Source organism: Pinus tabuliformis, chromosome Q (assembly GCF_031772625.1).
Source record: "Pinus tabuliformis cultivar Carrire ecotype Pingquan chromosome Q, CPIR1, whole genome shotgun sequence".
Classification (NCBI taxonomy): domain Eukaryota; kingdom Viridiplantae; phylum Streptophyta; class Pinopsida; order Pinales; family Pinaceae; genus Pinus; species Pinus tabuliformis.
Window position 1 is genome coordinate 1,183,226,011 of NC_142296.1, and position 72,089 is coordinate 1,183,298,099.

A 72,089-nucleotide genomic window follows, 5' to 3' on the forward strand; every position below is an offset into this window, starting at 1 on the left:
GCTGGGAGGTGATGCTGGATTGGGCCTTTTATGGTTGTATCACTTCCTGAACTTTACTTCTTCCATTAATAAAGCATTTGAGGTTCTTCTATATGCATGTGTCTCAATGGTGTATTTTTATACTTGTATATTTGATTTATTCTAATCCTTGAATCAATTATGAATGTATGCTTCTTGTAGTTTCCCTCTCTTGTGATTTTGCAGGATCTTGGTGTAGCTGGGCCAGTGAAAGAGCAAGGAGCTAGGAGCAAGCAGCAAAGAGAGAAGATTGGATCAATCATTAGCAAAAGACATCGGTTAGTGGATCTCTTCCTCCCCTCTCTTACATCTCATAAAGAAGTAATCTCAAATAGCTTTGCTTTGATTGTTGCTGAGGTACTATCACCCTTAGAGTGGGATAGGGTCATTCCGTATTGGATACTTTTCCCAACAACAACTTGCCACTTCAGGCTCATTAAAAATCGATGGAGACTAGAGTCATCTTTTGCTTTTTCTCAACTCTTTAAAATTGAAAAAGCAAGTTGTGTCCAAGCGTCGTTAAAATTTATTTTAAACGGAATATTCATACCCTTTTTCCTGCGTTGATCTTTAGGTTGAGAAAATGGAGCCTACCAACCAAGCAATTCCCCTTGGTGGAAATCCTAGTCCCTTCTCCTCTTGGGGAGATGTTGGTGCGCCCCATATGGCCACATTTTCGCTTCCAGGACTGACAATTGGCTTGCCAGTCTGGCTCTTCTCAACCAATGTCGTTCAGAACACCACTATTCCTGAACAGTCGAATCAGCAGTTAGACCAGTCCAGAGTTACCCACCAACCTTCTACTTCCTCTAATTCTTCCTCTCTCCCTTCCTCTTCGCTTGACGGGACTGGCAAAGCTAAAAACCAAGTTCCTAAGGAGAAGAAGGAAAAGAATAAGAAAGAGAAGAAGAAGAAGGAGCCAAAGGCGACTGGGGGCAAACAAGTGTCGTCTAACGAAAATCCACACACTGCACTGACCAGGCCTAAATCGCCATGTGTCATTTGCAAGGGAGACCACTTTCACAGAGATTGTCCCTGCATCCCTCGGATACTAAGGGACTGGTCTCCCCGTTTGCACAATCCGGTGGCGTCAACCTCTGATAGCCATGTTGAAAGCACACTGTCAACTAGCGAAAGTGAAGTCCCAGGACAAAAAGGGAGAGCTAGATCTCCTTGTAAACTGTGCGAAGGCAATCATGCCATCCACCGTTGTCCCTTCTTAGACGAGGCTAAAAGAGTCTTGGATGATCGTCCGGTTTCACTGTTACGACTCCCTCCTGGATATAAAAAACTCTTGCTGAGTCCTTCGTTAGTTGAGAATCTAGCTGGCCCGCTCAAATGGTCAGCTGAAGCGCCGGTCATTGAAGATGAACCAGCTGAATCCATACCCGACGAAAGTCAAAAGGTCGAGGCGGCAGTTGACCTGGTCTTGCCTTCAGAGGTTTTATCTTCGAATGATACAGTCACTAAAGAGGATAAAGATGACACCATCCAAATTCTCTTCATCAACACAGACTCCGACGAGCACGGGGGCAATCCATCCATTCCTTTATCGCAGGAAGGAAGTTCGTCAGAGCGATACCCGGCCGTCTACTCAGTCCCACCACCAAGCAACCTAGTTGTCTCCTTCGACTGGAACCAACTAGGCAAACCCCGTTTGCTAGCAAGCATACCATTCAGAATTATCGTCCAAATATACAGAATGGTCATGGCTGGCACCATCATTAATGAGGGGGCATCTGTGAGTATCCTTTCCTCTATTGCTTGGAAAGCGCTTGGTTCGCCATCGCTTTTGCCTGAAATGAGAAATCTGACAGGCTTTGACAAAGGAACCAGTCGACCTTTAGGGATCCTCCCCAATGTGCCCATAACATTGAAAGGGAAGACCGTTCAAATGAACGTGATGGTCGTTCAAGGACCCTTGGATTATAACCTACTCCTTGGACGAGACTATATATATTGCATGGGAGCCATCGTCTCCTCACTCTTTAGAGTAATGCGTTTTCCGCACGAAGGAAGAGTGGTCAAGCTCGTGGACCAGCTTTCATTTCCCGTATCACGCATCGCAAATAGTCATATACCATCCCTAAATGGTCTCTTCATGCAAGAAGTGTCTCAATCCACAGTCCGTCCTCCCGATGAGCGCGAGTAATTCGGAGGGATATGACTGGAACCCAGGGGGCATGCGTCCTGGTCTGCTTCGGCAGGAAAACTTTGGGTATAGGGTAGGTTTCCGCGGGAGAATATTACTAGTCCGTACCCCGTCCGTGATTGGAAGAGGGGTTGTTCTAGAATAAGATTATTTTGTCAAAGTTATGTGAATCGGCGGGCATCGTCATTCACCTTTGTTTATCTCGGTAGACATCGCCGAAGAAGTGTTTTGTTTGCTGCGCAAATGAGACAATCTTTGGTAACCTGAAAGAGGTAGGCCTTTCCTGGTAGAACAAATGTTTTATCTGCAAATTGAGGGGTAACCTTGAAATCATAATTTATACCTGGGGGCATGCAAACCTTTTGGAGTGCAAGCAAGGGGCGGCTATTTATTTTTTAAATTTTTAGGACCTCTAACCCTTTAAACTCATAGGATTAGTCGTTTCCGAACTTGCATAAAGAAAGGATTCCGGAGCAAAGCTTTGTAAGGCGCAAGCTCCATAAAAATGGCATCTTACATGAGACATTCTTATCATATGACTGGATTAATCGAGCAGTTTTAGCACATAGTTCATGCTCGTTAAAAAATAAACATAAGATTGAGCAATTTTAGCACATAGTTCATGCTCGTTTAAAAAATAAACATAAGATCGAGCAAGTGTTTCAACCCGCGTTTAAGCTCGTTAAAAAATGAACTATCCTCCGGTAAATAACCACCGTGAATGTAACATTATCAGCCATTAAAGCCTTGGTCGTGTTTGCACCGTCACCTCCACTTTTTCATTTGGCCGATCATTCACCTCCATTTGATTGTTTACCCATTTTGAGGAACAGCTGCGAAGAGTGATTTCACTAGCCATCCTTGTGACACTGCCTTGCTTGGAAAATTCCAACCCTCACCTGGAATCAGCTGCTACCCATTTTATCACTCGTTCCTCAAAAGACGAGTCTTCTTTAAGCTCTTTTCATCTAACTCGTAAAATATGAAAAGATTGCCGAGTTTTGGCCTTCCAGCTCGTTAAAGCGACCGGAAGAGCTATCCCTCCTCTAGATTTTAATATTTTTGGACCTGAGGGATTATTGCACAAAAAGATCGAGCGCTTGTTTTGTTCGGCTCGTTAAAACTATCGAAAATTCATCCCTTCTGTATTGTTTTATACTTTTTCGGACTTAAGGGATTAGATGACGAAAAAGGACTTCCGGAGTTAACTTTACGTACCTTTTCAGACTCTCTAAAAATGAAAAGGACCGAGTTATCTTTGTCGTTAGACTCGTTAAAAACATTAATAGCGACAAACTTGTCTTTAGACGAGAACGAGTTTCACTATCGCTAGGCTCGTTAAAACATAGCGATGGGTTTGCCCGAAGGACAAATTATAGAACAAGCATATGTTATCCTCCTCAAGCTTGACAAAAATAAAGAGGTACTGGTCAGCAATGACTGGGGAAAAATTGGGAAGAAACTCAAAGAACCTTTATTGGTAGCAAGTCGCTCTTGAACATGACACTTCCACTCCATGCCTGAGTCGGGTTGGGTTGTTTCATTCACCGGTCACATCACCATGGTCTCGCCATACCATCCACCTTTGGGGTAAATGCTACCAATCCATCACATAAGTGTCGCCGATATGTTCAAGAGAAGTCATCCAGAGAAGTCAACCGTGTCCCATCCACTACCATACATTATACTTCATTCTTTCATGACCGCCACCCTGAACCATATATCATCAGATCGTTTTCACCTCCATCAAAATCATTTGCTCCATTCCATGTCACTGATGTGGGATACATCAAGGCCCTCCTTTGACGGATCACTTCTTGTCGACATCAGCTCATTATCCAAGAAGTTGATCTAGGAACACCCCCTTCAGTACTTTGAAGCTTGCATGCCTCAATGGCAAGTTTCTCACTTCCGGCGACAGGTATACATCAATGACCTTCGACCAAAAGATTTTGCGTGGTGTTCGACGCCAAGTCCTTTATTCACACCACGTGAATTGTACTGCAGTACCTTGAAGGCCATTATCATTATCGGTGATTCCTCTCGCACTTGTTAACAGTTTACATCATTGACTGGTAATCAAGCGATGTCTTTCATGTTCGACTTCAAAACATTTCTCACATGGATCGACTTGTACTTAGAGTGAAGATCGGACGAGATTGAAGACCCCGGATCTAGTTTCATCCATCCGGGCTGCGATATATATTCAGGAAAAATAAAGACATTGACATGTACAACATTGCAGAACATATAATCATCCTACCAAAAGGATGATGATTTCATCAGAATCATCAGTCTACCATCAGACGATTGTCTGTCCCATGTACATAAAAATGAATTTATAAAGCTGAGCATGAGAATGCCCGCCTCAGCTAGATCATGAAAACAGTATGAAAAATAATGTATTGTATTGTATCTTATTACAGGTCTCCTCCCAGCATTGAAAGAACTTCGGATCCTCCTAATAAAGCATTTCACCCGATAAACGGCCTCATACTTTAGGGGGCAACTGTTATAGATATTTTTTTGCCTTACAACTTTGAGCATGAAATGTCCATAATCCAAGGGATCCAAAGTCCCTAAAGATGTTGTTACAGCTCCTAAAGGAACAAGGTCAACCAATGACAGCTTCTCCCAGAAGTTCTCCACCAAAAACCACTCAGAACTAGTCAAATCAGGATCAATTCAGAAGCTCCACTAGCTGCCTGCATTGCAAAGCACCCAAATACACTGGCTAGGTGCGTTGCAACGCACTTGGATGCACTACCCAGGTGTGTTGAGCGGGAAATGACAAGTGGCAGAGTCATTCAACGAGGTGGAAAGACCATGGAAGCTTCCAGAATCTTCTCCAATGACACTTGCCTCACTGAATTCGACCAAGTGATGAGTAAGAGGCTATCAGTCTCCAAGTGGAAGCAAGAACTGACAGAGAGAAGCCACAAGTCAAAACATAAGCTGACTCATCCTCTCTGCTTACATCTATATATGGATCCCTCATCCCAGAGATCCAGGAGGCTGGAATTTTGTACTTTGCAGAGAATTGTTGTTGGTTTGAGATTGAGATTGGTACATTGGGTGATTTATGCTTTGTTGGAGGAGAGGAAGGGATTCCTTTGCTGGGAGGTAGATGTTGGATCGGAACTCACTTGGTTGTATCTCCTCTTGGACTTTCTTATCATATCAATAAAATTATTTGAGTTTCTCCTACATGCTGTGTATCAATGATGTTTTGTTATATTTGCATGTTTAGCTTAATCTGATCTTGAGCTTTTTATGAATGTATATCTATATCTTCGTGTAGTTTCTCTCTCTTGTGATCTTGCAGGAATTCGGTGAAACTGGGGAGCTGGGAGCTATTGAAGAGAGGAGCGATTGGATCAACAAACTAGCGAAAGACACAGGTTAGTTACATCCTTTCTCCTCATTTACATTTCATAAAGAAGAATACTCAAGTAGTTTTCCTTGTTTGTTGCTAAGGCACTATCACACCTTAGAGTGGGATAGGGGTGTTCTGAATAGATACTTTTCCCAACAACAGGTGGAAAGAGTCCAGTTTGAGCTGAAGATGAAAATCACAAAACTGGAGCTCAAGTCGGAGCCTTCAACCCCACCAGAGGTTAGGAAACATCGCGAAGCCACTATTAAGGATGTAGTCACTACGGTCGATGCCGCGGTAGTGAACTACACAAAAATGTTTGAGCAGGCCATGGAAGTAGTCATGGCCCTGCAGGAAGATCCCAACCTGTAGAGATTAAAGACAGAGACCCACGAGCTTCAGTAGCAGTACAATGAAGTACATGGGACAATGCACACAGTGGCTAGAACGTTGCGCCTCACCAAGTTGCAGGAGGGGAAGCAACTCCTTGAACAAGTGGAAGCCTCATAGAAAAAAGAGGCAGTTCTTAAGGTGCAATTGGATCCTTGGTTGAAAGAAGCCTACCAAGTCTCTGCCAACATACAGGACAAGTTGGCCAGCTTGCAGCTTACTGTTATAGCTCCAAATCTCACTCTTGATGTTCGTGATGTTGCACTCATGGCCTAAGGCAACCCCTCTTTCCAGACCTAGTCCAAATACTTTAAAAAACAGTGTTTTATTCCCTATACGCGACATTGCCCTGAGATAAATGTGTGTGTGCATGGTTCTGTGTATTCCCAACCCATGTATATGTCTTAAAACACTTAAAAAAATTAAATCTCCTTAATTTTGGGTGGAGATCATGGGTTTTACCTATTGATTACCTATTAGTGCCCGTGGCCCAACTGTTCCCAACGAATTCCCGACTAAAAAACTACTTTGGGAGAAGTATAAAAATGCTTCAATGAGAAAGCCTAAGTGAGGAGAGAATAGAGAGAAAAATCACTCTGCTGAGATTATCCATAACTAGGTCTGAAGATCCTTGTGCTTCCAACGCTTCCCCCCATTATAGGAAACTCTTGTTTCCTTGAGCTTTGATGTTATTCCACTAGTTGAGATACCTTGGTGAGTCATGGAAGGAGTTTATTGAAGGCTTGAGATTGGACGGACCCGGAGGATGGTTCCTCATGGAGCCAGCGAGAAGAAGACTCAGGTGAAATCATTCCTTACTATATTTTAGTTATCTGCACTAAAGAAACACTTGTCTCATTCCTGAAATTAGTCTTCTTCATGCTTATGATGTTCATGTTATGATATGCATATGAATAGTTGTTTCAATTGTATAACTAACTACCTTTCAATATGCTATGAAGTTGATTTCTTTATGATGCTTGGTCCATATACTATTATGCTTCTTTGAATTGGTTGTTTTGCAGGTTAAAGGATTGAAAGGAACTCCAAGAGGGTTTGGACCTTGGCTGGATCTACCCAAACGAAGGACCCCTAGGTGCACCTCTCTTTGAGTAGTTTGCTTATATTAGTATCATGACTATGTGGAATGTTTGTTTTTCATTGCAGATAACCCCCGCTCTACTAGGGTCTTGACCCAAGATGCTAGGGGACTTTGTCCCTCAACAGAATTGGCGACTCTACTGGGGACAATACTATTGTTGTTCCTAGTTTGGGTTAATTTAAGCCAATCAGGGCTTAGCCTTTGATTTTCTTGCCATGACTGAGTTGTCTGTTCCTATAAAAACTTAGACTTTAAGTCTGAACATTTTCTTCAAACCCCCTTTTTTTCTTTTTTCTTGTGAACTGTTATATACGCAACTTTTCCAGGTTACATAAGTGTATGTATGCAAGTTTCCCCATATGAACCCGCATATACGCAGGTTTCTTTGGGCTGAATTGCATATACATGCAGCTGTGCATTGACATAGTCACATATACCCTAATTTCCAAGATTTTTGCACATCTTTCTTGTTCACTAAATTTGTTTGCTGGTCTGATTGTTTCCTGAGTAGTAAAGTTTGGTTGTCAGTCTCTATTTTTACAGTAGGTTTCTGGTTTCGAATTCTCTCCGTTTGTGGAATATTTTGGTCTTGTTTTTCTTTGTTGCAAGTGTAATCATTTGTGTTCAAGCACACGATTTTTCTCTCAGAGAATCTTGGTTGTTTTAGTCTTCCAGGGCAGAAAGATTGGTTACAATCTTTATTACAAACTTGATCTTTGTGATCTTCTTGCTTTGTGTCAAAACTGCATCTTGTGACCATTTGCTTTTCTTGCTTTTTGAAAGTTGTTGAGTGACGATTTTGAGAGTTGTCTTTCTTGATATTTTGATCATTGTCACCAAGCTTTTCTTGCTTCTTTTTGGTTGAGTGAAAGCATCTTGAAACACCTATTTTGTTAAGTTATACCCATTTTGAGTTGATAACTTGCAAAGTGTTTTTGTTGCCCGGTCTTCGGTCTTAAAGTTTTCAATAGCATTTAGAGAACTTTTGAAAATTCATCTTTTTTTGTTTTTTCTTTTGAAGAAAACTTCTTGAAAACTTGGTTTTTGCTTTCTTTGGCCTTGTTTTGATTTGGTTTCTTTTGGCGAGTGAAAGTGCATTTTCTTTGTCTTGTTATTTGCTTTTAGTGTTTGGACGAAAATGAGCATTAGCAACTTATATTCTATCTAAACATCTTAAGTGGCTAATTAGAATCGATAAACAAGTTCCTTTCATTCTTTTCTTTAGATAAATATTAAGTTTCTTGCATCTTCATTATACCTTGCATTAGGATAATTTTTTATTGTTAAAGCATTTTTTGTGTGTGTGAAGTGTGTTGCAAGAAAAGAAAAAGAAAAGGAAAAAGTTTTTTGCTTTCTAAGTGTTTCTTAGAACCCAAGTAGAAGTTTCTTTTCATCGAAAGAAAAATGATTGCATTCATGTAGTTACTTTTTCTTTGATTTTGGTTGAGTCATACACACATCATCAGTTTCACTCCCATACCCTTGACTTAAAAGAACAGCCTTTAAAATCAAGCACTGTTTAAAATAAACTAGAACTTTTTTATATTGTCATTTAGACACACCAACAAGTTTTAGGATATTTTAGGGCCTTGGATTAGGTGAGTGGAGAGAAAAATCTCCAAGGCCACTTTAAACTGTCAAACATAGAAGTCTGAATAAAGAGTGCAAATCCAATAACGTTAGGAAGACTAGGAAAGCTCCGGATCTAGGAGTTAAGCACGAGGGTTTTTGAAGATAAGGAAGAGAGATACCCCCTCTCCTACTTGTCGAATCTTACCTCAAGACTATTCTGCCTGGCTTCTAACATGAGTTGGTAACCTTAGTTGTTTATCCTATGGATCTACATAGGTGGCTGCGGAGGGGAATCCTATGGCACCTGAGGTCGATGTTGTATCACTCTCAGCAGTACTTCTGGAGGGCACCCTCATAGGCTGTTGTTTGGAGGTCAACGTAACTTCTTCTGATACCTTCGCTGGTAGGCCTCGGCTGCCATTATCCCAAAATATCTTCGGAAGGTCCCTTACTTCACTTTATTGTACTTTGGTGTCTAGTCCTCATCACCCGAAGCAGAAATACTTGGAAGTTGCTTGATTGGTTGTATCTTTAGGGACTTTATAGTTGAGTGCTCTTTGCTCCTTGTATATAGTTGGCTTTAGGTATTTTTTTCTAGTCACTTTTGGACTTTGTATTCTGAGTGACTAACTTGCCACTCCACCGATCTTGAAAGGATTTTGGTCGTTCTTTCGAAAGTTGTGGAGTTGCCTCCTCAAGAACAAAGGTTTTGATTGTGTATTTATCTTTCTTGGAAAGTCATTTGTACATTCCAGGAAGGGAAGGGTCTACGAATCAGTTAGATATGGCCAATATTCCTATGGAAACCAACCAAGGTACCCTCCCAAAAGGGGATCCTTGTGCTTTTCCTTTCTTTGGAAATGTTGGTACTCCCTTGATGGCCACTTTGAATATTCCTGGATTGAATGTTGGACTACCCGTTTGGTTATGGTCCACTTAAAATATTCCAAATGCTCTTGAAGCTTCTCAGTTGAATGCTTTATTTCAGGGGCATCACATGGATGTTAATCATTCGTCTTCTTTCAAAGAGAAATCTAGGATTCCTTTTTCTCCTCCTTTTTGTAATAAGAAATCTAAGAAGAGGAGAAAAGGGAAGTCGAAGAAGAAGAATAATACTATCCATTCATCATCAACCTTTTGCTAGTCATGTTGAAGATGAGCCTTCAGCCACTGCGATTCATGTTGGGGGCACGAGTCTAGTCACTGCAAGTCATACTAGCACTTCATCATCAACCTCTGCTAGTCATGTTGAAGATGAGCCTTCAGCCACTGCAAGTCATACTAGTACCTCATCATCAACCTTTGCTAGTCATGTTAGAGATGAGCCTTCAGCCGCTGCCAGTCATGCTAGAGGCACGAGTCTAGTCACTGCGAGTCATACTAGCATAGAGTCACCAACCTATGCAAGTCATGTTCAGGACTCTCCGCAAACCACTGCTAGTCATGTTGGCCGATTGGAGATTGATAAGAAACCTGGATGTAGAAGTTTTAAACCTAAGTTCCCTTGTAAGATATGCAATGGAAACCATCTTACTCATTTATGCCCTGGTATTCCAGAGGTACAAAGGATATCGTCCAAATCTGAAAGTCCTTCTACTCCTGGATCTGATATGGTTTCTCATCAATCCCATCAACCATTGGTTGATAATGTGGTAGAGACAGTGCAATCGCTGGCTGATTACACTCCTCTTTTGGGGGGTGAAGTGCCTAACAAAAGAGTCTGTTTGATCTCTAGTACAGAGTCTTCAAGTATAGGGGGCATTCCGGCTGCTTCAAATGTTCCCCCTCCAAGTTCTAGGAGTGTCTCCTTTGATTGGGATAGTCTTGTCGAGCCTTGTCTTCCTTCCACTGCACCTTTCCAAATAAAGGTCAGAGTTAATTCTACAAACATCTATTGATGTATCGTGGATGAAGGATCCTCTACAAGTGTTATATCCTCTTTTACTTGGAAAGCTTTGGGTTCCCCAAAGTTGTTGACAACTCAGAGTTAGTTATTAGCCTATGATAGAAGACGTGGTGAATCTATCGGTGTTCTTCCTCAATTGCCTATTACTTTAGGTGGGAAGACTGTCTTAATTGATATGATGGTGGTTGATAGCCCTTTAGACTTTAATATGCTACTTGGGCATGATTATGTCTATGCTGTGAATGTTGTGGTGTCTTTGCTCTTTCGAGTGATGTGTTTTCCTCATAATGGGAATATTGTCACTATTGATCAGCTTGCATCTAATAATTACCACCCTAAGTCGAATTTACTGCAGAATACCCCTTGGTTTGTGCCAAGTGTTCAAATAAACTTTACCCCGCCACAGGTGAATTATGTGGCATTGAATCCTCAATGTTCAATTGCTTTTGAGAAGGATCCTTTTACTTATTATTCTCCTTCTTAAGACTTGGTCCCGGCAGTTGACCGAGATATTCTTCCTATAGGGACATGGGACCCCTTAATTCCCTCTTTTGATCCTTGTAGTTCTCATGATTTCTCAGAACTTGATTTGCCTTCACAAGAGGAACTCTTTGAAGCCATGAGTTTTGACTACCAAAGGAGTCCTTGGCTTGAGCCTTGCAAGGGGATTTTTCAGAAGAACTATTATGCGTAAGCCACAAGGTTGCATGGTTCCCTATACCATATTGTATATATAAGGTATGCATTTTCAAGTTTTGAATTCTAGAACACGAGATTTTATATGAAGTTTATATGTGGGATGTATTAACTTCTGGTCTAGTGTTCCTATTTATGTTTACAAACTTGGAAGATTTCCCCTTTGGAAGTTTATGGTTGATCCGTTCTGACAGGTATTGGTTCTTGAAACTGGCATGTTACACAAAAATATCGTCACTATGATTATTTACAGTCAGTACGGGTCTATCATCATTTGTACTGTCCTCCTAAGCAAGTATAAGACCTCAGCTCTTCAAATCAAGCTTTGGAAATGGGAGAAAGACATTAAAAATCAATGTAACTCTGGTTCCACACTTTCTCTCATTGTCACCTGCGGTCCCGCACCTTCTGTGTACAAAAGCTGCGTATCTACCCGCTCTGTCCCTAACGGTGTAGGTGCGGACCCCTATGAAAGTCAAAAGGCACAAGTTTTATCTTAAAAAACTCACTTTGGGTTAATTCTAGAGTTTTCTAGAAGGAATTTTGACGTGGATTGTTCGCTCTGAGGTGGTTCATGCATCCCAAAAGAGAAGGAGCTAATCCTTTGAATAAAGGAGCTATCCCTTTGAAGGAGGGCTTTATCCCTTTGAAGGAGGACCTAGTAACTTCCCTCCATTGCACTATAAATACAGGCATTGGGGTGAGGACTAGAGAGGTTAGAAGCTGAACATTTTGAGGGTAAATGCTGGTGAAATTAAGACTCTTTGGTTGAGCTTGAGAGGAGAGATCACATACCTCTTGGTTCCATTGGAGAGTGAGTGAAACTTGTCAAAGTAGAGGAGACATCTTGTTGGACCCTGGGAGGAGCTTGTACAGCGTCAAGGCAAAGGTTGTAAAGTTCTTCTTCTTTTGAATTAATACAATCAAACTCATTTTTCTCAACAAGTATCTTATGTTATTTGTTTCATGGACTCCTTGACTTTCATGTTAAATATGTTTTATGAAATTGGCTTTTCAGGTGCTATTTAATTTGTTTGCCTTGTTTGTGTTTGCAGATTCGCGAAAAGGAGCTCATTTGGATCAAAGGAGCGAGGGCATCCACAAGCTTGCGTTGGACCAAAGGTAGGCCCTAAAAACACTTGTTTGCTATTGTTTATCAAAGCGTATTTAGAGAAAGATAGTGTCTGGTTGGTTTTCTTGTCATTAGGTCTTCTTTAGATTCTAGGAATGTCTATCTTGTCCGCAAGATCGACTCATTCTGTCTGACAAAATGGCGACCATACTAGGGACTTGATTGTTTTCCTTGTTTATACTTTGACCTGAGAAACTGTATTTTTTGTTTCTGTTTTTGACTTGATGATTGTGGGATTGGGTGAATTTAGTTAATTTTGAGTCAGTTTTTATTTTTCATAGTTTTGGGAGAGGTACGCACCCTCTGAGTTAGGCACAGTGCGTACCTGTACGCACTTTTCCTTTGTACACAGAGCGTGAACGCACCTGTGTAAACAGGTTGCCTGCGTACCCTGTCAAAAATTTGAAAAATTTTAAATTTTTCTTTTTTTTATCAGTTTAGAATTTGTTTATAGGTTTTAGTCATTGCCCAGACCTGCTTGTTCCCTGTCAAAAACTTTCCTTGGTTTAATTTCATTAGTGTTAGGGTTTTAGGTGGAATTCCTAGGAATTTTGCTTATTGGGTTTGTTTTTCGTTTTTGGTTGTGTAGTGGCTCTGAGCTTAGAAGCCGTAGGGACCTCAGATTACCTTGATGTCTACCAGTCTTCTTATGAGTCTGACCATTTATGAAATCTCCCCTTGTTGAGGAATCCGCTTTGTGTTTTCTCATTTCAAAATTTTGAAAAACTTTTATTTGAAAGTTGGAATTTTCATTTTTTAAAAAGAAAACGAGAGATTGGTTGTTTTTTGACTAATTTTGATTCTGCATAAATTAGTCCTTAGCTCACATTTAGCTAAGTAAAACATCCTCAAAAAGACTTTTAGTAGGCTTTGACTTCAAGTAGCTTTTTATAGTTTGTAGCTCTCAAAGTTAGTCATTTTCATTAGTTTTGAGTGTTTTATTTACAAAATATAAAAAATCTCTTTTGGAAAAAGTTTGTTTTTGTAGTGGTTGAGTGCTTTGAAAAGAAAAGGGAAATTTTTGTGAAATAGCTAGTTGTCTCGTTTTGAGTGCTTTGGAAAGGAAAAGCTCTTCTTTTAATTTGTTTAATTGAGAAAGATTTGTGTTTACAAAGTATTTGCATTCTCAAACTCTTTCTTAGTTTAGAAGTTCATCGAAGAGAAAAGATTGTTTAAATCATCTTAGGTGCATCTTTTTAGTGATTTCGAGTCGAGTCTTTACACCACGAGTTTCATCTCCGCCACCTCTTGACTTAAGCAAAAACCACTAAAATTAACGCTTAAAGTAAAATTCATCTAGTAACATTTTATTTCTAGGGCTCTGATACACCAACTTAGCTTAGGCTAGTGTCTTGGAGTAGGAGAGTAATTAACTCTCCAAGACAGTAAAAACAAACAAGTAGCTGTATCTTGTGGTAGGAAGAAATCCAATTGTTGCATTTATGCTCTGCGAAAGCTCCTCTTAAAGGAGAAGCATGATATCGTGTCCGAACCAGTGTGGGAATCAATCCTTCCTCATTGGGAACGACGCCAGATATTCACGTATTAAAAACGGTAAACCTCGGATTAACCATTGTCGAGGAGCCTAGGGTCACTTGTTGGTAAACCTTGGATTATGTCAAGGAGCCTTCAAGGGGATTGAGCTTGCTACTCTGCCCTTGCATGCGTATCGGATCGTAGACTATTCCCCCAGGTGTATTTGTCTTAGTTGGTAGCCTTAGTGACCATATTCTTTAGGATTCTTCCTAAGGTGACAGTGGTGGGAAGATCCCACTGTACCTGGAGCAGACATCGGCTAGACTCACTTGGATTTTCTGGGGGGTTCACTTCACTCGAGATGGTTAAGTGGAGGAACTTGGTCCAGTCTATTCATTAAGCAGGTTACCGGGGTAACTGTTCCAACTGCCATTTCTGTACTGAATTTTGCGACGTTGGATTTCATCACCAACTAGTGTTTTCGGTCCGAAAAGTTACTGTTTGTGTGTGTTTGATCTCTAGATTCTTTAGGCGTGTGATTCAAATTTGTTTGGTTCTTTAGAGGCTTTAGGTGGTTTTCATTGAGATTTTACTTTGTTTGCGTGTGAAGTAGTTAAAAGTTTTTAACTGTGGCTGAATTACCAAGACAGTCCCGTAGACTTCGGGGCAAGTCTCTTGAGTTTGTAACCGTGGCTGATTTACTGAGGAAGTCCCGTAGACTTCGGGGCCAACCTCCTGAAGAAGTCCCAAGCCAGCTTGAAGGCTTGAAAGTCCTCATAACTCCTAGTGGTATTAAAGTTGGGTCACCTGAAGAAGGAGAGTCTTCATTGGTTGTACATCCTGATTACCAAACTCTAGTAACAGGTTATAATCTTGAATCTATTTTGGTTTCCGAACTTGCTGGTAGCTTTTAATCTACTAGTGATATAGGTGAAGAACCTGAGATATCTGAACCTGTTACTCCAACATCGGGGTTTGTCTCTCCAACTTCTAGTGGTCCTAATTCACCTAGGGTAGAAAGAGTAATCACCGAAAATCTTCCTTCTGGTTTGATAGCTATTGAAGAACTTGCTCCGGAAGAAGAAGTAGGCATCCCTATCCCTAAAAATCAACCTGTTATTGATCTAAGGGAGCGTGAATCAATTTTTTACAGTCCACCTAGAAGTACTACTTGGTATCTTTCTTTGACTAATTATTTGGAAAACCCAGCGTTAAGTTTTTCACCACCTCGTGCTCCTTATCATCCTAGAGGTTTTTATACTCCTGTAAATATGTCAGGTCAGTCGTCCATGTTTACTCAATCGCCTGAATCTTTTTTGTACGGTGGTCCTTCTGGTCCCTCTGGGTATCAGTCACTTTCTGGTACTTTTTCGGGAGCATCTCCTCAACCCATTGAACAAGGGTTATTCACTAGAAGCAATGGTGCAAAGCCGTTGAGCGTAGAAGACATTCTTATGATGTCAGGTTCTATTCCCAATTCTCAACCTCAAGGTGGCCAGTTACCACCTGGGGGGCAACCTCAAGGTACACAATTTGCATCTGGGGGGCAACCTCAAGGACAGTACGTACCTACGGTACAATACGTTCCTCAAGGTCAACCCCAGACTCAATATGTACCCCAAGGTCAACCCTGGTATCAATTTATACCTCAAGGTCAACCCCAGTATCAGTATGTGCCTCAGGGGTATCTACCCCAAGGTCAGTACTCGAACCAAGGTTTCCAACCACCCCAAGGTCAATCTTATGTTCAAGGAACGGGAAATGTACCTTTCAATTATCAATCCTACCCTCAACTCGGTTATGGTCCTCAATATTCTCAACCTGTTATGGGTCAGTACCCTGGAATGAACATAGTGTGGGATCCATCGCAAACTCAACAGGTGTTGCAGCCAAGTGTATAGTTGTCATCTCAAACTGGACAACCCTTAGTTTCTGGTTCACCCCAACAACCAGTCCAGTCTAACATTCAAACTTCTGTACCTTCGGTAGTTTCTCAATCTAGGCCTACTACGCCTCGTAGTCCATCTCAAACGACTGCTGCAACTACCACAACATCTGTTCAATCTACCCCACCTACTTCTGGAGTATCGACAGCTCCGGTTTCTACTATTCCTGTATCTACTCCTCAGACATCTTTACCACTGTTTGGATCCACGATTCAAACTACGATTCAGATGCCTGTAGGACAACCTGGTTTAAGTACGGTTGTCACAAGTCAACCTCAATTCACCTATCAACCGGACCAGGGACAGTACCAATTCGGTCCTGTTGTTCAGCAACCAGTCTATCAGTATCAACCGTACCCTGGGTACACTTATCAACAACCTCAAAAACCCCTGTACGGTCCAGTTAATCCTGGTTTTCCGGGAGGATACAATATCCCGAACGTGATTCCTATTCCTAGTTATCCTGGATATCCTCCTTCTGGGGCTGGTCTCATGACCCAGAGTTTTAGGGATCCTAATCGGTAGTTACCGTTTATCGCAACTTTTGACTTACCTGATTTGTCGCGCCTAATGAACGATCCGATTAATTATCTTCTGTTTTGGCCGCCAATGCCGAATAAGTTGCCCAATGACATTCCCAAGTTCGAAGGTAAATCTGGAGAGGACCCGTCGAACCATGTGATGACTTACCACCTCTGGTGTGCGTCTAACTCCATCACAGATGATTCGATCCGTCTTAGACTTTTCTAGCGCACTCTAATTGGTCTCACGGCCAAGTGGTACATTGAGTTACCGCGAGGCACTTTTTATAATTTTAGTTAGTTAGCTACCTCGTTTTTAACTCATTTTCAGTTGCCAGTCAGATATGACAATGGCACGGAATTGTTAACTTCGCTAAAACAATCAACATCCACGTACATTTCAGATCATATTCATGAGTGGAGACATCGACGACGTTTAGTGAAGGTATTTATTCTGGATCAAATCTTGGTTGAGTGGTTTGTAAAATCTTTGTTGCCAAGGATCACTGACGATGTTGCTAAAGCCGGAGTTGTTACTGAGGAGCAAGTGATTGCTCAAGCACAGTACCTTGACTTGGTCTATACTCAGTCAGGTACGTTACACGAAAAGATCCCCGATCTTCCCAAGTCAAATCAAATCACTGCAACTCCTTCAGGATCTCATGCCACTGACGGTATGATTGTTACGGTTAACACTAAAAGTAAGAAGAAGTCTTCCAAGAATTCTTCTCCTATCATAACCTTGCCTGATTCCCCGAAAGGAGATTCTTCTGCAGAGGTTTCCGCCGATATTCACGTTGTAGAATCATCTACGACTAAATCAAAATCCGGTGGGAAGAAGAAAGGAAAGAAGAAGAATAAAACGGACAAAAGTTCAAAGGAGAAACCTTAAAAGGCAGAATCCAATGATGAAAAGCGCAAACCTTGTTATCCTTGTCTCATTTGTGACGAAGAGCATTTTACAAGAGACTGCCCTCATCGTGCAGAGGTTGCAAAGATTGTGAGAGGTTCCCAAACTCCTGCTGTCTTAAAGGATCCATTTCCAAGTCAAGACAGTAAGATGATAGGTTCTTCCTCGAGTGCCAATGAAGAACCCATATTGATGATGTCCCATGTTAGGATTGTGACTCGATCGCAAGATTATGGTAGTAAAAGTCCTATTGATGGCAAAGAAGCAGAATCTTCTCATTCTAATCCATCAACCTCAGCTCCCGGTTCCGATCCACTACAGATCGAGAAACCTAATCCAGACTTAGTAATCAAACCGCCCGCCAAGGGTATACTTCGAAAGTCAACTTTCAATCCACATGCGAGAGCAGCTCAGAATTATAACATTGTTGAGGATTTAGCTGTTTCACCCTCAGCAATGTCGGCTTTGGAAGTGCTGCAATCATGCCCAGCACAGCGTAAATTACTTTTGTCGGCTATAGGAGCTGTTGACGTTCAGGACCCGAACCTAATAATCTTTGATCTAGAAAATAGTACACCGCGTTTGCCTCATCAAATGGCTTTCCAGATCCTAGTGATAGTCAAAAACAGGCCTATTCATCAGATTGTAATTAATGAGGGAGCCTCAACGTGTATTATGTCGATACAGTGTTGGAGATCGCTTGGTTCTCCTTCACTAAATCAATCCCCGACAATTCTTAAGGCCTTTGATGGCCGTGGGTTTCATCCTTTTGGCATTCTACAGGATTTGCCTATAGGGGTTGAAGGAAAAATCGTTAATCTAGATGTGGAGGTGGTTGATGCCCCTCTAGATTACAACCTTCTATTGGGTCGAAGTTGGTCTTACGCTATGACAACGGTCGTTTCATCAGTCTTCCGAGTAATAAAGTTTCCACATAATGGAAAGATCATAAAAATAGACCAGCTGGCTTACTTTTCATCCGACCCAGCCTCTTCGGAGAGTATTCAGCATGTCGGTAAATCGACTATCCCATATAAGGATGTTGGAGTAGGATTAGTTAAAGATGTCGGTTTACTGGGAACTTTTCCTTTTCCTCCAATCAACGCATCATCTTCATTTGCAACCATTCATATGATTACATCAGACACCATTTTTTATGACAATCCTTGGATCATTCCTTCTGAATCTGAAATAGACTCATTTGGTAATTCCATGCCTTTGAGTCCATATGAAATTGCCTATGAAGCCGTGCAGTCTTTTGTCGACCCGTGTTCAACCAAAAATGACTTAATGAATGTGGTCCATGAGGAATCACTTTTCACATCAACCTCGGATTTAACTACGTTTTCTGAACTTGTTCACTCTGATGAGAAAATTTGTGAAATCCTATGTGTAGATGATTTACCATGGGAAGATCTCCACCACAGATCTTCGTTTTTACCTGAGGATGATCATTTTGAAAATGATTTCTCATCAATCTTTACGACTGAATATATCAAGGAACCTCAAAATCCAATGAAACATCCCGATTCAGAGTTAAATTTGGGAAACATCTCTCGAACTATTCCCATTGACATTTCGGTTAAGCCCGGAATTGTTGAGAACATTCATATAGGTGCCTCGTGTACAGATGACAAAATTCAATTATATAAGGCCCTATTTCAAGAATTCCGCGATGTGTTTGCCTGGTCCTATGAGGAAATGCCAGGAATTGATCCTGGGATTATTGTTCATGAGATCAAGACTTACCCGGATGCTAAACCCGTCCGACAACGTTTGCGTCAGATTCACCCACGAAAAGCTGCTGCAATTAAAGCAGAAGTTGAAAAACTGTTGAAAGCAGGTTTCATTTATCCGATCCCGCTAACGGATTGGGTATCGAATATTGTTCCGGTTAACAAAAAACAGGGGACAATAAGAATATGCATCGACTATAGGGACATTAATCGAGCCTGTACAAAGGACAACTACCTGACTCCCTATATCGATCAAATCATTGATGATTGTGCCGGCAGCGAAATATTTTCCTTTATGGACGGTTTTTCCGGATACAATCAAATCAACATTCTACCTGCCGATCAACCAAAAACGGCTTTCATTTGTCCATGGGGGACATTTTCTTATTGCAAATTACCTTTTGGGCTTAAGAATGCTGGAGCAACTTTTCAGAGGGCGATGTCTTATGCGTTTCATGACATCAAGCACATTGTGCAACCCTATCTCGATGACTTGCCTACTCATTCATTACATCGAGCTGATCACCTCGTCCATTTACGAGCAATCTTTATGAGGTGTAGGCATTATCGTATTCGGTTGAACCCACACAAATGTGTCTTCTGTATAGAAACAGGTCGATTGCTGGGATTTGTAGTTTCGAAAGCCGGAATTCGCGTTAATCCCTCAAAGGTCGAAGCTATCATCAATTTGCCTCCTCCTTCAAGTCTTCGCCAACTCCAAAGTTTTCAGGGGAAAGCAAACTTTTTACGAAGATTCATTCCTAACTACGCCGAGGTTACAAAGGGTTTTACATGGTTGTTGAAATAGAACACTCAATTCTCTTGGGATGAGATAGCTCAAAAATCTTTTGATGCACTCAAACACGCGTTGACCCATGCACCGTTATTGCATCCTCCCAACTACAACCAGGATTACTTTTTTTATCTCGCCACCTCCCATTCCACCATTGCAATGGTCTTAGTTCAGGAAGATGAATTCGGAACGGAACATGTGATATATTACCTTAGTCGAACGTTAAATCCAACTGAGCTAAAATACTCACATGTGGAGAAATTGGCATTGGCAGCCGTTCAAGCTGTCCAACGTTTTCATCACTACATTTTACTACGTAAAACTACGGTAATTTCAAATTGCAACCCTATGATCTACATTTTGACCAAAAAATTGCTAGGGGGCAAGTACTCTAAATGGATCGTTATCTTGTAGGATTTCGACTTGGAATTTGAAAAATCTAAGTCTAAGAAATCTTTAGTTTTTGCAGAGTTAATGTGTGACTTCCCGTGTGCTGACACGGAAACTGTGGTAGAGGAGCCCATTGCGGACAAATCTTTGTTTCTAATCAGCACTTTAGATCCGTGGTATGGGGATATCATTGTCTATCTCCAGACCCAATCCTTTCGGCCAGAAATTTCAAGATCGGAACGTCGAAAAATTCGGTTCCACTCCCAACAATTCAAAATTATTGGAGATACTCTTTATCGCCGTGGGGCGGACTCTATTTTTCGACGTTGCTTAACTCACGAAGAGGCTAAAAGGGTTCTAAATGACTGTCACTCTGGAGCATGTGGCGGTCATATGTCTGGGTATGCCACAGCCCAAAAGATATTGCGCGCTGGCTATTTCTGGCCGTCCTTGTTTAAAGATTGTATTACCGCGGTCCGAAAATGCCACAACTACCAGATTTTTGATCGTAAGATGCGCGCTCCACCTGCTCCTCTCCACCCTATAATTGTCGTTGTTCCTTTTGCCAAATGGGGTATTGATTTTATTACATGTAACCCTCACGCGGCCGGGGGGCATGCGTATATCATCCTTGCGGTAGATTATTTTACTAAGTGGGCCGAGGCGATGCCTACATTCGAGGCAGACAGCAAGACAGCTGCAATTTTCGTGTTCAATCATATAATTGCTAGGTTTGGTGTCCCACAAGCGATAATCACTGATCATGGGCGTCATTTTCAAAACGTTATGATGAACGAACTTACAGCGCAGCTTGGTTTACGTCAAGATAGTTCAACTCCTTATTATCCACAAGCGAATGGTTTGGTTGAATCCATCAACAAAGTTTTAGTTATCATGATCCGACGAATCATTGGGATTCATCGGTCGAATTGGCACAACATGCTATTTTCAGCGCTTTGGGCGTACCGAACTTCAGTAAAAACATCAACAGGGTTCACTCCTTTCCAACTAGTCTATGGTTTGGAAGTTGTGTTACCCATTGAGTGCGAAATCTCGTCACTGCAAATGGCCATCGAGTTACTTCCAGCTACTTCCGAAGAGGAAAAGCGTTTGTTATACTTAGCTCAATTAGATGAGAATTGACGTGATGCTGCATTGGCGATCGAGACTCACGCAAAACGTATGAAAGCTCAGTATGATCGGAATGTGACCCCTCGAAATTTTTCGGAAGGAGACCTAGTGTTATTGTATGATCAAGCTAATGATAAATTAGGCGCTGGGAAATTCGTTCCTATGTGGCATGGTCCCTATATTGCTAAGCGAAAGCTAGCAAAAGGGGCCTATGAATTGGTAGACTTTGATGGGGACTCTTTGGGTAAACCTAGAAATGGCCTTTACTTGAAGAGGTACTATGCTTAAAAGAATGGGTATGGAGATTTTTAGTTAGGATAGTTTTTTCTTTCTAGCTGGTGTGTTTTAGTTTAAAAAAGTGTTCTTAGCTTAGAGAGTGTTTTTTCATCATTATTCCTGCTTATCTTGGTTTTACTCTTGATATTGCAGATGTCGATGCCTCTCCAAACATACATTGGATTTGCTGATGGTGCTTGTCGTAATACACAGAACATATCTTCCGCAGCTTGGGTTATCTATTCGCCCTCTGACGAGTTAGTTTCTGGGGTAAGCCTCGGTCAAACAACAAACAACATTGCAGAGTATAGTGCAGTGATTGAGTTATTATCTGAATCTATTTCATTTGGGATTCGGAGTTTGATAGTCAGGTTAGATTCTGAACTCATTGTATTACAGCTTAATAGAGTGTGTGCCATTAGAAATCCAGTGTTATTAAGATTATTTTTTAGAGTGCGTCTCTTGGAACGTGAGTTTGATTACATTGAATATCAGCATATTCAAAGGTCTTTAAATACATTAGCAAATGCAATTGTTTCTCGAATGTTAAATAGACATTTGCAATAATCATACATGTAAATTTAAAACCATTCCATAACATGATTTAAAAGATAAGCCGGTAATAGTGATATATATATAGGAGTGTGTCAAAAAATACATCGTCTTCGATCATAGGTTGAAAAACACCATATGATCAGCAAAAATGATAAGTACAAAAAGCAAAATGTCACATGTGCCCACAATAGGCAATCATCCTATCACTGGTGATGATCTCTATAAGAAACCACTGCACGGGCCACCTTGCAAAGGAACCTCCTAAAATGTCCCGGGACTCCAATCACATCGCGCTGAAGTCGACGAGGAATGTCGTCTATAGTGGTCTCAGGAATATCTCCTGTCAAGCGCTCGAGATGACCCTCCAACTTGGCCAAAACCTCTGCCGATTCGTCCTGTGGGGCTGGGGCGGGTGCAACTGGTTTTCTCCTCTCAAAAGGCCAGAGAGCGGCTGGTCGCTGTGGACCCACATCTGCATTTGAAATTTTTACTATCAGTTTTGAGACGATGGAAAAATAAAAAAAAAATTAAAATAGGAAAAGTTGAAAAGAATTTTACCTGACTCGTCCCACTACTCTCCTGGTGGAAGAGCCATGTCTGGGTCACCACGAAAATCTATCCTAGCATAAGGGAAGTCCTGAATGGAAAAGACCTAGTTTTCCAACCATTGGAAATACTCAGGTTTGAACCGAGCAACTTCTGTCCTCTCGTCCGGTTGACGGGCCATGACTGCGACCCATTGCATCAGTTTGGGCTCTCGAGGAAGCCCAGTTCCAACAGTAAGGTGTTGTGGGATCAGCATAGGAACCCTCTCTAGGCCAAAACTCATGACCAAAGCCCCATAACCAAAGGTCTTTAGTCGTCCGCTCTTGGCCCTAGTCAGTTGGCCTTTCACATTGGCCAGCACAGCATTGCACCAGTTGAAGATGGTGCCTCGAAAGCAATCAACTGCCATACGCATCTGGGATCCGATGGCAATATGTAATGCGGCAGCTCCGCAAAGTCTGGTGACAGTAAACGCAATCACCATGAGCTTAGGACGGGATATAGTCTTTATGTCTATCCCTTTGTCTCTAGCCTTGTTGTTGCAGTACTCTAGCCGGAGGCTATCGATAGACTGGCCACCTGGCCTAGTCCCGTGCAGAGTCAAGTCTTCACCTCTCTTAGGCAAACCAATCAAGAAATAAATGTTTGCCGGCTCGATTTCGAGCCGGTGGCTGCCAATGAAAAAGCACTGGTCCTGTATGCTCCATCTGTCAACCAGCCACTGTAAGAAATCCACCTGAGCCCTCATGTCAGGAATGGTCCAGAATTTGTACAGTCCGCACGCCCTCAAAGCATCAAGTGAAGGCTGATGATTCCATGTGGCAGCATCCACATCCTCATGCTCTCGTTCGCGCCAATCTAGCATGATGTACTCTCTGCATCAAGTATAAAGATTAATTAAATTGCTAGAAAATATTTTGATTGGTCCATTTTTTAGAATCTTTGGGTTCAAAACCCTTGCGGCGGGGTACGCACCCTCCGAGTTAGACACAGTGCGGGGGTCCACACTTTGTCTACACGGAAGGTGCGGACCCCGAGCTTTTTCCCAATGGAGAAAAAGTCGGGGTCCGCGGGTCCGCAATGGTAAACCTGCGGACCCCCGCGCGTGGGTTTTGCGCCTAAAAACCCTCCCAAAAAATGAAATGAAGGACTAAATCAAAAAAATAAACGGTTTAAAATGAAGAGTAGGATGATGTGAATTACCTGGAGAAGACGGCGCTCGATTCCGACGATTGGATTTTCCACAATCTTCACGGGAAGTTTTCTAAGCAAAAGCACTATTTTCTCACCCAAACTCAAACGGTAAAAATGAATTGACAAAGGCCCTTTTTATAAGTTTTTTGAGTAAATGAATTACAAATTTGTTTATGTTTCACTTTAAAAAGGTATTTTGTGACATTTTTATCCATTTCAAACAGGTATGAGTAATGTTTGTGTTTTTGTGTAGAATAAAGGATTATTAAAGCGAAATCTATCATTTTCAACGGAAAAACAAGTAGAGTCATCTTTAACCCCTTTTCTGACTCCTAAAATATGAAAAGATTGCCGAGCGTTTCTTTTACACTCGTTAAAACGAAATTAAAAGACGGTCCACTTACAACTCTTTTCCGACCGTAAAGATATGAAAAGATTGCCGGATTTTTGCCATTTCAAATTCGATATTGGTTATAAAACGACGTGTCGTTGATCACTTTTTTACTTTTTCAGATCAGTGACACTAATAACGAAAAGTACTCCTTGGTCGTAAAAGATCAAGCGGTTCTCTCAAGTATTATTTTATACTTTTTCGGGCTTGGGAGACACAAATTTACGAAAAAGGTCAACCCTGGAGTCTTCTTAAGTTTTTTCAGACTCTCTAAAATTGAAAAACGTCGAGTTTCTCCTATACTGGACTCGTTAAAATTTCATAGTAAAGGACCTGTTCAATTACAAACAGGAAGGAACCACTCCTTCTTAGGGTTCGAATCTAAACTAAGTTGGACTCATCCGAAGGATGAGCTTACAATCAAGCAAATGTTATCCTCCTCAAGCTTGTCAAAAATAAAGAGGTACTTGCCAGAAATGGTGGGGGAAAGGGGAAAAATGAGTTTGTTTGTCATACTTTGTAACCACTCTTGAACACGACACTTTCATTCACCTGGTTTGGGAAATCCTTTGCCTAACAGTTGGTCAAACCACATTGAAAGTCTTCAGCCGGTTTATGGGTATTAACTTTGGGTCAATTGTTACCAAGCCATCTGTCGTGTCGTTATGTGTTCAAGAAGTCACTGGCAATAAGCCATTCATCTGCAAAATATCTGTCATCCATCTTGACCATCCCTGAGTCAGTCCTTGCAACTAAATTTCTTCAACTTGATCTATGATTTCGTGTTGTGGGCTTGTCTGCGACGGATCACTTTCTATTGACATCAGCACATTATCTAGAAAGATGATCTAGGAATCGTCAGTACCTTGAGATCTGCATGCCTCAATGGCAGGTTTCTCGCCTTTGACGATAGTTTACATCATTGACTTCCGATCAAAGGATTCCATGACATGTTCGACATCAACACATTTATTCACATCTCATGGATTGTACTGGGTACTTTGAGAGCCATTGACATCACTGGTGGTTTCTCTCACACTTGTTAATAGTTTACATCATTGACTGGTAATCAAGTGGTTTCTACCATGTTCGACATCAACACATTTATTCACATGGATAGAATCATACTATTTCAGGAAGTAGAAATGAAGACCCTGGATCTAGTTTCCACTATCCAGGCTGCGAGGAATTTTGTATTCATTGTGTTGTGGACTATTTATAAACAGATGGCTGCGTCCATACTGTGTTCACACGAGTCTATACTTGTGATGTCTTACAAGATCATTCCTATATCAGAGCAGTAGATAATTTTCTAGTTAGTTTTGATCTGAGTATGGGAATGCCTACCTCAGCGATAATATGATCTCATATATATATCTTTCATTGAATGTTTTCACAGGTTCCGACCGGGCTCTCCACAAGATGATCCTCGAAATGATAAAGTGCTTCACTCTTCCTATATGATAAATGAAATCCTCATCTACTATAGACTTCGCACTTTAGGGGGCAATCTGTTACACAAAAATATCGTCATTATGATTATTTACAGTCAGTATGGGTCTATCATCACTTGTACTATCCTCCTAAGCAAGTCTAAGACCTCAGCTCTTCAAATCAAGCTTTGGAAATGGGAGAAAGACATTAAAAATCAATGTAACTCTAGTTCCGCACTTTCTCTCATTGTCACATGCGGTCCCGCACCTTCTGTGTACAAAAGCTGCGTATCTACCCGCTCTGTCCCTAACAGTGTAGGTGCGGACCCCTGTGAAAGTCAAAAGGCGCAAGTTTTATCTTAAAAAACTCACTTCGGGTTAATTCTAGAGTTTTCTAGAAGGAATTTTGACGTGGATTGTTCGCTCTAAGGTGGTTCATGCATCCCAAAAGAGAAGGAGCTAATCCCTTGACTAAAGGAGCTATCCCTTTGAAGGAGGGCTTTATCCCTTTGAAGGAGGACCTAGTAACTTCCCTCCATTGCACTATAAAGACAGGCATTTGGGTGAGGACTAGAGAGGTTAGAAGCTGAACATTTTGAGGGTAAATGCTGGTGAAATTAAGACTCTTTGGTTGAGCTTGAGAGGAGAGATCACATACCTCTTGGTTCCATTGGAGAGTGAGTGAAACTTGTCAAAGTAGAGGAGACATCTTGTTGGACCCTGGGAGGAGCTTGTACAGCATCAAGGCAAAGGTTGTAAAGTTCTTCTTCTTTTGAATTAATACAATCAAACTCATTTTTCTCAACAAGTATCTTATGTTATTTGTTTCATGGACTCCTTGACTTTCATGTTAAATATGTTTTATGCAATTGGCTTTTCAGGTGCTATTTAATTTGTTTGCCTTGTTTGTGTTTGCAGATTCGCGAAAAGGAGCTCATTTGGATCAAAGGAGCGAGGGCATCCACAAGCTTGCGTTGGACCAAAGGTAGGCCCTAAAAACACTTGTTTGCTATTGTTTATCAAAGCATATTTAGAGAAAGATAGTGTCTGGTTGGTTTGCTTGTCATTAGGTCTTCTTTAGATTCTAGGAAGGTCTATCTTGTCTGCAAGATCGACTCATTCCGTGTGACAATTCCCTCTTTTGATCCTTGTAGTTCTCATGATTTCTCAGAACTTCATTTGCCTTCACAGGAGGAACTCTTTGAAGCCATGAGTTTTGACTACCAAAGGAGTCCTTGGCTTGAGCCTTGCAAGGCGATTTTCCAGAAGAACTATTATGCGTAAGCCACAAGGTTGCATGGTTCCCTATACCATATTGTATATATAAGGTATGCATTTTCAAGTTTTGAATTCTATAACACGAGATTTTATATGAAGTTTATATGTGGGATGTATTAACTTCTGGTCTAGTGTTCCTATTTATGTTTACAAACTTGGAAGATTTCTCCTTTGGAAGTTTATGGTTGATCCGTTCTGACAGGTATTGGTTCTTGAAACTGGCATATAGGTTAGGTTTTTCCACCTGCATTGTGCACTTATAATTTTCCTTTCCCATTTCGGCCTTAGGATTGACCCCACCAAGTTATGGTGCAGAACCTTCTCATTGCTTAGAAGTATCATGACTTGTGTGGTAGAGCCTACCTTATCATGGGTGCCCTAGTTAGTACCTCGGTGTCACTTGGCACTCATGCTGATATTTTATCCCTAGGCTCGGAGTCCTCTTTAGTCCCACCATGACTTATGCACTGAAGACTCATTCCTCTTTGCTTCTTTGCTTCATTCTGGCCTTATAACCTAGAGGCTCCTTTGTGTTGAGTTGTACTACTGCATTGCATTTTGACCATTTGCACCTTTTGGCCTTGAGCTGGCTTCAGTTGGACTCATGTTTAAGCCAACTTTTGACCATGACATCTGCAAAATCAAACTTGCATCCCTTTGACTTTTGCAACTTGACACACCCTACCCATGGAAGGAGCACACCTTTGAGTGTCTTTGACAAGTTTTCGCCTCTGTGCATTGAGCATAGGATTGTTCCCATCCCAGGAACTAGATCATCTGTTTCACCGACACTTGTTCTTTCCACTGTACTATAGCATTATTTTATTCTTTTTCCAGCTTAAATAAAAAGACAAAAAAATTATATATTCCAAAAAGAGCGGGAACAAGACAATATTTCAACTTATTGTTGGTAGCTAGAGTCAGTCGTGTCACCCTTGAACAAAGCACTCAAAACAAAGTCTCCTCCATTTGGGCGGGATTTAGTTTGACTTAGGTACACCTTAACCTTGTTATTGAGTCAGTTCTCCCTCGATTGGTTATATCTTCCTATCATATGGAGGGTTTGTTCGTGCCTCCTGCACGACGAGCTTATACAGAGTCATCATGTGATACCGCATAGTCATCATTGAGTCGTGCTTTTGTTCAAGGGAAGTTAGCCTAAGTCGGCCTCTCTGCGGTGTCTCTTGACTCATTTTTCAGTCAGCCATCCCTGGTTTTCAGTGTCTTGTCTATCATCATATCAGCTATATTGGTCCTTTACTGGTGCTAGTTTGAGAAGGTCCCCATTGACTTTTTGCTGGTGGGTCTTGTCCTTATCGACGATGACATCTTGCTCTGAGGATAGGCCTAGAGCCGCACCCTAGCCCTATTTTCATTATTGATAGGTCACCTTGTGCTCAGCATCGATCAGTATCATGGGTCTTTGACTGAGTGGTTTCCCTTGTGTTCAACATCAACTTACACTATCACACATTGGGATTTGTGCAGTAACTTGGTTTCCATTTGACCCTATTGGTGGATACCTCGCCTCTGTGTCAGCTCTCATTATTGGTTGGTTGAGAGGGTTTTTATCGTGCGCTAGCCACATCTTGTGGATGCTGAAAACGTGCTTCGATTGGGTTACTGCATCTTTTTGGTCCGATTCCTTCCACATTATTGGCCTACGGGTTACACTCGTGCTAGATTGATGAAGGATGCCTTAATGCCTTCCTTCTAGCGGATCTTTCCCTATCGACTACGACTCATTGCTCTGGGCCAAAGATCTAGAGTCCATTTGGTAGTACCTTGGGGTTTGCAGTCATAGTGGTAGATCCTTCGCTATCGACAGTGGGAAACCATCATTGTCTCCTGATTGATAGATTCTTACAGGTTTTCGACTCCAGCTCATCTATTTACACTTGTTAGATTGTACTGGGTACCTTGACGCTCATTATCATTATTGGTGAGTGGTATTGTGTTTGTTAACGGTATACATCAATAACCGGTAATCAGACGATTTCTCACATGGTCGACTTCAGATCATTTATTCCCATGGTGTAGAAATGTACCACGGTGGTCGGTGAAGACCTCCGGTAGCATCAGCAGTTCATTGGTTCACTTGACAGTTGCTCCTGTTGCTGCTAGTTGATACCATTCCACCTCATATGTTCCAGTCATTCACAGCGACATTTTATATGCTGGAACCTGAGTTTGCAATGTAGTACCACCTTACTCCATCATATTCATATGGTACTTTTGGGATCAGTCTTTGATATCAATGATCAACTTCATCTTTCAGCATCATTGACATTCTTATATGTGATATTCATACATGTACTTGTTCGATTGTGATGAAATGATCCATTATGTATTTTCTAGTCTTTTATACTTGTATACTTAGTGGATCTGCTTGTACTTGATATGCAACCATGCTTTACATTCTCTGAGCATGGGTATGCCTGCCTCAGACAGTGTTTCTTTATGATCTCCTGTTGTGGCTTGGCAGGCTGAACTCTGGTGAAGTCCTTCTCAGTTTTTGATAGGTTTCCTTTCCATGCACTTACTTAATACATTTCGGCCATCATGTACCCCTTCTGACCTCATATGTTAGGGGGCATCTATTATACCTCCAAATCTCATTCCTAATGTTTGTGATGCTGCACTCATGGCCTAGGGCAACCCCTCCTTCCAGGCCTGGTCCAAATACTTTAAAAACAGTGTTTTATTCCCTATACACGACATTGCCCTGAGCTAAGTGTAAGCAGGTTGGTGTATACCCAACCCACGTATATGTCTTAAAACAATTAAAAAATTAAATCTCCTTAATTTCAGGCAGAGATCACAGGTTTTACCTATTGCTTACCTATTAGTGCCCATGGCCCAATTGTTCCCAACTAAAAAACTACTTTGGGAGAAGTATAAAAGGGCTTCAATGGGAAGGCCTAAGTGAGGAGAGAATAGAGAGAAAAATCACTCTGCTGAGATTATTCCTGACCAGGTCTGAAGGTCCTTGTGCTTCCAACACTTCCCCCCATTATAGGAAACTCTTGTTTCCTTGAGCTTTGATGTTATTCCACTAGTTGAGATACCTTGGTGAGTCATGGAAGGAGTTTGTTGAAGGCTTGAGATTGGATGGACTCAAAGGACAGTTTCGCTTGGAGCCAGCGAGAGGAAGACTTGGGTGAAATCATTCCTTACTGTATTTTAGTTATCTGCAATAAAGAAACACTTGTATTGTCCCTGAAATTAATCTTCTTCATGCTTATGATGTTCATGTTATGATTTTCATATGAATAGTTGTTTCAATTTTATAACTAACTGCCTTTCAATATGCTATGAATTTGATTTCTTTATGATGCTTAGCCCATATACTACTATGCTTCTTTGAATTGGTTGTTTTGAAGGTTAAAGGATTGAAAGGAACTCCAAGAGGGTTTGGACCCTAGCTGGATCTACCTGAATGAAGGACCCCCAGGTGCACCTCTCTTCGCGTAGTTTGCTTATATTAGTATCATGACTATGTGGAATGTTTGTTTTTCATTGTAGATAACCCCCACTCTGCTAGGGTATTGACCCAAGACCCTAGGGGACTTTGTCCCTCAACACTTATACAACAAAAGATCAAGAAGGACAACGAAGGACCAACCACAGAACAGCTGGTCGAACAGGTGAAGCGGGAAGCCGCACAGAGTGTGGCTGAAGTAGCAGTGATTCAAGTGGAGTTGGGGGATCTTCACAGTAAGATATCCATGGCAGCTAAGTGAATCGAGGGTGAGTCACGATCTTTGTGTTGGGGTCCTGTTTGGATGAGGTCCCCTGGGGTCATTTTTGGGGCAAAAGCCCATGTTTTATGTAAAAAGACGTAAAGTCTCTGCAAATTGTGATCGCGAAGTGCGTAGCTAATTAAAGAGTCAAAAAGGGTTTTACTCTCTTTTATGTAAGTTGAGTCAGCCTTTTGAGGATCTTCCCATGGTCCGCGGACCATGGGATTGTATAAATAGGTGTGTCTTAGAGAGTCTAAGAGAGGATATTGATGACAGTGATGAATGCAATGGGTCAATAGAGGGAAGATCATAGAAGTCTTAGAGGAAGAAGAGGCTTTGCAGCTGAGTGCACAGAGGCCTAGAGTAGAGTCCGCAGCTAAGTGTGCAGACCCTTGCAACTGAGTGTGCAGGGAAGTCTTGAGTCTCTAAGCTGAACTGAATATTAATAAAGAATATTATTACCAAAATTCTTGTGTTTCGTCTCTTTACTTCTGTTATGTATGAATGCAGTTTATGCTATGATGAATAATTATTATATGAAATAATGATGTAATATTGTTCGATTTTACTTGGTTTATATTGTTACCTGAACACAATTGATGTTAAGTGTTTACGCAAAGGATATATCATTGTCTGTTAATGTTATTTTACACTTAAGAAGAACTAATTAAATACGAGGTTAAGTGTAATGTATGATATGTGTAAGTATCTAATTCACCTGTTCAAGGTCCGCGAAAGCTAGTCGTAGACCTTCGCGAAGTTCTAGAGGCTGATTAAATGAAGTTATATCGATAAGACATAAGGGCTTATCGATCTGCATGAAGGAATATTTAGGGCACAAAATGACATCACGCTAAACTCTGGATGCAGAAACTTGGTTCCAGTATCCCACCATACTGCTTCGAGTGAGACTTTAGTCTGCACTCCACGGATTGATGCCGAAAGGGACAGTAGTGTAGGGATTTGTTTGGCACAACTAACCTTGAACCTGGGTAAGGACCCACTAAGCCGATAGACTCTCAACTTTATTCTCCATTTTCAGATCCTGAGAGACTGGTTAGAGTTTCCTCTTTAAGATGAAGATTAGAAGCCTCTACCTCTGCTCCTTTAGCAATTCCACCTAAAATTGTTTCAGAAACTAATCCTTTCAAACTTGCTCCAATTCCTCTTGAACTATCATATATACCACCAAAAGTGTTAGAAATTTTATCTAAAGGGGTTGATTTGTAGTCAATTCTTCTTGTTTATCAATTAGAATCTTACAATATCCCTGAAACCCTTTCAAAATCTCCAAAATCCAAAGAAAAATTAGGTTTAGAATTACCTGAATTAAAACCTAGTGATTTCATTTCTTCTATCATTCATACATATCCATCTACTTATGCTAAACCTAAAGACAAAATCTTTTTTTGTACTAATCCTTTATTTGAAAGTGAAGGAAAATTTGGTCCAGAGGTGTAGAAGTTAGTTATACAAACACCACTAATAAAAACTTCCAGAAATTCTACTCAATCATCTTCACATCCCTCATCTCCCATAACTTCAACATCATCCTCACCTTCTCCTTCCCCTCAAAGTTCATCCTCATCCTAATTATCCTCACCTAATCAAATGGTTGGTTTTCAACCCATCATTAATGCTCATTATGCAACATTAGTCCTTCATGGCTAGCTTAACAATTTTCTAGATGGATATCTAAATCACTTACCTAGGTTCAATGGGGAAAGTAGTTTATCTGCTGAAGATCATTTAGTTACCTTTTTGGACTTTGCTGATAATATGAATATAGAACATGAAGATGTGTACATGAGACTATTTGTTCATCCTTGAGGGAAATGTTAGGATTTGGTTTAGACAATTACGAGCTTATTCTATCCCTAGTTGGAATGAATTGATTTCTATCTTTAAAAACCAATGGGGAGTTAAAAAGGATCATGTATACTATCTTACAGAGTTTGATGACCTAAAAAGGAACCATGGTGAACCTGTGGTTGATTTCATAAAACGATTTAATAAAATTTATAATAAAATGCCACCAAACTGTAAACCACCAGTGGCTACTACTAAAGTTAGATTTTCCAAAGGTTTTGATGATGATTTTTTTTTTATGCTTAGGGAAATAACATTTGTCACCCTAGCAGACATGCAAACCAATTCCATTGAAGTTGAGGCTAATATATCAACATCAGCCAAACTTAAATCAAAGGCAGAAAAGGCTGAAATAAAAATAAAATCTAGGGAAGAAGGAACTTCTTCATCTATATGTACAAGTGAGGATCATAAAATAGATGAAATTACTTCTTTATTACGAAATATTTCTAATAGAATTTCAAAAATGGAAGCACAATCTAGGGTAGTTCAACAAGCATCAAACACACCTCAAGTTTAATATAAAAGACCTTTTCAACCGCAAATCTTGCAGAGACCTAATGCTGATTAACAAATTCAACCCCCATTAATGATTGATGATCAGGAAACCAAAGAAACAGGTCCTTTAGTAACCAATGATATCAATTATTTTGATTATCCATCAAATCAAAATGTTATAATTCTAGTTTCCCATGATCAACCTTCACTTCACAGTCAAGAAGCCTATCAGGTTTCTAAATATCAGACCTTCTATGAACTTTTTATTGCATAATTAAACAAAAGATATGATTTAAGACCCAGACTAAGACCTGGTAGACCACCTAAAACTGTCACTATTAATGAACCACCAATCAAAACAGTTGAAACACAGACAACAGTGATTTAACCATTAAATCAATTAAATGAACAAAACACATTAAAAAATACCATTCTAACAACTTTTAATGTTGAGAGAGAAGTAGAAAGAGTCAAGATTCCCATTCCATTATACAAACTGTCCAAAAACCCAGGTTACAAGAATCAAGTGTCAAAATGGATTCAATCCTCAAGTATTGATTCTAAGGGAGATGTGATAAGCTTACAGGATGAAAAATCTTCAATGGTTTTTGGTCCTAATTTTCATATGATTGACGAAAATGTTCCTCCCTTTTATATTACTTTAAAAATCCATGATTTTCTATTATATAATTGTATGTTAGATTCTGGGGCCTCTCACAATCTAATGCCCAAAGTAATTATGGATTAGCTTCAATTACAAATTACAAGACCTTATGATGATTTATACACTTTTGATTCGAAGAAAGTACCTTGTCTTGGAATAATCAAAGATTTAGTTGTAATTCTAGCACAAATCCCTCTTAAGAGTGTAGTTTTAAATATTGTTGTTATAGATATTCGCCCAAAATTTGGAATGTTATTATCTAGATCTTGTTATGCCAAGTTAGAGGGGAGTCTACAAATGGATATGTCTTTTCCTACAATTTTTGTTTATGGGGGAGAGAATCTTAGATTATATAGAGAGATGAGATTTATTAATATCGTTTATAAAGTTGATCAAGCCATCAGGATTTTGGATGTTTTTCTTTATCAACTAATGATCTCCAAAATTCTCGTTTAGCATTGAACAAATTGTGAATAAACCTAAATGTATAAAAACTGATGTTTGGAAGTTATACTTCGATGGAGCTTTTTCCAAAGATGGAGCTAGAGTTGGAATTGTACTTATATCTCCAGATAAAGAAAATGTGACTCAATCTTTTAAGTTAGACTTTGTTGTTAGAAACAATGTAGCAGAGTATGAAGCCTTACTTTTAGGGATAGAGTTAGGTAAAAGTCTGAAATTCAAAACTTAAGTGTATTCAGTGACTTGGAACTTATTGTGAAACAATTGAGAAATCTATGCCAAGAAAACATCCTAGGCTTAGATCTTATCGAAATGAGGTATGGGATTCTGTGGATAGCTACTTTTAAGGTTTTCACATTACAATAATCCCTAGGGATGAAAACATTTATGCAGACTCTTTGGCAGTCTCCGCCGTCTCTTTTAAAATTCTTGATCTAGCGCAATTACAATACCAATTTCAAGTAAAGTATAGGTGCCTTCAATCCCTGACAACCTTAAACATTGGCAAGTTTTCTAAGATGATGAGAAATTGAAGATTTTCTTACAAGCAATTGATGAATTTTCAGCTCTGCAAATTGAAGATGAAAAAATCATTGATCATAAGTCAAATAATGAAAATGAAACCTTACAATTAAATCAAAAGATAGTTGATCATAATATTATTCAATTGCCCAATAATTACATTCCAAAGGATTTAAATCCTCTTGAAAAAAAATTTGATAATAATGATGTTTCAAAAACTTCATTAGCAATTTCACAACAAGAGGATGTTGAAGAGTGTAATATTGGAACCCGTGAAGAAATCAGAAATGTAAAGATTTATGCATCAATTACCTAAGGAAACAAAAGACAAATATGTTAATATTATCAAATATTACAAAGATGTTTTTTCCTGGTCATATGAGGAGCTCAAAACCTATGACACAACACTTATTGAACATAAAATTCCTCTCAAACCAGAAGCTAAACCTTTCAAGCAGAAATTGAGGAGAATAAATCTAGTTTTGCTTCCAACTATTGAAAAAGAACTTAAGAAATTACTGGATGCCAAAGTTATTGTTCCTCTTAGATATTTTGATTGGATAGAAAATCTAGTTCCTGACAGAAATAAGAATGGTGAAATAAGATTGTGTGTAGACTTTAGAAACCTGAGAAAACTATCTTTAAAATACAATTATCCATTGCCCAATATGGATCAATTGCTCAAAAACATTTCAGGATCTAATAGAATTTCTATGTTGGATGGTTTCTCTAGATATAATCAAATCATGGTAAGTCTAGAAGATAGGGAAAAACAACATTCATAACTCCTTGGGGAACATTTATGTATGCTAGAATTCCATTTGGCCTAACCAATGCCAGAGCTACCTTTCAAAGAGCTATGGACATAGCTTTTGTTGGTAAACTTACCAAATTTGTTGTTATTTATCTAAATGATCTAACTATATTTTCAAATTTTGATGAGAAACATTTAAAACACTTGAGAAATGTTTTTGATAGATGTAGGTGTTGGCATTATGATTCTGGTGTGGCCCTATGTTACAGGTGTTGTACTTGATGGCAACTCACTCAAGTGGCAATTCTGGCAATGCTCTGTTCAGGCTCTCAAAATGTTGGAAATTAAGAGGTACGCAGGTGAATGGTTCAAAAAGTGCAGACCCGTAGGTACGCCGGCCAGGAAGTGCGTTCATATCTGCAGGTTACCCGTTCATGAGGTGCGGACCCCCAATTCACTCACTTCAAGGCAGAGAAGCGTGCTCACGTGGGGTTTCTTATGTTTGGCCTGTGGTATTTAGCCCGCCATTCTTGATTCTATGGTTTTGGCCCGTGGTATAGGATCTAATTTAGCCCGGTTTGGATCCCTTGTATTGGTTATTGATGGTTTTGTCCCATGGTGTGAATAAGGGCTTGACTATAAATAGGGAAGGAGATCACTTGGCTAATGTATCTTTGAAAGTTGAATATCTTAAGATCTGAATTTTGGGTTATCAGTTTTAAAAGCTAGATCTAAATCAAGGTAAAATTTGAAGGCGAATCTTTGCCAAGTCGTGATCTCTCGGGCGCATGATCAGATCTGTGGATCTGACTGTCTGTAGTACATTGGAGGACTGTTAATTTGGCCCTAATCAGAGGTTCGCAGGCGATCTAAAGTGAGAGTGCGGGGGTACGCAGTACAGAAGAAGGCGCAGTGCGGGTATACGCAGCGCAGCTAAAGGCGCAGTGCGGGGTACGCAGTACAGAGGAAGTCACAGTGCGGGTATACGCAGCGCAGCTAAAGGCACAGTGCGGGGTACGCAGTACAGAGGAAGTCATAGTGCGGGTATACGTAGAGCAGCTCAAGGCACAGTGCGGGATATGCAGTACAAAAGAAGACGAAGTGTGGGTATACGCATAACAGCTAAAGGTGAAGTGTGGGTATCCGCAGGTTTATATTGGTGAAGTTGCGGACCTATTTTGAAATATTTGTTGGCTGCCTGTTTTCTATTTGCTGCTATGTTCTGGGTTTAGGATACTAGTGTTGATTTCTGTTTACAACATTCTGAGAAGTTCGGGTGGCTCATTGGTTTGATTGTATAAGGAGATTAGTTGATTCACATGTACTTGATGTTTATTTGATGTTCTTGGATCCAGTCTGAAAATTAATGAAAATTGGTCCTTGAATGAAAAGAAGTAGGGGGTTGTAGCTCCCTTCCAGGAGAAACTGGAAAACTAGAGAGAGTTGTAGCTCTCCGCAGGTTGTAGCCTGCGTACTGGTAAAGGACTGCACCAGTACAAAATCATTGTAAAAGAAGTTTCAAATTGAAAGAAGAAAGAGACATATTGCAGCAGGTGGTTTTCACCCACATTGGGTTTCCACCTTATATCTGGTGTTCTATGGTGTGACTATCTGTTTTTCATGTTCTTGTTCATTATTATGCATAAGTTAATCATCAATATCTGAAGAATAAGTTGAAATATAAATTTGGATGGTATATTGAAATGTTTTAATAATACTGATTCACCCCCCCTCTTAGTGTTATTTCCAACAATTGGTATCAGAGTAGGTCCTTCAGAGAAGCTTGATCACTTGAAGGAAGATCATTCATCATGAGCAACTACAAGAGGGAAGCATCAATCAGGCCACCAATTTTTGATGGGACAAACTTCAATTATTGGAAGGTAAGAGTTACTGCCTATCTTCAATCTCTTGGTACAAAAGTTTGGGATATCATAGATACATGCTACACTTTTCCTTCAGCTACTCCTACAGATCCGGTCGAGAAGAAGAAATATGAAACAAATGCTAAAGCAGTCAATACTCTGCTGGGATGCTTATCTCAAACAGAATTCGTGAAAGTTATGCAATATAAATCCGCAAAAGAAATATGGGACAAGATTGTCTTGAGCTACGAAGGAGATGAACAGGTAAAGCATGCTAAACTTCAAACCCTCAGGATTCAGTATGAGAATCTCAGAATGTATAATGATGAAAGTGTGGCTAACTATTTCCTTCGGTTAGACGATATTGTTAATTTCATGAAAAACTTGGGTGAAGAAATAAAAGAGGCTATTGTGGTTGAAAAAGTTTTAAGATCATTGTCCCCCAAGTTTGAATCTAAAGTGTCTGTAATAGAAGAAAAGGAAAATCTACGAACTCTTACTATGTCTCAGCTACACGAAATTCTAACTGCCTATGAAATGAGAAAAGGAGGTCCATCAGACAGGAGAGAAGCTGCCTTTAAGGCTTCAGGCAAAGGAGACTACTATGAAGCAAGTCACGTGCCAGAAGAAGAAGAAGAATCAAATTTTGTCAGAAATCTTCAACGGGGTACTGGAAGGTTCAGAGGTAAGTTACCTTTTAAATGTTTTGCTTGTGGAAGAGTAGGTCATTATGCTGCCAAATGTCCTCATAAGGATAAGATTGATAAAGGAAAGGAACCTGCTAGATGGAACAAGAAACAGAATGCAAATAAGAAAAGCTACTACACTCATGAAGACAGTGATGGTCTATCAAATAGTGATGAAGATGAATGAATTAATGACTATAAAATTTTAATGGCATTTGAAGATGATGATTACATGGATGCTATAGATGTGGATAGCTTTTATGAAGAGATTTCTAGACTCAAGACATGTATAGAAGAAAAGAATGTGATAATTGATACCCTACAATTTCAAATTGATGAAAAAGAAAAACTTCTTGAAAAGTTAGAATGTGAAATTGTTGGCCTTAGAAAAGAAATTGAGAAAACAAAGGCTATTAATCTTAAGTTTGTCAAAGGATCTGAAACTCTGGATGAGATCATCAATGTACAGCGTTCTCCACTAAACAAGAGAGGTCTGGGATATAAGGGAGAAACATCTCAAGCATCCACCTCAAATAATTATCTTGATGCAGCAAGAAGGAATGATCAAAAGCACAATGGAGATCACCAGGTAAAGCGGGGACGAATTACATCGAGAACAAACAAAGACCATCAGGTAAACCAAGGGCAATTCATCTTAAGGGTGAATAAAAGCTACAACCAGCCATAGGTAAAATCTTCTCAATTTGCTTCAAAAATGGATGACAATAGAAATTACAATCATTTGGCCGGTAGACTTGATAATCGTAGAAGTTTCTTCAATGGACAATGTTTCTCTTGCCATAACTTTGGTCACAAAGCAGCTCAATGTGTTGCATATAAAACAATCATGACTAGAGAAGCTCAAAAACAAATAAGTATGACCGAGTTTACAAAAAGGACCTATAACAACTTTTCGGCTCTTGAAAATGAAGTTGAATGTTCTATTTGCAATAACTTTGGTCATGAAGATTCTGAATGCAGAAGTAGGTTTCAGCAGACAAAGGAACAAGCCTCAAGCACCAGAACATGGAGAATAAAGGAACCACAAACAGAAAGATGTGGGATAGCATTTTATGCAGAGGGACAAGAAAATCTATGGTACATCAACAGTGGATGTTCGAAGCATATGACAGGTGATAAAGAAAAACGTGAATCATATTCTGCTTTAGAAAAGGGTAAGAAAGTTTCTTTTGGAAATGATACTCCTGCAGCTATAAAAGGAAAAGGCACTGCTCAGTTAAAAGAAAAGGTCAAAGCTGGAAATGTTTTGTATGTTGATGGACTGAAGCATAATCTTCTGAGTGTCAGCCAGATGTGTGATCAAGGAACCGAGGTAATATTTAGATCAAATGGATGTCGTGTTCGTGATCTTAATACAGGTGAAACAGTGATCAAAGGTAGAAGAACTCCAAATAATCTATACATATTTGAAGAAGGACAACAACAATGCTATTTGAGCAAGGATGATGAACACTGGTTATGGCACCGGAGGTTGGGGCATCTAAGCTTTTCACAAATAAGGAAAGCATGAAAATATCAGGCAGTATGTGGTCTTCCAGATATCAAAATTCCAGACAAAACCATATGCAAATCATGTCAGTTTGGAAAGCAAACCAGAACTAACTTTTCGAAGAAGGAAGGATCAGCCAGCATGCCTCTTGAGCTAGTCCATACAGACGTATGTGGTCCATTTAGGAAAAGGACACCTCGAGGAGAAGAATACTTGATATTATTCATTGATGATTTCTCCAGGGTTGTTTGGTTAGGACTTATGAAGCACAAAGACGAAGCATTCAAAAAATTCAAATCCTTCAAAGCCTTGGTTGAAAATGAATCAGGTCACAAAATTAAGTGCCTCAGGTCCGACAGAGGTGGGGAGTTTACCTCAAATGAATTCTTCGATTTCTGTGAAGAACATGGGATAAGAAGAGAATTCTCTACAGCTAGAACTCCTCAACAAAATGGAGTGGTGGAAAGGATGAACAGAACAGTCCAACAAATGGCTCGTGCTATGCTTGATGAGTCTGGAACTCCCGCAACTTTCGAGGGTGAAGCTGCATATGCTGCGGTTGTTATTCTCAACAAAACAAATGTCCGAGTGAACAACACTCAAACTCCTCATGAGCTCTGGTATGGTGAGACTCCTTCGGTAAAGCACTTCAAAATCTTTGGGAGAAAATGTTATATTAAGAATACTGATGAGCAACTTGGCAAACTTGAACCTAGAGCAGATGAAGGCATTCTTCTTGGTTATTCTTCACACAGCAAAGCATATAAGTGCTACAATAAAAGACTTGGAAGAATTATTGACAGCATTGATGTAGTGGTTGATGAAAAGGGATACATTCCTAGGCAAGTAAATCATGAAAATATCGAAGAAGATGAAGACTACCCTCAAAGACAGAATGATGAAGAAGAAGAACCTCAAGAACCACCAGAGGAACAAATAAGGATAGAAGAGAAGACTCCATCCAGGTATATTCAGAAGAATCATCTAGAATCTCAGATTTTGGGGGAGAAAGAAGCAGGTGTACAAACAAGAAGAACAATTGCAGTAGCTTCAAGCTATCTGACATTACTCTCTTCCACTGAACCATAAAATGTGAAAGAAGCATGCAAAGATGAATGTTGGGTCAAAGCAATGGATGAAGAACTTGAGCAGATCGAAAAGAACAACACTTGGGAGTTCGTTCCTAGACCAAAGGATAAAAATGTTATAGGGACAAAATGGGTCTTCAAAAATAAGTTGAATGAAAATGGGGAAGTAATTAGAAACAAGGCCAGACTTGTTTGTAAAGGGTATGCGCAGCAAGAAGGAATAGATTTTGAAGAAACTTTTGCTCCTGTTGCAAGACTTGAGGCCATCCGAATGTTCCTTGCTCTCTCAAGCTTTCAAAAGTTCAAAGTATTTCAAATGGACGTGAAATCAGCCTTTCTGAATGGAGACTTAGAAGAAGAAGTATACATTGAGCAGCCAGATGGTTTCATTCTTGGAAATGATCCAAATCTTGTATGCAGACTGAAGAAGGCTCTCTATGGTCTTAAACAAGCTCCAAGGGCTTGGTACTATCGGTTGGACAAATATCTTCATCAACAAGGTTTTTCAAAAGGATCAGCAGATAGCAATCTTTATATAAAAATTGAAAATGACAAATTGCTAATACTTATTGTGTATGTAGATGACATTATCTTTGGCAGCAATGAAGAATCTATGAGTCAAAGCTTTGCCTCAGTGATGCAGAAAGAATTCGAAATGTCCTTGTTTGGAGAATTGACATATTTTCTTGGTTTGCAAATCCAACAAAAGGAAGGAGGAATCTTCTTGTCTCAAACCAAGTATCTCAAACAGATTTTGAAGAAATATGGCATGGAAGATGCAAAACCAGTATGTACACCCATGGTCACAGGATGTAGCCTCAGTGCAAATGATGAATCAGCAACAGTGCAACAACCAACCTACAGGTCTATGATTGGAAGTCTACTTTATTTGATAGGTACCCGACCAGACATCATGCATGCAGTGGGAATAGTTGGAAGATTTCAGGCAAATCCAAAGGAAACCCATCTTCAGGCAGTGAAGAGAATTTTCAAATATCTTCAAGGGACTCAAAATTATGGCTTATGGTATCCTAGAGATACAGATCTCACACTTCATGCTTATACAGATGCAGATTGGGCCGGAAGCGTGGATGATAGGAAGAGAACAAGTGGTGGTGCATTCTTTATGGGTTCCAGATTATTATCTTGGTTCAGCAAGAAACGGAGTTCGATTGCCTTGTCTACAGCCGAAGCGGAATATGTTGCTGCTGCATCTTGCTGCACTCAACTCCTTTGGATGATGCAGACCTTGCAGGATTTTCAAATCACTTGTATACCACCCATCTCCATCTTATGTGATAATACAAGTGCAATCAGCATTTCAAAGAACCCAGTCATGCATTCAAAGACCAAGCACATACCGATCAAGTATCATTTTCTCCGGGAACAAGTACTTGAAAAAAAGGTCAAGTTGGAGTATGTTCCTTCTAAGGAACAAGTTGCTGATATACTCACCAAACCATTGCCCAAGGAGACCTTTGAATACCTCAGGCAAAAGCTGGGGGTTGTTGATGCATCATCTTGTTGATTGAATCTCTTCTGATTGTTGGTTGTACGCAAGGTTCATCTGGGGTATATGCGTACATATTCTGGGTTGCGGATTGGTCGAAGATCGAATTGCACAGGTTCAGGGGGAGCATATAATGCATTGTTGGCATTATAGAGGAAGTACAGAAGGAGATCATGGATGCTGGTCTGAATATTGCTGCAATATGTCTCTATCTCTTTCATGGTCATTTATGGTGTTTGGTGGATTATGGTGCTTCTTTCCAGATCTAATTTATAGTCAGGGGGAGCATGTTCTTAGGGGGAGCATAACCCTTTGCCCTTGATGTCAAAGGGGGAGAATGACGTTGAGGATCTTGAGGTTGCCATCAAGTCCAAAGGGGGAGATTGTTGGCATTATGATTCTGGTGTGGCCCTATGTTACAGGTGTTGTACTTGATGGCAACTCACTCAAGTGGCAATGCTGGCAATGCTCTGTTCAGGCTCTCAAAATGTTGGAAATTAAGAGGTACGCAGGTGAATGGTTCAAAAAGTGCGGACCCGCAGGTACGCCGGCCAGGAAGTGCGTTCATATCCGCAGGTTACCCGTTCATGAGGTGCGGACCCCCAGTTCACTCACTTCAAGGCAGAGAAGCGTGCTCACATGGGGTTTCTTATGTTTGGCCCGTGGTATTTAGCCCGCCGTTCTTGATTCTATGGTTTTGGCCCGTGGTATAGGATCTAATTTAGCCCCGGTTTGGATCCCTTGTATTGGTTATTGATGGTTTTGTCCCATGGTGTGAATAAGGGCTTGACTATAAATAGGGAAGGAGATCACTTGGCTAATGTATCTTTGAAAGTTGAATATCTTAAGATCTGAATTTTGGGTTATCAGTTTTAAAAGCTAGATCTAAATCAAGGTAAAATTTGAAGGCGAATCTTTGCCAAGTCGTGATCTCTCGGGCGCATGATCAGATCTATGGATCTGACTGTCTGTAGTACATTGGAGGACTGTTAATTTGGCCCTAATCAGAGGTTCGTAGGCGATCTAAAGCGAGAGTGCGGGGGTACGCAGTACAGAAGAAGGCGCAATGCAGGTATACGCAGCGCAGCTAAAGGCGTAGTGCGGGGTATGCAGTACAGAGGAAGTCACAGTGCGGGTATACGTAGCGCAACTAAAGGCGCAGTCCGGGGTACGCAGTACAGAGGAAGTCACAGTGCGGGTATACGCAGAGCAGCTGAAGGCACAGTGCGGGGTACGCAGTACAAAAGAAGACGAAGTGCGGGTATACGCAGAACAACTGAAGGTGAAGTGCGGGTATCCGCAGGTTTATATTGGTGAAGTTGCGGACCTGTTTTGAAATATTTGTTGGCTGCCTGTTTTCTATTTGCTGCTGTGTTCTGGGTTTAGGATACTGGTGTTGGTTTTCTGTTTACAGCATTCTGAGAAGTTCGGGTGGCTCATTGGTTTGATTGTATAAGGAGATTGGTTGATTCACATGTACTTGATGTTTATTTGATGTTCTTGGATCCAGTCTGAAAATTAATGAAAAGTGGTCCTTGAATGAAAAGAAGTAGGGGGTTGTAGCTCCCTTCCAGGAGAAACTGGAAAACTAGAGAGAGTTGTAGCTCTCCGCAGGTTGTAGCCTGCGTACTGGTAAAGGACTGCACCAGTACAAAATCATTGTAAAAGAAGTTTCTAATTGAAAGAAGATAGAGACATATTGCAGCAGGTGGTTTTCACCCACATTGGGTTTCCACCTTATATCTGGTGTTCTATGGTGTGACTATCTGTTTTTCATGTTCTTATTCATTATTATGCATAAGTTAATCATCAATATCTGAAGAATAAGTTGAAGTATAAATTTGGATGGTATATTGAAAAGTTTTAATAATACTGATTCACCCCCCCTCTCAATATTATTTCCAACAGTAGGAAATATGGAATTTCTCTCAATCAAAAGAAATCTTTGTTTGTTATAAAGGAAGGAAAGCTACTTGGCCATATCATTTCAAAATAAGGAGTAGTGATTGATCCAAAATGAGCCTCATCCATTGAGGTAATCAGTTTACCTAGAAATAAAAAGGAATTTCAAACTTTTCTAGCAAATATTAATATTTTAAGAATATTTATACCAAATTATGCTGAGATAGTCAAGGATGTTACTGAATATTCTAAAGAAGGATCATGAAGTCAAATGGACAGTGCAAGCAAGGTTTTCTTTTACACAAATCAAGAAGGCTATTTCTGAAGCCCCAGTACTAGCCAGTCCTGATTATTCAAAGCCTTTTAACATTTTCTCTTTTGCCTCTAATACTACCTTAGTTGTTGTCTTCTTGAAAAATAATGATAATGAAGATGACTGGCATATTTCCTTTTTCAGCAAAGTTATGAGAGATGTTGAGTTGAAATATGATATCATTGAAAAACAATCTTATGCCCTTGTGAAAGCCTTAAAATCCTTCAGAACTTATGTTCTCCATTCCCCTATTACTACCTATGTCCCAAATAATTTTATCAAGACTGTCTTGACCCAACCCAATACATATGGTAGGAGAGGAAGATGGATTGCAAAAATACTAGAATTTGATTTAGATATCAAATCTACCAAGTTAGTAAAGGGACAAGGTTTAGCCAAACTTTTGGCTGAATCAAATTGTAAAGTTTTGGGAATAAATTCTATCATGCAAGTATCAGGAGAGAAGAATACACAAGAACCTTCTAAAAGTTCAATAGAGAAGAATACACAAGAACCTTCTCAAAGTCCAGCACAGAAGAATACACAAGAAACCTCTCAAAGTTTAGCATAGAAGAATACACAAGAACCTTCCTCTACTACAGATTCAACTCCTCTTCCACTTCATATTGATGAAAAGTTCCTATTATATGAATGGTATGTTGATATGGTACATTTTATTCGTGATTTTGAGTATCCTCTTGGATTCACAAAGAATAAATGAAGAACCGTCAACTTAAAGGCTATGAAATATCATATCATCAATGCTAACCTGTATTAGAAAGATCCATTGAATATCCTTATATTATGTCTAACAGAAAGTGAAACAGAAGGTGTTATAGATCAATTTCATGAAGTAATATGTAGAGGGCATTATGCTTATAGAGAAACCACATAAAAAAATTTGAGAGCAGGTTTTTATTGGCCGAAGTTGTTTTCACAAGTAGGTGCAAAAGTCAGAAGTTGTATTCCATGTCAGAGATTTGCTGGAAAGAAAAGGTTAGAAACACTCCCTCTTGTTCCAGTATTAATTGAAGCACCCTTTTTATAGTGGGTACTATATTTCATAGGAGAGATATTTCCAGCATCCAGTAATCAACACAGATGGATCCTAACTCCACAGACTACTTCACAAAGTAGGTAGAAGCCATCACTGTAAAAAATGCAACAAACATTGTTGTCATCAAATTCATTGAAGAAACTATATTATCCAGGTTTGGTTGTCCTCAACAGATAGCCACTGATAATGCATAGGCATTCAGTAGTGTTAAAATGATAGAATTTTTCCAGAAGTATCAGATTTTATTGCATCATTCTACCCCATATTACCCTTAGGGAAATGGATTGGCAGAATCATCAAATAAGAGTTTGGTCAAAGTCATTAAGAAGGTAAACTAAGACCATAAGAGAATTTGGTACAGTCATATCAAGTATGTAGTTTGGGCTAATAGAGTGTCACCTAAGAGATCTACAGGTAAATTCCATTTTCAGCTTGTCTATGGCACTGAGGCCATTTTTCATACACAACTAGCTTTTCCTGTTATGAAGTCTTTGTAGGAATCATATGAAGAGCCTCATGATATTTCAAGAAGAATCAATCAGATTATTGAATTAAATCAAGACGGAGATGAAGTTCAGTATAATATTTTCCAATACTAAAACAAGATGAAAAGTTAGTTTGACAGAAAAGTTAAGGAAAGAGAATTCAGGAAAGGAGATCTAGTCTTAAAATGGGATGCCTGTAGAGAGGAAAGAAGAAAACATGGTAAATTTGACAATATCTAGTTAGTACCATTCAACATTATAGAAGTCAAGGGAAACAATACTTTTATCCTGTAGAATCTGGAAGGAAGATATTCTTCATTGTCTATCAATGGACAATATCTTAAGCATTATATTTAGTGTTGAAGTTATTACAGTCATAATTCATTGGACATTACCGATTTTATTTACATTTTGTTGTCAAAGTGTGATTTTCACAACAAAGACTCCATAGCCCAAGGATAATGTACATGGATCTACATGTTCTCTGCATCTCACAAGGAGAAGCAGTCCCCAGAAGGAGTCGATGTTGTAACATACCCTGTATTTACATTTACTAGTTGAAAAATTGAAAGAAAAATAAAAATTATATATAAGATATATAAAGAAAAAGAATAAAAAAAATGAAAAGGGATATAAAAGAGAAAATAGAAAAAAATGACAAAAAATAAAAATATTGAAAAAAAATTGAAAAATCCCGAGAAATATACAAAATGCATGCTAGTTTAAATGCAACACATTATGGTTAATTAATTATTTAATTAGTTCAATCTTAATTAAGTGATTAATTATACTTTGTAATAAAGTGACTTGATTTGATGTTTTGTCATTTTTTTTAAACATGAGCGCATCAATCAATCATCACGATCCCGCTCCCGCCTAGATCAATGGCAAGGACGTACTTTGAAACCCCCCCCCCCGCGGCGCCTCTGACATTTAACCAAAGGGGGGGGGGTTCGAAAATCCGTTTGTTAAAATCCTTCTTATGCTACATTTCCACATTTAATCCATTTTAGACATCCCCCGCCCCAAAAACCACCATCACTCGCTCCCACCAAAAGTTAATGTCCATACCGCCTCTGCCAACTGTGCATTGCTCATTCGACAATTTGTTTACTATTATCCACCCATTCAACACCATGAACATTTCCATAATGAATGACTTGCTCCTATAATGGGTATTCTGAAATAGTAAATCCTCCCATTTATAAATAAATATAGTTTTATTATTGTTTCCTTTACACATTTCGTTATTGCAAAACTATACATGCAGGCACAGTGCAACCAAACAACCAGATCAGCATCAGACCGCTTCTTCGGCACACAACAACCCTCTAATTACCTAGTAATCATCACCCTTACCTTTTATACCTTTAATATGTCTTCAAAGGGAAAATCTAAAATGAAAGAGGAAAGCCCAATGATTCCCCCGATCATAGATTTAGACAGACTAGCCCTTGTTGATCACGAATACAAAATTGATGAGACCCAATGTGAGTTCGACCTGTATGAACTCCACAATTTAGTTGAACAAAAATTTCTTGATAACAATGAAGAATTGAGCATGTGGGACTCCTTCTTTCCTCAATTCATCCTTCCTCAGATTCATTTCTTCCCCAAATTTGTAACCTGGTGCCATTTCAGATACATCCCGAGCCAAAGAGCCATTATTTCTGAAAATAATGATGTCTTGTTTACCATATCCCTAGAATTGATATGTAAAATGCTTCAAGTAAAACCTTCATTTCCTCTACACCCTTTCTCTGTTGATTCCCTAATGGAAATATATAAGAAGCTCACCTTACCTCAAAGAGCTAAAATTTTGAAATATTCCTGCCTAAAAATGCAGAATTGCCTCGGACAAATCCTCCATAACCCTCTTCTATGTTCCCAGAAATGACCAAACAAATCATCTTAGTAGTTTCTTGTTTCTTAGGATATCCAACTAATTAGTGGGTAGATGAGCTTATTTTAGGATTTCTATCAGTATTGTCAGCAGGAGAAAAACCCTCCATGATATTCAATTATAGTGAGTTTTTGTCTGAAGCAATACATGATCAATTCTTAAAATTTCCAACAGATTGATCTTTCAAATATCAATAATTTCTTCTATACCTGTTCTTATTCCATCAAGCAGATAAATTCCAGTTTCAATTACAGAAATTAGATGATTAGGGTAATCCATAATTTGTGATTCATTGGAATTCCTTCAGTGATTACACCAATCAGTTTTTATACATGGTCTCATGCTTGCTCAATAGTGATGTTGTTCCTAGGATTTCCCTTGAAATCAAGAGAATTCTCCATCTCAGCGAGCAAAAAAATACTGGAGAATGGTACTTGTACCAAAATTATGCAGAGATCAGAGTATATGGGTGTGAGTTTCCTCCATATAAATTACCTAAGTTTGTATGAATTAGGATTTTTTCACTTCAATATATTCGGTACATGATGAACATGGATGAGCTTCACTATGTGTCAGCTAAAAAGAAATATTTGTTTAAATTAAAGGCTTAGATTGGACCTTTTATTTGTAATACTAGAGCAACAGCAAAATAAGTAGACCTCTTCTTAAAGCAAATGAAATTTAAATTGAGTTTTACCTAGTCTTATGATCCCTTGGGGATTATTTCTAAGCCAAGGGTAGAACATAAAACTACTCTTTATGTACACACTCCTAGACCAAAGATCAAGTAGTACATGAACCAAGAGGAGTGGCAGGAGAAAACACTGCAAGAAGCAGAGGAGAAGGTTTTCATTTCTACAATAGCAAAGACTTCAACACCATAGGAAAAACATGCAAAAAGGGCAAGGGAAAGTATTTCCCCTCTTGTTTCATAAATTAAGCAATCTGAATTCATTATGTACAAAAATAAGAAAAGGAACCCTCTTGAAGAGCCATATCAAGAAGAGAGTTCACATGAACAGACTACATTAGTCTTATTAGGTCCTTATGTTACAACATTCCCAAGTGTTGAAGAAATTTTCTCAAGCTCTCATGTATCTTCAATCACTCAGGATCCATTAGAATCAGTTCACATAGGAGAGCTAGCTCACACTACTACAAAACAAAGTGTACTTGCTAGGTACAGGGAAATTAAGAAGAAGAATGAGGCACTCAAGGCCACTACTTATTCAGAGTTTTGGAAGAAAACTTTAGCTTCCCAACACATGATTCTCTCAACATTAGATACTCAGAAGGGACGGTTTTAGATGGCACTCTTAGAGCCTAAGGTTCCTTTTCCAAAAACTGTAGTAGATTACAAAGAATTTGTTTTTGCCTTTGACACTAAACAGATTCATCCTATTGCCCAAATTGATATGCACAAACAAGCTAGAGAAATGATTTACTCCACCTTGACCAATTCATCCACGGAAGCATCCAGGTTGCAAGTTTCAGTGAATAACATTAAGTCCTATTTAAAACTTGAAAATATCTCATCAATTTCTAAAGATACTAAAATAAAATCTTTAGAGGATCTAGTGATTAAATTGGGATATGATCCCACTAATGTTAAAGTTGACGAGGCGATGATTAAGAGGGAAAATGTTTATAGACATGCATTAAAAAAATAGTTGAAACTCCCTACTACTGAAGATCCTCAGACCAAAGAAGTAGGTGAGTTAGAAAAGGAAAAAGAGAAGATGTTCAAAGTAATTATTGAATATAACTTACATATTCAAAGGATGGAGACTGAACTAGAAAGTTTATTGACTGAAAAAGTGCAGCGAACAAATGTGGTGTCTGTTATTCCTATAGAAACAGTTTCTCTTGCAGGTACTTCAACAACTCCTATTGCAGGGACTTCTATTGCAATGTCTACAGTAGTGGAAACATAGTCCATAGACACAAGAACTGACCTATCTAAAGCAATGGGAGATTTTTCCATCAAAGATCAAGAGATTGAAAAGTTGAAGGCTCAACTCAACAATATCCAAGAGCATAAATTAAAAATTGATAATGTTTACTTAGCAAAGCTTCAGAAAACTCATAAGCTAACTCAAAGAATAGAGTCTCTAGAAAATGAGACTGTTATTTCTCAGACCATTGCATAGGCCAAGGAAAACATATGGGTAGATATTAATGAGTCTATGACCAAATTGTGGCCTTCTATTGAAATTATTTTTGAACAGGAGGAGCTATTGGAAAGATCGAAGGAAGTGATTGTAGAAGTAAAGAAAGACCTGGGTCAAAAACTAGGAGAGGCTACAACATTAATTAGAATTATAAATTCAAAGACAAGGGAAGAACTGGAAGAATTTGAAATAGAGGACATAACTGAAACAATCTTGGAAGTGAGAAGGATTCTCACTAAAAGAAATATTATGCTACAGTTGGAAAATAAATGTCATAATATAGAAGCCACCATTCAGAAATTTCACAAGAAGTTCAATATTCTGCATAAAATGACTTCCAGGCTTAAGTGGAATGGCAGACAAACTCATTCCCCTTGAAAGATACCAATGCAGGTTGCATGTTATAGCTACATACAAATCTAAATTTTCCAAGATCAGGGGAACTATTACAGCAATGACCTTCATTGAAGGTTTAAGTTTTGATTAAGAATGATATTAATCATTTGTTTGTAATTAAGCCCACTTTTCATAAATATATTGAAGTGGATGAAACATTCAAAAAGTTAATTAAATATTCCACTCCAGATGAATAAAGATGGGACAAGATATGTCAGCTTCTCGAATAAACAGACACATATTTCTATCAGCAGACAACATGTTTTTAGCAACAAATGCAGATTTTCAGGAGCAACAAAACAATAGCCTTTTCAGCTTAGTCATCACTAGAAGCCTCGAATTTAGTGCCAAGGGGCCTAAGAAGTTTTATTTTCCTATATCATAGATCTATTTCTATAAACAATTTTAAGATATTTTGTAAATAAATCTTGATATTTAAATCAAGATATTTTTAGGAAAGTTGTATAAATATTTTGTAGATCAAAGTATAAAGGGTTAAACCATTGTGATATACCCTTGAGCAAACTTGTAATCATATGAAATTATTTGTTGAAATTAATCGAAGGATTTTGGATTCATCTTGAAACAACTTGTGTCCCTGTGAGTACTTCCATGTTTTTATATTTTCACTTTGTTTAAATCTACTTAGATTTGAAATTAATGGGAATTCTAGGTATGATAATATTGAATTTCAATTTATCTCAAAGCTCCTATGAAGTTATTATCAATTACAAAGATTAGTTAATTAGACTATCTATTTTAATTAACCCATCCACATCTGTAAATTGTCACTTCCCTTAAGTTTTGAATATATTTTGTTGGTTGTAAAAGAATTTTACATGCTTCATCTGTATACGACTAAGTTAAAAAATTTGTTTGAAGATTTAATCAATCATATATTTCCTTAATGTTCAACCTTACATATCTCTTCAAAGCTAAATTCTGCTAGAGGTGAAGAGCTAGCACTTCTAATACATCATAAGTAATTAAGAAATTGCACCTATTTACACAGTTTAGAGCATTGGTCATCCAAAAACTCAAAGAAAACAAAACATTTTAGATGCTCTAGCATAATTCCTTAACCTAGAATTATCTATGGAGGTACAACACACAACACACTCTGGGGAAGTGTCCTTTCTTGAAAAATATTTGGTATTTTTTCCCAACCAAATTCTCTAGGCTAGGGTGAGACGAAGGGCTTTAAAAAATTTTGGGGGCTTGTTATGATACCAATTTTCTAAAGCTTCTTCTATGGAGTCTCCTTGTTAGGGGTTATGGAGTCCAACTAACCTTGCAATTTCCTTCAAACTTGCTTTGAGAATGGGTAGGAGAGGATAACATGGGAATTTGTTTCCATATCAGCTTCGTATAGGCAACATCTACCAGGACATTTGAATTATATTTTTTGTAACACCTTCTAATTTATAAGGGGCTTATTGATGAGACGACACATGGAATTTTTTTCTTTTGCTAGGAATTTGAATTTTCAAATGGATTTCCACCATGAAATCAATGATTGATCTATGCCTTTTAGTACAAAGGCTTTGTAACTAAATCTAAGCTCATTACCTATTGTAGGAGTCAAGGACCAAATGAGTTCATCTTCGCGATCATTTTGAATGATGTTGCACTTCCTTGGGTAGACTATGTAAGCTTTCCAAGCCTCAACATAAGTCTTGTAGAGTTCCAAGTCTTTCCATGAGAGGTTGGAACCCATTCCCACAAAGCCAAGGTTAGCTTGTATTTTAGCCTTCTTCCCTATGTTTACATGTTTATTAAAACCCATTTCATCTATCTCTGGCATGGACATTGTATGCTGAGATTTACAGCTTGATACTTGGTGTGAACTAGTGAGTAATGCCTATAGGAACCCAAGGGCCACCATCTATGGTCATGACTAGTGATATTATTCAATGTTGGGAAGTTTATGTCAGGATTTTCATATGAAAAACTTGGTTATTTGCGGAACTGGTAGTTTGTCTAACACTATGCAATACAAGGCCTTGTAACATTGCTAATTACAGTTTTTCAAGCACTTCAAGATTCTCACACCTATATATGATGGCAATGGTTACCTGAATTAATTGATTTTGATTATGAGCTCATGAACCCTATTAGACATTTAGGTTCTTCATTCTATGCTTATTATGCACCATGTTCTGCCATGGTTTAACAAGACCCTACTAGTTGCTTATGGATTTTATCTCTCATCGTGTTCTTAACTTTGATATTGTTAATGAGTTGCCCATGGCACTCTCCAAATCAAGGTGCCCATAAGGATTTGGAAATTTTTAAATTACTTCCCCAAAAGGATTTTATTTTTTAGTTTCTTTCTATCTATGAAGACCAACAAGATATACAAGGCCAGAACATGTTAATATTGGTCTTGGTAACCCAAGGCTCTCTTCAAAATGTATTATCTAATGGATATAGCAATATTGCTCCAAAGAGCGAAATAACAAGCTGCAAAATTCCATCAGTCCCCCTGTCTATGTTTTAACTGACTATGGGTTTTGAAATTACTTCCTGATTATTTTCTTTGCAATCTGGAGGTTCCATTCAATTCGTTTTGTAGATTTTAGTTGTTTTTGAAGTTTTTTTTGCAGACTATAATAATAAAACAATAGCTTAATCATTTTTTTGTTTTTTTGTTTAGATCCTATTCAATATGTTTCTGCTAGCTTTTAGTTTTTTGTTTAGGTCCTATTCAATTTGTTGCTGGTGGTTTATTGTTCTTTCTTGGCATTTTATGGCATTGTATAGGATCAAAAAATTCACTTAATCATTCTTTGTTTAGCTCCCATCCATTTTTTTTCTTCTTCTGGTTTTTAGTTGCTGCCACAACATCTTTATATTTTGTCATTGAATTGTGAATTCTTGTAGACCTAAATATGAAAGAACAATTGTCACCTAATCATTGATTCAGTTCAATGTTAGAACATAATTACATTAGAGCTCTTGAAATTTTCACATCCTAGGAATAAAACACAACACCCTTCTCAGTCGACCAACTTTTATACCGCTGAGCTACATGCCCCTTTTATATTGGGCATCCTTACCTATCATATATCAAGGTTTCAACTTGTCTAGCACCTATCTTTATACCATGTTGAAAATTGGACATATTAGGAGTCAAATCCAAGATTACTCTCTCAATAAAAATCAACCTAAGTCTTGTAGTGGCTAGAGTTCCTAGTCGCTTTGTTTAAGAACATACTAATCTCTTCAAAGGAAGAACTTCCATTAAATGGACAGATTGGAATATGTGCTTGTTGATAATACCCAACTCCTTTTAGTGTTATGTTCTTGTTGGGTCATTGGTTTTTTGCTATCATGTGAATGATTACTCTGTATCATTTTCTATTAACCTAGAGAAGGATACACTTTGTTAATCTAGGATATGTTCAACTAAGTTATCAAGTAGATGTTTTAATGTTTGTTTGTGACTGGAATGAATATAAAATTCTATAGTTTTTAAATATTGACAAATATTGCTACAAAAAGGTTAGAAGGAAATTTATCAGTTATATACCCTTAATACATATACTTCCTTCAAAGATTCGAGCTTAGTCTGTTGTCAAACATGTTTTATATACACCATTGGTAAGTTGGATGTAAAACATAGAGGCAAGTCTTTTGTTTTCAATTCAATTTCCAAGATATCTTGTCTTACAATAATCTCAAAGTACATTTTTTTGGGTCACACATTATTCTTGGAGTTGGCTATGGGTGATTTAATTTCTTTCCTTATTGAAGGAGGATTGTTTTCCTTTCTTCATTTCTGTTTCTTCAGGTATAATCTTGGCAGACTGTTTTAACCTTAGTGTATCAAAGCCTTGGTGTGCTTTATGGTGATTTGAGTATCTCGCGCCTCTATTTTTACAAAAGCACCTTTGTAGAAGACATCCAACGCTCTCAGACCAATGAAGAGATTTTTTTGTATTTTGTCATTTCTCTTTTGGACTTTGACACTGGTCCCTCTATTTAAATATGTGTTTATAGTGCTAAGATTTGATGACAATGGGGAAGGTAACATTTTGGACATCGAAACTCCATTTATTTTCAATTTTAAGCCTCAATAGTTTAAACATATTTTATTTTTCAGATATACTACTTGTTTCTTGTTTTAAACAACAAACACTAAATAAATTATACATTTGCACTATATTCTTTATTATGCAAGCATGCCAATATTAGTCTTTTACCAAATTGTCAGCTTGTTGATGAGAAAGTCTCCACTAACAAATTGGAATATTCCCCTGAGACAAACAATGCATCAAGGGTTAAAAAGATTCTTGAAAATCATAAGAATTTGCATATTGCATTGCCAATCATGGTTCTACTTGGCACCTGTATGGTTGTTGGAGATGGAATACTAACCCTGTCATTTCTAGTTCGTTTTCTCATCTTAAGATAATCCTATTTTTGGGCAGACGTTTCTTCTTTCATAAAAGTGCACCGTAGTGTTGATTCATTTCTTTCCTTTTTGCATTTCATTTTGCTGATACATTAATCACAATGCATGTAGTTGTTTCTACAGAATCTGGGCTCGAACTTTCCATGAAAAGAGAACGCCATGAATGTAAGCTCTTCCTTTTTGAAATTCTTCAATTTTCTGCCATAAAGTACACAAGGGCCAACGCTTCTTAATATTTAAAACATTTGTTCTTTGAAATCATTGTGTGGCACTCTAAATAGAAAGAGGAAACATTGCATTTTGTTTTTTTTCCTAGGCATGGAATCATCTAAACTAAACTAAATTAATAAACCAATTTATAATACATTGCATGTTCCTTCAAGGCAAATCTTTTTGGGCATATCAATTGGAGGTTGAATGATTCTAGGCTATACAAAGTTGAGAAGAGGTTGTCTTTACATATGTGATTATGATAATTGCTACCAAGCTATGTATTCAATAATACAAATCCATGTACTTTTAACAACAACTGAGTTTAAAATTTAAATGAAAATAAATTGATTTTGTTACTAATTTGTGCATTTCTTTAGTGAAATTGTCAAATATCAATAACCTTTCCAATTCATTATTACTATATCTAACTTTTAGCTTTCCTTAAACTTTTTCGAAAGTTGGTTGTGCAATTGATTTCTTACTGTCATTTCTTGTAGGCCGGTCTAGCTATTGGTGAGTTGAGGTTCGTGGAAAAAATTTATGATTTCAATACATAATCTTCAACACTTCTTGAGCTCCATTACTCCATTGTTGTATTTCCAATCTTTCTACAAAGAACATTTTTTTAACTTGCATTCTAAAATAAAACAACCTCTTTTAAGCAAATTAGATAACATTAGTTATAATAGTAAATAAATATATTCATGTTTTATGAGATGAGTTGAGGTCCATGGAAAATTGTTATGATTTCAAGACATTTTCTATATTCGGTGATGTTCAAAACTCCTTGAGCTCCATTGAACTGGTGTTGTTTTTCCAATCTTTCTACAAAGAACAATTTTTTAACTTGCATTCTAAAATAAAATTGCCTCTTGTTAAGAAGATTATATAACATTAGTTATAATATTAAATAAACATATTTAGGTTTTATGAGATTTTTTTTGTTTTATTTATTAAATAAGCAAACATATCATCCCAATTAAAGAAACTAAACACTACATGCACAATATTCATTTATGCTAAAAACAATGACATGCCACCTTGTGGCTCTTGTTTAATTTACAATTTTAACTTTAAATGCTTAAGTGTTGTACATCTATGTTTGTATCTTAAGATTGAAGTCAACTCATTAATAAAGTACTATTGTGATGTGTCCACATGAATTGGCATATATCTTAAACTCTTGTTAAATATCTATGTATGTATTTAGATTGAAGTCAATTGACTAATAAAGTAATATTGTGATGTACCCACATGAATTAAGATGTATCTTTAACTATGGTCTAATTTATAATGTTAAATGTTGAAGTTCCTATTGTATATTTAAAATGGTAAAATTGGTAGATATTATTGTTTTGATGGTAATATTTGGAATGAAAAAACCATTATAATATAGTAATTTAGTTGTTAATGAATAGTGGATATAATTATTTTTTCCTAAGAAGAAAAAACAGCAACCTTTTATATTATATAACAGTCTATTTACATATGCAATTTATCTGTAATCGTTATACTAGATGACAACCAACATGTATATAAGGTCTAAAACATGCTCAACATGTACCAATTATATACATAATAACTAAAAACAATTATCAATCTACCCAAAAAATTAACACAAAACAAATAACTAAGATGCAAACAAGTGCCTATTTGTCATAAGACAAAAAAACAATATCATAATTGTTGGATACCTAATTCGCTAAGGGTTTTGGGTGTGGAATATGAAGAGTCATTGGAGTACATGAAACCTTGGAAGATGAATCCAATGGTCATGGAAAATGTATAAATGTACATCATTGTGAATAGTAAAGGAAATTCAACATTTTATCTTTCATATTTCTTGTCTATCATGTTTCTATTTAACATGGTATCAGAGCTGCAGGTGTATTCCTACCCTGCCTAATTATTTTGAGCCACTAGTTTTGTGGCCCTCTTCTCTGAGTGTCAGTTCTTCCCTATATTTTTTTGATAACTTGAGAATTCTATTCCACATTGGTTGCATGTCCATAGGGATATTAATGTTCCACTAATTTGGTGTAACTCCTCTAGCATGGATTACAGGTCTAAGAGGTAGAGAACTTGCATAATCTACCCATAATGGAAAAAATGTTCTCTTTACTGATGTGTTAAGCATCAATTTGAATAATCGAATGTTAGAAAAACATGGAATTTCCCATAGTTTGGCTCTCTAATATTCGGCCAAACGTGTAGCGCAAGGAGCGAGTTGAGTTATTCTACCATTCATTGGATTGTGGTGCTCTGTGCATGGAATGGTGGTCTAAGGTCGTTGATGTTGTGTATATGTGTGGGTTAGGTACTTTTCGTTGCATTTTGTGTATTTCTCCTCTATGTGACCTAAGGATTCCATTTAAAATATTATTTCCACTATAGCCTTTCCATTGAGAATTTGAATGGTTGAGATCATACTAGCTTGAAACTTACATTGAATGGTGTGAACACAAGGTTTGGAATGTTTCATTGGAGCTCTAGCCTGAGAAGGCTTGTTGAACGTCGTATATATCTGTATGGTAGCAGTGTATGGTGCGGTGAGTGTGGAGTCGATGGAATACCAAACATTGAATTACATTTGCGGTGGTGTTATACGTTGGAACGGTGAATGAAGCATTAGTCTCTATGCCATTAGAAAATTTTTGAGATAAAAAAAGGGGCCTAGAAATAAAAATATCCAATAAAATAAACTTTAAAAGAACCAATAGGATTCAATACGATGATGTAAACCATGGGGGATGATTCACCATTTTTGGAGTAAAAAGGAACAAAGATAAAAAAATAAAAAAGCTTCTTTTTAAACTCGTATTTTCAACTTACCTCCCTATGATTTTACTCAAATTTCTAGCGGGAGGACTCATTGGATGCATAATTTATTTTTTCATTCAAGGAGTAACCATGTGGCATACTTTCTATGGACCCTACTACATGAAAAAATGTGAAATATATGAAAAAACGTGATTGTAATCACATTTTTCATGTAGTAGATTCTATCGAAAGTATGCAACACAGGTACTTCTTGGATGAAAAATGAAATTATGCTTCCAACTAGTGCTCCCTCTTGAAATTTGAGTAAAATCGTAGGAGATAAGTTGAAAATAAAAGTTGAAAAGGTAGTTTTCTATTTTTTTCCCTCCAAAACTTGATGAGGTAATCTAATCTAATTTTATTATTTCCACTATTATTTTATAATATTCCTTAGGAGGCCCATTTTATACCTCAAAATTTCTCTAATGATAATTTATCGTGGAATGCAATGCTGAGAGTAACGTTAAATACAATGCATTAAAATCTTGGTGTGTACGTATTCTCTGTGATGGATGATTCTCGACTATGTATGTTTGTGAAGCCGAATTGTTAAAGTCGTTGAACCAACCTTGAGCATTTATTGAAGCAACACTGATCCGACCTACATATGGTTCAAACGTTGATTAAAGCAATATAAAATTTGGAACAATGTGGTCCCCCTTCATTCTCTATTTGAATTCTCTATGTTGAATCCCTATGAACCGTGATAGTCAACCTGTGGTGAACTATTGAAGCGTTAATTTCTCTCTATGTTGGTCGTTGCTGAGAGCGTTGGTGTAGAATGCGTTGAACACTCTTGAAACCCTGTGTTAATTCTGCGTAGACTGCAACAACATTGATTCTTTGTGTTTACTGGGTATGTGCGCTCCATTCAAGCATTCAAAAAAAAATTGTTATGTGTTCATGTATAACTTTGTGTACTGATCATTTTATGGTATATGATCATATATGTGTTGATTTATGAAGGCTGTGTATTTCGTATGTGATGGTCCATGGCATAAATATGAGTGTTGAGGCATGCTTTAGTTTTATGTTAGTTGGAAATCCTTTATGTGGTGGGCATTGATTTATATAGGAGGTGGTATATATATGTGGTAGGATGTACTATAATGAGTTGAGCCTTTTACATATATGTGCCTTGAACTATGTATCTTTCACTTGTGTACTATTATGCATTGAAGTTTTATTCTAATATTATTTTTTAGTTATTTTAAAGACAAATGCAAATAAGTTGTATGATGGTTTTATAGAGACGTTGCATCACCACTGCAAATTTTGACAGCCTAGAGGCTTTTATCCAAGCCACTCTATTAATTTCAATTTCTCTCTAACTTACGAAAAGTAGAGTTGCTTCAGTACCCTTTTGTTGCAAGTGAAAATGACTCTAATTGTTGATGTATTAGAGTTATTAAATACCATGATACATTTCACTATTGATGGGATGGTAAAAAATGACAAGGGCACTCTCTCTAAAATTCAAATATGTCTACAAAATTCACAAGGAAAAATTGAGTTTTTGCATCTTAAGTCACAATTACAACGATATGAGCTACAACAATGTAATCATCATTTTGAACTTGTTTTTGTTCAAAAGAATCCTATGTTTTATTTTGAGATAGACTCCCATCAACTGTCAAAAATTGATGAAATTAGTGAAGTTGAGGTTGATTCACATTCAATGACCATTTCAAGAACATATTTGCATGCAGATACATACATTCATCTTCCACTTCCCAAGCCAATCATCAGACCTTGGGAAGAGATTATTAACAATAGAAACAAAACTGGTCTTGGACATGACAAATAGGTTTCTCTTCACTCTCTAGACTATTCCAAGCCCATCTAGTTTCAGAGTGATGGGTTTCTATAGGATGGTTCAACTTCACCTCTTCCAAATATTGCTCATCATCCACATTCACCATAGATTATCAAATGCCGACATTGTCAGAGTTGTCCATGTGAAAGATATTTTTTTTTTATCTCCATTCGTGTAAGCATTGTGGTCAGCGCACTCATAATTTAAACAGATGCTCCAAAAACAACCCTCCTGCAAGAATGAAGATTCACCTTGGATTGATTGCTTCTTGGTAGTGGGCTTCAAAAACTAAGAAGATATTTTGATCATACCACAGAATTTGTTCTAGAGTATTGAAAAGTCTTAAAATTGAGTTTTCTTCATCTTGATGATCATCTACAAGCTTCAAAGATAAAGCAATCCATCCTGAGCCACAACTTGAACATGTTGTCTGAGACTATAGCTAGATACAACCATACCTAGATTCATAGCTGTAGCCAAAGACAGAAAATCCCATGCGCATGCCTTTGGTTGGTGGCCTTCCTTAAACCATTGCAGTTTGAGATCTCCCTTTTTAAGTTGAGGTTCTCCCTTTTTCTACAAGTTGAGACCTTCCTTTTCTAGGTTATGGTCTCTCTTTTTCATAAAATTATGGACACTTCCTCTAGCAGAAGACCACTAACACCTTGCCAGATTTGGAATTGTTCTAAGAACTGCATTAAGCATTCCAAGTTGAGACCCAAAGGTCTCCCTTTCCAAAGCATTAGGGAGCACTTCCTCTAGCAGAAGACTTCAGCTTCTAGCCATAATTGGAAGAGTTACAGGAACTAGACTAAGCATTCCAGTGTTGGTGGTCATCCTTAAACCACTATCTATTGAGAACTCAAGTTCTCCAACCTATAGCTTCATTTGAGAGAGCACATTCAATCTATTATTGTCATGTGTTCTTGTATTTTTGTATTATAGCTCTCTGCTTGGGCTTGTACATACCCCTTCGGATTAAGGGGGGAATGTTGGACACCTAATCCGCTAAGGGTTTTGGGTGTGGAATATGATGAATCATTGGAGTCCAAGAGACCTTGGAAGATGAATACAATAGTCATGGAAAATGTATAAATGTACATCATTGTGAATCGTAAAAGAAAATCAACATTTTATCTTTCATATATCTTGTCTATCATGTGTGTGTTTAAAAATGACACCACAACAATGTGCCCCACATGATTACTCCTGATAAGTATCAAATCCACCACCATAGAGAAAACTAATTAAAAGAATATTTTCCTTATCTTGTGCATGTTGTCATTTTGGAAGGAAAAATAAATCATATTTATTAGATGATATATGTGGCCCATATTTGAAAGTGTATCTCCAACTCCATTTTGTTCTCTATAAATATGTGAAGAAGTCACCTCCTGAAATATTCCCATCAATGATCTGATTATTTTCATCCAATTAGTAAGCATTGAGGCACAAAGGTTGACCTATCCATAGCCCAATCTATGACAACCTTTGAGTCCCCAAAGACATCCAATGTCACGATGGATAACCAACAAGCACAAAATAAAACTCCCCATAGAGAAATAATCTATGCTCGAGTATTGGAACCCCTCCCACTATTCCAAATGAAGTGATAATAATGTCCAGCCTTAATAACAATGTAAGTTCCATTACCACACAAATACTTACTCAATGCCCCATCGAAAAAACCCATATGAAATCTAAACCAAATAATATTTAGTTGGATGTTTTTTAGAGTTCCCTTAGTGTATATAATTATTATCTCCACTTATCATCTACAAATGCATAATCACTTATTATTATTATTAAAAAAAGAAATACACTCTTTAAAATATTCATTAATAATTTATAAAAAAAATAAATCTTGACATAATTATTTTATTAATATAATCAATATGAATCCATTTTAATTATTGATTTATGCTCCATTTTAACTATGGATCTATTAATTGAAAAATACAATGAACTATCCATGTGTCTTTAGTATTTTGATTTGGTTTCTTTAGTCAAAATGTCGTGGCAACTAGCCAAGGTTCATATGGGGCAACATACTATCAAGAGACGGACAAAGGGGGCACTCTTGTAAGAAATGATGTTTGCAGGACTTCATAGGGTGCTACAAGAACCTACAACCACTTGAGCACCATGGATCACAAACTAGATCAAATAGAACAATACCTCATCCTACCTCCTATAGGAAACATTGCTCAAGAAAATGTGAAAGCCCCTATTCGAATTTTTCTAATTCGAAATCTTCAAATTGATTTGCCATTCCTTTGCTTTTTATGTTTTATGTTGTAACTCTCCCTAGTCAATACATCTAAGGGAAAAACATTTTTTACACTAAGTTTTTTGTATCCTCCTTTTGGTTTTTGGTGTCTTAATCCTCTCTACGAAGGCTTATTTTCCAGTTATGGTCAAGTCCCCGCAAGAAGAAACTGACAAGGACTAGGCAATTAATTATGTAATCTCCAAATTTTTCAGTGAATACAATATTCACTTCACAAAAAAACACTATGGATCTACTAATTGTAGAGAAGAGAAAATCAAATCTCTCAATATACAATTTTTTTTAGTCCAAAACTTACGAAAATATTTGCACCTCCAGAAATTTGATTACTCTCTGTAATTGATAAATTTGAATTTAGGATGGATATATGTTAGTTTTTAGTGATACTATTTATATTATATATAAATTTCTTTAACATGTTTTATAATTTTAATAATTCAAATTTTTAATGTGTTGTGCATAATATTTTATATAGAAAATGTGAATTTAGAAAAATAGTTTATTGTAAGTATTAAGTTTTTGTATGCTTATTAATTAAATTTAAATATGAATTTCTGAAATATTATAGTTACAAATATGAACCATCATTATTTTTTTATATGGTAAGATAGATCTTAATTTATAATTAATATATATATATGTGTGTGTGTGTGTGTGTGTGTGTGTGTGTGTGTGTGTGTGTGTGTGTGTGTGTGTGTATTCTTATTTCTAATTATATGTTTATTAATTAAATTCAAACAAGAATTTCTGAAATATCATGATTTTAAATATAAATTATCGAGTAGTTTTTAAGTGTGATTTTTGAAAAATTTCCCAGTTTTTTCTTATCTAATTTGTCTAGAATCTGACAAGGATTCATTGAAATCACAAGTTTGACAAGTGAACTCTTCAGAATCGAAGTGTCTCAAGGGACTTTGAGGGTGTTGAATCCATATATGCAATAAAAAAAGTATTTAAATAACACAAATCAAGATTTGACCACAAATATTTTTGTTGGATTCCAGCTAGAAATCTACTAGAAATTTCGAAAAGTCACACTTAAAGACTACTCCTACAAATGATCACTATTTAAATATTTTTAATGTGATAAGTATATTATGATTTTTTAAATTTATATTAATAAAAATAAAATTACAATATAACAAATTGAATTGAAACTATTAATTTTACCTTTTTTTACATTATGTTTTATTATTATCATTTTTGATGTGACACTTCATTGAAATCTCATCTAAAGCATCACTACAACATCTCCTCCATAATGGATTCTAGAACACCTATGAACGTAATAATGTACCTTTTTTGTAAGTTAATTTTTTCATTGATATGTTATAAAATTACAATGGCCATGAGTATATATAAAACAATTTCTTAACAAGCATTTCCCAAAAATGAGTTGTAAGGTGGAGCATCAGATTACAAAATATTAGAGTTATCCCTATAATGTAAAAATTGACCGAGAATATGAAAAAATAATAGACCATATTCTCAACCACATGCATAGAATAAATAATCCAAGACCATGAAAGTAAATATTAACTAGTAGAACAACAAGACAAACTAGAGTTCTAAACAAAGAAAACCAACCAACAAATAAGAAACACTGACTTCCTTGCAGTGTGGCACCAATGTCAACAAGAACTTCAACTCATCCATCTTGTGCAAGATATTGTCCATACCATCTCACCTATTAACCAACACTTTTCCTAGAAGTGTCTTTATGTGCTAATATAAATCCAATGTATACAAGTAATGATTATGTTTTCCCTTAGTGTTTCTAGTATCTGGAATCTAGGCAACGCTACCATCCAACACCTTTGAGACCATAATGCCCTGTCTTTCACCGCAGTATGAATTTTTTGGGAGTAGAGATAAAACAATTGCTTATCACGCATTGCCTAAAAATGAGTTGTAAGGTGGAGCATCAGACTACAAAGTATTAGAATTATCCCTATAATGTGAAAATAAGTCGAGAATATGAAAAAATAATAGACCAGAGTTTCAACCACATGCATAGAACAAAGAACCTCAGACCATGAAAGTGAATACCAACTAGTAGAACAACAAGACAAAATGGAGTTCTAAACAAAGAAAACCAACCAACAAATAAGAAAGACTAGCATCTTGCAGTGTGGCACCAATGTCAACAAGAACTTCAACTCATACATCTTATGCAAGATATTATCCTTACCATCTTGCCTGTGAACCAACAATTTTCCTAGAAGTGTCTTTATGTGCCAATATAAATCCATTGTATACAAGTAATGATTATGCTTTCTCCTAGTGTTTCTAGTATATGGAATCTAGGCAATGATACCATCAAATACCTTTAAGTCCATAATGCCTTGTCTTTCAATGCAGTATTAATTTTTTATTGTATCTCAAGGGGAGTATGGCCGTAAGAAATAAGTGCAGAGGTATAAGCATGGAACCAATCTTACAAGCCTTCGATACCCCCAAGTCCTCTGTCACCTTGACAACTTCGAGCACACTAGTGTGTCATCGTTGATATGGGAATGAAGAGGTCGGTTTGACTAAGAAGCCCCAAAGGCAAGGGTGAATGAAATGAAACCGGAAAAAGAGATTAAGACTTTCCTGATAGATGAATACAAAAGTTGCTCCTTGCCAATAGACCATTATGTTGAGGGTGAGAGGAAAGTCAAAGAAAGTCATATAGACAAAGACAAGAAAAGGGAGGAGTTACAACCAATATTCATAACGAATAGAAGAAACAATAAGAAGATAATTATGAATTCAAAATGAGTGATCATATAGAAGAACCTCGAGATAATTTCCTCGAGAAAAATTTCAAGACAAGGAACAAGCAAATTTAATGTTGGACAAAGTGCAAGGTGGTACCATGTGGTACCATGCATTTCAACCAAGATATGTACTAATTATCTAGAACCAAAGTATCCCTTCAGATTACCACTCCAAGCAAGTTATGAACACCCCATCCAAGAGGCATAATAATATACAATAAAATTAATATATTTATTTCAAAATTAAATTATGTTAAATATTATATAAATAATAAATAATCACATATAATATATCTCCTTCCACCTGGGCCTCGAGAATGCCCTAAAACTACTTCTTGGCTAATATCTCATTCTTCTTGGACATATGGAAATAGGTAACGACACAAGACCTAGAGGCATCTGGTAAGAGTGAAAGCCTATGTCCTTATGGACCACCAGCAGGGTAATTCCATGTGACATGGTTTTCCTTGAATAACAATGATGAATCAACCTGCATTCACTAATAGCAACCAAGAATGGTTTTCCTCGTTGTTGGTTTGACAACTAAATATGATAGATTTTCCCACTATTTAAAAATATATCTCCTTCCATTAAAGTAGAAATTTAAAATCTGATACTATTTCTGCAAATAACTAGACAAGTAGCAATTTGCCATCAAATGACATCTTTGCCTCACAATAAACTCAAAATGATCTTAAAATGCCTCATATTCATCACTCCTACTCCATTCAATCATGTCAGTTAAATAATTATCTTTTAATTTTATATACATGAAACAGGTATGTCTAAATTGCAAAGTATTGAGTTTGGCACCATCATGTCATATGTGATAGAAAACGAGAATAGAGTAGAGAGAGATTTTGCACAACACAAATCTCACGCTGATATTTTTATTGATCACAGAGGTTACATATGTATAGGATAAAAATGACTTACTTCAACAAATCTAAATCATGACTACAACTCATACATTGAAAACAACAACATCTAAATTGACTCCTCGTGACTCTTAATGACAACTACACATTATATGGAAGCATTAATTCCAACACTATGTATTTATTTTGAAGCAGTTGCAGTGTTAAAGCATAGTCTTCGTGCTTGTTAAGAGTAGGTCCCACATTTCGTTAAATTTATCACCATTTATCAATTGTTGCTGAATTAGTTTCATATATCAATCCACCATTTATTCTCTTTGTTAGAGTTTTTTTAATTAAAATTGATATTTAAATGTCTAAATAAATTTAAAATGTTCAAAACTATTGAAGTATTTAACTTATATAAATTTAAAACTCAAATTTATTATTATAATTGAGTTCAAATGATAGATAAAAACTCTTTCTTAACAAATTTTATATCAAATGAAACGAGGCTGACTTCTAAAGTTTATAGTTTTGAATAACATTTTCCAAAAACATAGGATGGAACAAGCTTGAAACACATGAAATCTGGAAACTAAGACTAACAGAGGTAGAATTAAGAGCATGGAAGAGCTAGGGATAAGGCTAGATGTTCTGTGACATCCAAACGGAACCCAGGGGTGGCAGGAGGGGGAGGGGTACTCTATGGCCCCGAGGAGGACACATTGTTCAGTTAGTCATGGGGTCGAGGTCATACGACAAATCATCAAGCAAATATATATGGTCTCTATTAAGGGCTTTTGTTAGCCAAAGAATAGTAGGTGGACACACTTACGGTTATGGAGTTTCTCTCCTAATCCTGCAGCATTTGGTTAAAGTCTCCCTCCCAAAGAAGAAATTTATGGAAAACACCATGAAAAGAGTTAGGAAAATTTCGGAAGATATCCCATCTAAATAAATATTTCCATGTTCTTAGAGACTTCAACAGTTAGCATAAAAAATTCCCTAGTAGTATTATATGTTGTAAATTTTGTGTTTTATTGGGGCAGTTTTGAACGAAGAATGTGGCTAAGATCTAAAGAGTCTTGTGACACTACAGCACCTGGCCTGTCCCACGTTCATCTTCGTTGTGCTTGGTTGTAAACTTCAACCGATGAAGTCTTGCCAGAAAATACGAACCGTCTACAAAGGAAGCTTGGGTCTAACCATGAACCTATGTCAACACTGGGAAGCCTTATGCCCATACTTAGCTTTTTGGTCTGTGTGTTCAAGCTCATCCAACTAGTAGAAATGAGGGGAAAATTTATACAAGCAAACCTATGTCAGAGGTCTTACATGCTTCTCTGAAGGAACAACCTCTTCTGCTCTCAATAAGTTGAGGTCCCTCTTCTGCCCCAAAAAATAAATAAGTGCCTATACAAAGTCCTCTAAAAAAATACAACAGCGAAAGAAGAGAAAGGCTTCCTGTGCATAGAGGTGAAGCATGCAACTCCACTGGGGTACTAACTAGGCTCACTAGTAGTGGAGTAATGCGTGTGTTCCTATGTGACTCGTTGGGGTACTGTCCAGGCCTACTGGAAGCGGAGCAACACCAGAGATGAAAACTTATACTCTGAATTTTTTTAACTTGTGAGCCAAATTACCCTTCCCAATTTAGAAACATTGTGATCAAGTTGAAACTTGTTGTTGTGTTTGAATTGTGTTGGTGAATGGTGAACCATGTCTATCCATGGGGTAAGTGGGGAAGCCGTAGTATCCCGCACAGGGATTGAATACTCAATGAAGGACCAAGGCATTGTGCAGTAAATGAACCAAAATAGAGAATCTGGAATTCAACTAGTGTGTCGCCAAGTGTTGTAGCAGCTGCAACACCCTCCAAAATTTTGGCCTACATCCAATTTCATAGCCTTCCTTGGTTTTTTCTTTGATGTTTGCAAGCACTTGGGCTCATCCTGGGAGCTCATAGTGAGTCTTTGTACCCCCTCGCTTGACCATTCAACAAACATCTCTTTCGCATGTTGGTAACAATGTCATACTTACAGCCATGTTCTGGCCACACATAAGGTCCCGCTTCATGTGCACAAGTTGTATTCACTATGTAAACATTTGTCACACTCACACACGAAGTTGTATGCACTATCGCGCAAGCGTCATCGTAGCCATTCAACAATCTATCACAAGTGTTGCACTTGTCGCTCTCATCGTCACTTGGTCACACTAAGTATATGTGACTTGATGATTTGAGGCATCTTGTTGTTGTGTCATGTTGAGTGTGTGTTCACAAGGTCGCATATTCACAAGTTCACTCACTCACACATTTAGTCATTTTGCTGAAGTTCTGACGACCGGATCACCCTCCAATAGCTGGACCTCCACCCTAGAATCAACTTGACTTACTGTCACCTAGAACAACGTAGAAGTGTCCAACAAGACATTACAATCTGTGTTGCCCGCAAGAACATCAACCAAGCCTCTTGTTGGTCAACTGGAGAGTTTGATCAGGCAGTGACTCTGAGACTAACCCCCCTCAAAATTTGCATAAAATATTCCAAGCATGCCCACTCCGTTGACTGAAAAAAATGTGCAGATAGGCCAAAGAGACACCCAGTGTCTGTCACTGTCTCCCTCAAAAATTTGCACAGTTTTTCCATCCAGCCACCCAGTCAGTCGGCCTGTTGCTCACCTAGAAAACTACGCATATTTCATGAGAGGTCCCTTAATTTCCCAGCATCCTGCTCAGCTTAGAAACTGCACAGAGGTGTTCAGCAAGTTAGCCTCCCAACAATTGTGCAATTTTTGTCATGAGCACTCCCACATCCCACTGTCATCTCCGTGGAAAAAATGCACATTTTTTTATCCGTTAATGAAAAAGGTATTATAGACTATGTGTGAATTTGCCTATGTTACTTAGTGCAACGGATCAAAAATATTGCAAATAACATAAACACATAAACAACTTGAAAAACACTTTCAAACATATCAACACAACCAAATTTAATAAAGGAGTTCACCAGACTTCCTGGTTATGTCTCCTGGTCCTTGCCCTTCCATTGCTAACCTCTTGATTATGTCTTCAAATTGTTGTTACAGGTATGAGCTCAAAGACAGAGTCTCAAATATGAAAATGGAACTCACCACTGTGTTTAGTTCACGTTTTCGAGTCAAAACGAGTATAAACTCGACTGTATTTGGCCACTATGACCTCCAGACCCCCTGGAATGGTTCAAAACCACACTGGTCATCTTTTTTGGTGATATGGTATTAATATACCATGTATAGTTACAAACTACGGTGAACATGGAATAATACAATAACATTAAAATCAAAGGATAAACCAAAGGACCAACAGGTGTGGGGTTGACCCCGATTGTCCGACCTTTTCCCGGCATAGACCCCGATACCAAGCGATCCAATGGTTATCGTGTTCCCCGCACAATATAACGACTTGGCTGATCTCCACCGTTGATTCATCTTGCTCAATCCTATAGTTGTTGCGCAATATCATGCTCCCACTAGCCTGACGGTTAAGACTCTGAAAGCACGCGAGAAAAGTTGTTTTGGTGTGCTACGTGTCGACCGCTGAGTGGAATCGCATGAATTTTCAAAAAACCATTTCCAGCCTTTAAGGCACGTGATATACCACTTACCACTTTCCTGCTGGAACTCAAAGAAGTTAAACTTCTTTTGAATAACCATATCGCATCCATTTTCAAGGTTAACCTGCTTGCATGTCTTGATGTGATATGCGTCAATCTCCTCTGAGCGGATGATCTCTACTCTCATTTGTTGATCGAACAGATCCAATCACCTGTTGTATGAACCAATCACAAATTTCCACGTCACCTTCTGCATTGACATCATCCAAAACCTGTGACTCATTCCCAGGTTGCCATGTGTCATGCTGACGTAGGCATTGACCGTTGACCCAAATCTTTGATTGGCTCTAATTTCTTCATCCATACTCGGATTTACATGCTTTTTGCACCATTGGATTCGTATTAACGAGCACTTAAATGTGAGCCCACTTTCACCTGTATTTGAAGACTTTTATCTACATGCAAAACTGAATCCATTTTGGATCACTCCTCCCCTCTAGAAGCTTTGGTCCACCAAAAGTTGGTTTTAGCTATTAAGTAAGTGAGGATAAATTTCCCTCACTTTTCCAATCTCTGTCCATCGTGCTTTACATGGATTTGTACCTTTAAGTCCAACTCGAAGATACTCAAATTTCCTCGTCGCGAAGTCCTTATCCTCATGTCAAGAACTGTGTCCTCCCGTAGCTCATTGAGATAATCGGGCAAAAGATCTTGAATGGAAGGTAGTTGACCTTGCTCTTCGAGATCTTCAAACAATGAAGGTTCATACAATCACAAGTTTTCAACATTTACGATGGAACATATTTGCATATAAGCTGGTAGATCTAGGCGGAAAGCATTTTCACCAATTTTGTCAAGTATTTTGAAAGGACCATATCTAATTGGTTTCAACTTTTTACCTTCCCCTTGCAGTCTTTCTTTGCTGATGTACAACCAGACTTGATCACCAACTTGAAAACTATGCTCAACTCGATGCTTTTCATGTCGCGCCTTATACCTTGCTTGGCTTCTTTCCAGTTGTTCCTGTACTGCCTGGTGAATTTCCTGGATTTGTTCAATGAACTTGGTTGCTTTGTCCACATCACTGTGTCCATCAACTGCTATGTCTTTACCAAAGACAAAATCCAAGGGAGACTTTGGTATAAAACCAAAACAAGTCTCAAAAGGAGATCTCTGAGTAGAAGAATGTTTTGCATGGTTGTAAGCATGTTTCACATAACACAAATGCTCATCCCAAAGTTTGGGATGCTTGCTGCAATATCCTCGAAGCAACTATATCACTGTCCTGTTGACCACTTCTGTCTGACCATTTGTTTATGGATGAAATGCCGTGCTCTTCTTTAGCTTTGTGTCCATTAACTCCCATAGACTTGACACAAAATTTCCTAACAAATCGAGAATCTCGATTGGATACAATAGAAGTGGGTAACCCAAAATGAACCCACACATTTTGAAAGAACAACTTTGCAGTTTGTTCAGCTATGACCTGTTTATTACATGGTGTCAAAATACACATCTTACTGAACCTATCCACAACTACATACAAATAATCATGACCCTTTCTAGACTTTGGTAATCCCCCAACAAAATCCATGGAAACACTCTCCCAAGGACGAGAAGGAATTGGAAGTGGAGTATACAAGTCTAATTTTCTATTACTTGGCTTTCTTGTAGCACACTTAGTACATCCTTTAATATATCTAGAAACTATCTCATTATTCGCAGCCAATAGTAGAATCTTTGTAATTGTGTAGCTATTTTACTTACACCAAATGACTTGATATGAGAGAAGTATGTGCTTCTCGAATTATATTAACTCTTTTAGTTTGTGGAATTCATAACTTTCCCAAATGATATAAGAGTTTGTCATTTATGAAATAATCCAATTCTTCTACTGTTTGCCATGACTTAAAGTCGCATATACATCCTTAAAGTTTGTGTTTTGAGCATATTGTTCAATATAACTTTCATGAATTACCAAATTATGCTGAAGTATTGTGGATGCATATATAATTGGTCTTGATAACATGTCTGCAAACTTATTACATATGCCCTTCCTATATCTGATAACAAAATGAAATTGTTGTATAAATCCCATCTACCTACAATGTCTTGATTATTGCAATTTAGTTTGTGAGTGTAAATATTGAAGTGGTTGATGATTTGTATGTATGATTGTTTCTTTACCCATTATATAATGTTTCCACATTTTAACACTTTGAACTAATGCATACAATTCTTTATCATATGTAGGATAGTTAACTACTCCTAATGTGAATGTCTTAGAATGAAAGCATATAGGCTTTCTGTGTTGCATCAACACTGCCCCCATGGCATATTCACTTGCATCTGTCTCGATCTCAAATGGATATTGAAGATCTGGCAGTGCTAGTACTGGCGTTGTACTGATCCTTTTTGTTAATGTGTCGAAGGCTCTCTGTTGTTTGCCTCCCCACTGAAACAATTGTTTCACACTTGTCAAAGCATGTAAAGGAGCTACAATCAAAGAAAAGTTAGCAATAAACTTTCTCCAATATTGTGCTACCCCTAAGAAACTTCTAACTTCTATAGTAGTATTAGGCTTAGGCCAATTTACATTGACTTCGACCTTAGAGGGATCTATATTCAATTCACCACCCCCTAAATATAACCCAAATAATTCAAAGATGTTCTGCCAAATTCACATTTTGACAATTTTACATAGAGATTTTCTCTTTTCAAAACATCTAAAATCTGCTTTACATGCTTTACATGTTCATCCCATGTTCTACTAAAAACAAGAATATCATCTAAATAGACTATTACAAAATCATCAAAGAATGGTCTAAATAAATCATTCATGACTCGCATGAATGTAGCTGGAGTGTTGAAACGAAGTCGAACAGGGAGGGACACATCAGACTGGGAGGACGTGTAGCTAGCGTTACAGAGGGGTTCTGAGTCTGCTCCCTATGGATCACAGCAGAGGAGGGAGCTCCACTCCCTCCTATAAGGAAG